This window comes from Lycorma delicatula, chromosome 5 (genome assembly GCF_047948215.1).
Source record: "Lycorma delicatula isolate Av1 chromosome 5, ASM4794821v1, whole genome shotgun sequence".
Lineage (NCBI taxonomy): Eukaryota > Metazoa > Arthropoda > Insecta > Hemiptera > Fulgoridae > Lycorma > Lycorma delicatula.
The window spans coordinates 150,578,595-150,650,683 of record NC_134459.1 but is presented as its reverse complement, the minus strand read 5'-3'; the positions used below and the strand labels follow the sequence as shown (position 1 = coordinate 150,650,683).

Here is a 72,089-nt window from a genome sequence, read left to right as displayed (position 1 = left end):
ATGACCCAGATACGAGTAGAATAAACGTACAGAAGGAAAACCATTAGAGGTTTCGCCAAGAGATGTGGATCCGCTCGCGAAATCTGTCGTAACGGGTGAGGAAACAAGTTTTAAAACTTTAAACACCATATATTCTGACTTGCCTGAAGTACTTCTGAAGGAAACCGAAGAGAACAAAATTCTTAATAAAAACGAGTGCGATTTAATTGAAATTATTAATGTATCGGTAGGAATTCAAAATTTTCAGCGTCCTGTTGATTCTGGATCTCAATTATGTTTTACCGACAAGAGTTTTTTACAGCCGTTAGAAAAAGCTAATAATGTAAAACATCATAAAATAAGTATTGAAAAATTAAGTATAACAACAGCGACGAGTACTAAAAAAGAAATTACAAATAAAGAGGTAACCCTTAAAGTAAATTTTGGTTTGTTTGAAAAAGATAATTTGGTTATACTACATAATACATACTTAAAGATTTGGTTATACTACAAAATTTAAACGTTAAAATAATTCTGCGAGTAAATTTCCGTAATAAAAATTCTGTCGTAATTAATTTTAAAGAAAAGCACGTTAATATTAATAAATTTAAAATTCCTTTCGTAATGGACAGTAATAAAGATAAATTAGTGCGAGATATAAAGGTCGATAACAACGATTACGATTATTTACGGGGTAAACAAATAAATAAGTGACGTCAAAGAAAATGTATCGGATATAGCGAGTAAAATTGAATTAGAGGAATTTATTAATATTTTTTACGAGTATAAAACTATTTTTTCTTATGTACCCGGTAAAATAAAAGATTATCGATGTAAATTTAAAATCGATAAGCAAAAAATTTAATAGGAAACGTTATTGTATTCCGTTTGCAAAAAAAATCCATAATGCATCAGTAGATCGATTAACTCATCGTAATCAGGAAAAGGAAAGGTGATATCGTTTTGATAATAACCGTAAATTAAAAGAAGTAGTCCATCTTTGAGTTAATGGAGTTTTTATTTCTGTAAACTACAGGTGCGTAAAACTGATAGGCGACGGTCGTAAACGTATCAAACAAATATCACACCTTTATAAAACAATGCAAGCAAAACCGACATCAAAATCCGTTCAGCACGCAACACCCGGTCGGTTTACCGAAAACGATTTGGATGGATTTCAATTAAACAACAGATTTTACTTTGAAATTACGAACGGTAACGTATTCCTTATAAAATTATAATCATTTCCGTCTTCATTTTCTCAATTTATCCACCATCGTGTTATATTAGTAACGTTTTCATCGGTTTCTTAACGTCTGCGAGTAAACTGTAATTCTATTTGCAATTATTTCTAAATTCGGAAAATAAAATTAGGTTAGAATTACGAACAAAATTAATAGGATAGCTGCCGTAATTACAATGAAGTTAAAGATAAAATAGAAAGCAATTGTAATGTTTACAATCCGTAAATTTTAACGATAAATATTGTTCGAGCTGGTTGTAAGTAATAGTTTAGATGAAAAATTAGATATTATTTGTAAATTACCCGTCAAGATTGCGATTATTATTTTAAGATAGGTAAATCGGATTCATATTTTAAGTTTTTTTGTTATTTTTTATTTTATTTTTGCGTAATAAAATAAATTTCATATCCGTTGAAATGTCATTTTTAAAACTATCCTTCTGTTTTTTTTTTTTTTTTTTTTTTTTTTTTTAGAACGCTGGATGGGAAACACTGAGCAGTACATCGTATCTCGTTAAATTTATTATTTTTATTTATGTTTTTTTAGTAAATTAACCGGAGGCAGGTGCATTTTTTTTTTTTACCTTTCTTCACCCCTTTTGAAAAATCTAAGTCGGTTGTTATTTATTCGCGTGAAAATTACACACATCAGAGATGAAATAGATTTACTGCTGAAAGAAAGATCTGAAAAATTATAAATACGGATTCTATTATTTATTATAAAAAAATGTTACGCGCTTTTTAAGTATGTTAATATTTTCTGTTCGAAAATACATTTTTTTAAATAATAATAAACGTCCTTCTGGTAGCGAGTGATCTTTATTTAAATATTCTACATTACATTACAAAATTAACGATTACTAAAATTACAAGCGATAACAAAATTCTAATAGATATTTCACTAGTAATAATTTTTTTTTCTTTTTAACAGGTGACAAATTAATTTTATCTAAATCTAATGTTTTTAAACTTATATAAAATTCTGTGCGTCGAGACTAATCAAAACTTAGTTCATTATATAATTTTGGATGCCCGCGACTTTTATCGCATACTGTGGGTTATTTATTTATATAATTTTACCGTTATTAGGATCGATAAGATATATTCCTTTAAGTGTTTTAGTTATTTTTTACTTATAATTTACAACTTTTATTTTTACGTAAAAGGAAGTATTGTAATCGCGAATAATTTCGGTTTTCAGATATCAACGGAAATATCCATTTTCACTTGTTTTTGCGTGACGTCTGTACATATGTATGTGCGTACGTAATTACCTCGCGTAGCTCAAAAACGATTGGCCGTAGAATGTTGGAATTTTGGATTTAAAACAGTTGTAACACATCTAGTTGTGCACCTCCCCTTTTGATTACAATCGGATGAACCAAAAGCTTCCAAAAAAAGCCAAAATTTAAAAAAATTAGATTTTGAACTTTTTCTTAACTGAAGTAATAAGCTCTGATCGAGAGGTTTTCTGCGATATATCGTAAGCGGTACTTGTTTTCATCGGTTCCAGAGTTATAGCCCCCAATAAAATTTTAATTGATGAAAGAAAGCGACCCCACGCACTCGTGGGTAAGACTACCTTTACGGGCCCAGTTAAGAGTTAAATTAAAAACTTGATTATATATTTAATAATCTTTACATCACACGAATTTATTTTATTTGTTTTTCCGATTAACATTAGCATTTAAATTACGGGTTCGTTTATTGACTTCATGTAGTTTTTAACTCTTAAGTAATTAACCGTTTAAAACAATATCTTTTTCACGTGTAAAGAAGGATATATTTTAGGTAAGAGGGCCGTATTAAAACCACATGTTTTCGCGTCCCTCAGTTTTCTGTTTTTTATTAAATATTTATTAATTAAATATTTACTCGATTAGTATTAGGGCATAGAGTATATTTTTGTGAACATTTTCAAGTGATTTGATCAATTTTACAAGTGATTTGATCACGATTCTGTGATTTATTGTAGAATTTTACGGTTTTTAATTTTAATATTAACTTTGCTGTAGACATTTATGTTTGGATGCTTCTTCGCCATTGAATGTGCGTGTGAGCGAGTGAGTGTGTGAGTGTGAGTGTGTGTGTGTGTGTGCTGCCAGGCCAGCTGCGCTTCCCTTCTCTGTTGCTATTGGTTCAGAGGGGACACGTGATGCGCCATGCTGCTCTGCGCATCTCAGCTATTGCTATGTAGTGAGTTCACAAGATAAAGATAGATTTCATAAAAATAAAAAACATAGACTTTAACGTAATATCTTTTAGAATTACTACTATTCCAGGAAAACGCTTGCATATGCTAAATACTAACTCCTCCTTCCCCCAAAAATACCCGGGAGCTGCTGATTACAATACAATACATAAATATGAGCCTTATAAAAATTTAATTCACTAACGTCTAAAAATCCGGATTCCTGCAACTCTTTCTTGCGTAAAGTAGTGGGTTATTTCTATATAAAATTTTACTATTATTGGGGTCGATGAGATACGTTCCTATTCCTTAAAGTCTTTTCGTTATCGTTTTCTAATGTTCTGAGAGGATCTGATCGGGTAGCGGTTACGAAAGATAAAAGAAAAAAATAATAAGTCGCATAAAAGCTATTTAAAGTTTGTTAAATTTATAATTATATACCAGAATCGCAAGAAGAGTTTACGCGTCAACTATAATAAAGGAAAACAATACGGTAAATAACATTTACGCTACAAGAACAGAAGACTAAACTGAAAATATTACACTCTGCATCGAACACACATTATATTTGCAAATACAAAAATAATAAAATCTAATTTTACCTTCTTTTATTACATTCCGACAACACAGAAACAGCCGCGAACAGTAAGTCAGAATTAAATAAAATATTTACATAACTTAAATCTTGTAAAGAACTTAGCGCAATGATTTATCGATAACAAAACATTTACACTGCACAACCGAAGCTTACGTACTCGCCTCACGAACAGAATGCTCGATAGATTGGTAACATCGTCTTCCCCACCCATTATTATTATTAACAATAATCTTGCGTGTGTAATTCGTTGGTAAGTTGTTTATTACAACGTTTATTACATTTGTTGACAAATTCTAGCCCGGTATTGCGAAATCGACAAAACTGCTGTCTGCGACGTGTGTCCTTGACCACAAAATCTAATAATTTTTATTTTTTCCTTTTGCGGTACACTTGACAAAAAATACTGCATCTCTGTTATATCCGTTTAATTAAATTTTCATTAACATCTAAAGAAACATATTTACAATTCTTATTTGTATCGCTAGATTAAATAATAAAATCTTCACAATTTATTTCTCGATCGATATTATTTCAAATGAGCATAAATATTTCCATTACTTTTTGTTAGCACTAGACTAGATAGGGAATCTTGGAGAGCTGCATCAAACCAGTCAAGTGACTGAAGACAAAAAAAAACTTGTTTTTCCTTATTCTAATTTTTGTTGATACTATTCCAGTCGCATAAAATATCAGTTACATATTATTCATACAGTCGATTATCCTACTCTCTTAGCCCTCCTTTTTCTAAATAAGATACATCCCATATATCGTTTATTTTTTGAATTTTTAGAACAAAATCGTATTTTGAAATTTTAAAAACTAACTGAGATTACTAATTTTCCCTACTCCATACCCTGATGTTAGAATATTCCTGATCTGTGCTTTTCCCCTTATCGACCTAGTATCTATTAACTCTCTCTCCTGATCGAGCGATTTTTCATCCGCGTGTTTGTTACCGATGTACTGAAGCTTCATTTCTTCAAAATTTTCTGTTAGTTTTCGTTGCGGTACATCATTATGGCCGATAATGATATTTTTCTGTCGATTATCGTTTCACCTTGGACGATCTTAACTTTACCGTTCTTCATTTTTCTATTAATTTTATTTCAAAATATCTATATACAGTACATCGCCCGTAAATTTTTAAGTATAATATAACGAATTATATGAAATCAAAGAGCGATTAAACGATCGCCAACAAAAAACAAATAAACGAAATGACGATCAGCTCCGACTTGGCAAGAATATTGTGCGACAATATCAGAAGAGTAATGAACTAAAAGATACAAATTTTTTGCACCTTATTAAAGATCGGGCATGCATGTCTCAGTGTATATGTTGTTGTTCTTATGAGGGTCTATTTTTCAGTCAGTCTGTAATTAACTTTAATGTAGATAAAATTAAACAGAAATTAAAGTAGAAAATCCAAAAATAATACGATTATAAATTATAATTTTCAATTAATATTAAATAATCAGACACTTCACCAAATCCATTAGATATATACGTTTTTAAAATTCCATAAAATTTTATTTCACTAATAACTTCTGATTTTTTTTCATATATATATATATATATATATATATATTATTATTGAATTGTAATTTATTGTATTTATTATTGTATTTTTTTTTTTTTTTTTAAATAATGGGTTAATATATTAAAGCAATATATTTAAACTAAAAAAATGAAAGTTAAAAAAATAAATAAAAAATAAAAATAAAAAAACGTTATGAAGTGTGATTGGAATCGATGAGCCTTCCCTTTAAGATCCAAACATTTCATAAATTAAAATATTATTTTAATTTCGATCGCAATCGAAAAGTGTGTCCACAATTAATGTTACAACAGCCCTAATCTAAAATTTCAACATCCTACGGCTAATCGTAGGATTCGTTATAAATACCGAACATTTTCGGGTAACCCATCTTTTTCTTTCTTTTTCCTGTTTAGCCTCCGGGAATTACCGTCCAGGTATTACTTCAGAGAGATATGTATCTGTAAATGAGGTATTTGTACAGTCTCAATTCGACCGTTCCTGAGATGCGTGGTTAATTGAAATTCAACCGCCAAAGAACACCGGTATCCACGATCTAGTATTCAAATCCGTATAAAAGTAACTGATTTTACTAGGACTTGAACGCTGGAACTCTTGACTTCCAAATCGGCTGATTTAGGAAGACGCGTTCACCACTAGACCGATTCGGTGGGTTAGTAAACATCACTGCGTTGTGATGTTAGTGTCCATGTCTGGTTCTTCGAACGTAAAAATTATAATTAATCTTAACGTCAAGCCTATCTAGGAAATATATTTAATGTAAATATAGTCTTATGAAAGCAAACAATACGAGGTGTATTTTCTCCTCCTTTTAGGTAATTAGTTATAAAGGAGGTAAACTTCTAACTCAAAATTTGTGTTAAGATTAACCTTCTCGGCCGTCCCTCTACCGAAGATTTATGACTTATTGTTAAGTCGTCATAGCTATTACGATAATAAAGGAATTACTTAAAACCGATTACGGTCACACATTACTGACATCAGATATTCTTTATTTCTCTGTTATAACATCCATAGAAATGTAGTCCCTACTCCAAATTATAGAACGTAGGAAACCCCCTAGTTCTTTTGCTTTTCTTAACCGCCTATTAATAATCTGCCTCAAAATGTTATCGTTAATTTTAACCCTCTTCGCAGAATTTTCTGTAAAAAAAATAATCTGACGAGTAAGAAAAATCACCTAAACGTATCGATTAAAATTTATTTCATTCCTTTTTCATCAAAATGAAAGACTTTCAAGAAACAAATGTATCCCGTGTGCTCTTTATTTTGCGCTCGTAAGTAACAAACATCTTTACCGTTGTACGATCAATTCTAATTTATCCTTGTATTTTTATTTAACATCACACTATTCGGTAGTCACTTATTCTAAAGAAAAAAAAAACAAAATTACCTGTATTTTATCGAATCGGGCTATAGAACAGTTTACTTGTTCTTTGGAGTACAAGAAAGGAGTTAATTATTTTTCTGCTGTTGTTCTTAATAAGATCTAGTTAAATCTTTTTCCCCGTTAATTTAATTAAAATATTCTCTTTTACAGAAAAAAATAATATTCCGTTTTCAATGATTTTTTAATTCGTTTTTTTCATCGCTGTGTAATATGCGCTCAATGCCTTTTAGCTGTTTATTTTTTTGAATTTTATTTAATCTACCGATCATCGATGCAGATATTTAATATTTCTAAGAACTAATATAGACTCACCGCATCCAATTTTATTTTATATGTCGCTCTAATTAAAGTTTTACCTCTATTTTCTTTGATTTATCCGGTATTATAAGAGTTATTTTTTTATCGATGTATTTCCATCCTTAACCTTTCTTGATATTAATTGTATAATGCATTATCAGAGCAAAATATTTGTAGATTTAATACAGGTCTGTTGTCCTGTCACCGTCTGAAATAATTTTACCGTCTAGACGAAAACAACTTTATACTTAATTACATCGGGATAGGAACAGAACTTCTTAGGCGCACTCTTTGATTTTTTATAATCGGTATTATGCTAAATATATGCTGTAATTTTTTACTAAAAAACAACCGCTTTAATGTAATTTAGTTAATTAACGAATTCTTCGTTAAATACTAGCTAAAATAAAACATGATAACTAATTGAAAACTTCAAGTTAATTTCTAGCGATTTCAATTTATAAATTTCTTCTGTATGAAATGAAGCGCGTCAAAACAGAGGTACTGGAATTTCTGATGAAAGATGCTATATTTCATCGGAAATTAAATACTATAGATTATCTATGTAGATTATTTGTAAATTCATTTCTACATTAAATAAATCGGGACCGACTATTTTTTCAATTATATTTCATTAAACTAAAAGACCCGTCTCCTATATCTCCCAAATTTTGAAAAATTTGTTACCTATGTCGATAAGAAGATTATTGCGCTATTTGTTTTGTACTTATTATTCTCGTGAATTTACTACGTCGATACTACTCTCGATTCTACTTTCAAGATTTTATTATTTTTTTAGTCGATAAATTAATTAGCTATATAAGCGTGAAAATAAACGATTGAAATTTTATACGAAAAAAAAATCGATCCTGACCGGAATTTGAATTCAGTACTTTCCAAACAAAAAGCTGAGATATTCATTATCTTTCTGTTACGGAAGTCAAGTTTGAGACGCATTTTGTTATCTTATTTCATCAGACAGCAGATCTAAAGATTTTAGATTCGTTGTTAATTTGTCTTTTTCTTCAATTTCACATTTGAAATCTCCTAAGCCTTTTTTTTTTCTTAGTCTCGGTGTTTCATCCGTACTTACGCATACTCCAAACATAACTTTACATAAGATGCTTCTATAACTCTAATATCTTCTTACGTAAGTACAGTTTCTGTTAAATAATATGCGTGTTTCTAAAAGATCATCCGATTTTGAAATTTCATAACTATTTAGCTTTTAGTCCGTTTTGATCGAGCAAAGTACCGTTAGAAAGCGGGAACTCTCGAATTTCACGAGGTTGCCGCCGGGTAGCTCCAGAACTTCGTTCGCTTCAACGTTAGAAAAAATGGCGACTTCACGACAGAAATCACGCTTGTTCTCACACAGCGTGAGTTCGTATTTACTGTTCGGTGTGATTTCCATAGCGAGTACGGCGCTGAACGTCCTTCCACTAAGAGAATTAGGCTCGTATAGACGATTTAAAGACACGGGTTGTCTACGTAAGGGAAATCAAGCGGACTACCCCGTGTGTCAGACCAAGATATGGAACGAATCCGTCTGACTTTCTCAAGCAGCCCCCGAAAATAAACTCGCCGTGCCGGTAGAAAAGTAAACGTTCTCAGAACGTCTATCCGGTTTGTTTTGTGTGTCGTTTGCTTATGAAACCGTACAGGATTCGGTTAGCGCAATCTCTTTATGAAGGTGACACCAAAAACACCGACGAGTGGAATTTTGTGAATTCGTCCTTAATAAGGCGGAGGAAGAAGAGATGACTATTTTGTAACGCGCTTAGTGTTTAATGACGATGCTACTTTTCATTTAAGCGGGAAGGTGAACCGCTACGATCGATATTAGAATGACGGGGTACGGAAAGATGCCGCGTGAATTTGGACAGCATGAGAGAGACTCTTCCAAAGTTATATTTTTTGTGCGGTTTCGGGGGAAAATGTGTACGGTCAATATTTTTTTCTTAGAGAACACTTTTGTGGGAACAACGTGTCTCGATACGCTTGAAAACCAACTTTTCCCTCTACTAGAGGTCGATTCGGATAAGTTATAACGGAAGGGGGAACATGTAGCGTGGTAAGTGCCACAACACGAAAAGTCTGAGTCTGAGGACTGCAGGTAAAGGCTTTGGCCTACGAACTCTAGAGGCGGTGAGATACCGGAATAGCTGATGGTAAGTGCTTCAAACAAAAAATAAAGATACCGTGCACCGTCGTCCCAAGGGATGCATTTTGAGCAGTTATGACTTGTAAAGAAACTTTACGAATAAACCTTTAATACAAAATTAATCTTAAGTTTTTATATTCAATATTTTTCAAAATACATACGATTTAAATCGGATGATTCTTTTTGGGACACACTTTAGCCGTATATTTCCTTAACTATTGCTATTCTAATTTTATTATTTTATTTCACGATTTTAATTTTTTTTACAATTTTATTAAAGTATCGTTCAATTCTTTTCTCTTTTATGGATATATTCAATAGCTTTTAATTATTTTTTTTACGAAGATTCATTTTTCGCTCGATGTTTTCTAATTTTGAAATCATCTGTTTAATATCCTGCGTTTCATTTTCAAAAAATACCTTGTCGTGTAAAAAGGTTACGCATTTTATTTCCTCTTTCTACGCTGATATGTTGATCGATCCCTTTATACTCTTACAGATAATTTTTGATATATATATTTATATATTATATTAGAGAAAAATTAATACGTACAATTTAAGAAAAAAATTGATAAAAACGCAAATATTATTTGATGGAAACAAACAATTACTTAAGATACAAGTTACATCTTTTTCAATTTAACCGATTTATAAGGTATTTTTATAGTTAAATCTCCTTATAAGATACGAGTAAAGTTAGTTGAACGTATAAACAAATGAATGAAAGTTTTATTTCCAGATGAGAGGAAACAAGAACGTTTTCCGTGGTTGTTAGGCATAAATTGTGCATATTACTGTTGTGGATTCTCGGACTAGTATAAAATATGTCAAAATATTATTTATTATTAAATAAGAGAAAACGATTTTTTATTTTATTAACATATTGTAACGTGTGAATTTCTGTATCCGTACAGGCAATTTGTCATCAAAACAGGCTGTATTTGAAAATCCTTATCTACCGATTGATCTTTTGTCCGTGCGTTAGGGGTGATGAGGGAAGCTTAACTCCAGATTTTTAACATCCCCTCCCGTAGATTTTTGAAAAACTCGAAATACGCAAAAGGTTTTTGAAATGCGTTTTTCTCTGAATCTATGCGTTTTAGAGAAAAGTTTTTCAAACAAAAAATGTAGAGAATATTCTCCTCTACAATTAATGGCTTTGAAGCTATGCCGTATAATTTGAAATTGAAATACTAGGTGGCGCTGAAGTTGTAAAAAAAAACGTTGTAAACGAGTACACCGGTTTCGAACACGTGCCCGATTCACGACATTTTCACACTTTCACAAGCTACAGCTCCAAAACGGTAAGTCGTACAAGAAAATTGTCTAAATAAAAGTCGTGTGTTTTTTTGAGATTAACAACTTTACCAAATGCAATACAGACGAAAAACAATTTTTTCCGGTGAAAAACCCGAAAAACATGTTTTTTACAACTTCAGCGCCACCTACTATTTCAATTTCAAATTATACGACATAACTTTAGAGACATTAATTGTAGAAGAGAATGTCCTCTACATTTTTTGTTTGAAAAACGTTTCTCTAAAATGCATAAATTCAGAGAAAAATGCATTTAAAAAACTTTTTGAGTTTTTCAAAAATCTATGGGAGGAGGATGTTAAAAATCTGGGTTAAGCTTCCCTTATCACCCCTAACATATGGAAAAAACATCAATCGGTAGGGTAAGGATTTTCAAATAAAAATACAAATTGACTGTATATATATATATATATATATATATAGATGAAAGGCAGAGACGCTACCACTCGCGCCACGGAAGTCGGCCCTTCCCCTATGACTTGTGTATAATTATACTGGGTGAGCAAAAGACTAAATATAATTGTGCCGTAAAATGTTATATTTTACGAATGAAATTAAAACGTAAATTAAATTTCGTTTAAAAGTTTACGCGTTTACCGTATTACAAAGAACGTTCAAAGCGAGCGCCTTGCACAACGATGCGCTACATAGCGCAAGAGTGATCGCATAAGAGTAGTGCGAAGCAAAAATATTGTTATCGTTGTTGTCTATTTCTGGTTGGATGTTCGCCTTCGGTTCATCGATAGCGTGAAAATTTCTTTCGTAAACTTCAAACAACCCTAAACGAAAAAATCGGAGCTAGTCAAATTTGAGGAACGCGAATGCTAAAGAGTTCTGCTAGGCGTTAATTACTCTATAAAAGCCGTACGAACACCTGCTAGTAACACGCTGCTCCGTCTTGTTGGTAGATGCCGTACTCTTTTTTTAGGATCTATCGACTGAGCGTAGAGTATTTTGAAAACGTACGGAATTTCTGTTAATACAATTGACGATCAAATTATTGGCCCCCGCTATGCGATTACCAAAAACAATACGCCGTACACTGACTTTTTTTTGTCGTGAAGTGGACGCTCAAACATCGGGTGAAGACTTTCATACCACCGCCTTCTGCTGACGGTTCAATTTGTCCGTCTTCTTAAGTTGTTACACCGATATGGTTTCAAATTTAGTATATTACATTATTAATTCCGATGATCTCCGTGGCGGAGCGGTAACGTCTCGGCCTCTCGACTGAAGATTCCGGGTTCGAATCCCGGTCAGGCATGTTATCTTTGATACGCTACAAATTTACATTTTCGTATTCTCACTTACAAGCTTCTGTGGTGAATTAATTCATCGATAAAAAAAAATTATTAAATAAATTGAAAAATCTTAAGTTAAGATACGTATCTTAACACCGATTTTTACTTCTTTGTACTGTACAGGGAAATATCGTAAAAGCGAAAAATTATGGTTTTCAGATTTCATCGAAAATAACCGTTTTGATCATCCCCGATTCCATTTTGACTAGTTTCGGCGTGACTTTTAAACGTACGTACGTATGCACGTATGTATCTAAAACGATTAGCCGTAGGATGTTGAAATCTTTATTTAGGACTGTTGTAACATCTAGTTGTGCACCAACCCCTTTTGATTGCATTCCACTAGACCAAAACTGTTCAAAAAAGCTCAAAATCCAAATTTTTTTGATTTTGAATTTATTTTTAACTGCAGTAATAACCCTTCATCGAGAGCTTTTCAACGATACAGCACAAGTAGTACTTATTTTCATCGGTTCGGAATTATAGCCAAATAAAATTGTAATTAATGAAATATTTGGATCTTACAGGGGAAGAGGCGCATCGGCCCAATTCCGACTTCATTTCCGTTTTTTTTAAATTTTTTTAATGATTTATTAATAATTATTGTTAACATCTGATTGTATAAAACATTTCAAAATAAATAATAATTTGATAATAGCAGTAAAAAAAAAAGTATATATGAAAAAAATCGGAACTTATTAGTGAAATAAAATTTTTTTGTACTTTAAAAATTTCGATTTCGCACATGAGACCGTTTGGTTTAGTAACTATTCTATATAATTTTAAAACAGCTTACCAAATTCCAGTTCGATTTCCTCGAGGCTTTCGGCTATCTCTACCATCTTCAATAATTACAACTAACTATAATTATGGGTATAATTATGACTAACATATATCAAATTATAATCTTAAACACACACACACACACACACAGACACACACACACATATATATATATATTGACACACACACAATTGAAAGTAATTTTGTTAAAAATTAGTTTTTCAATTGTTATTGAAATCAGTAATAATCAATCAGATAAAAACTGAGAAATTATTACAATACGGACGTAGTCACTTAAAACTTTGCTTTGACGAATTTTAACAAAATGAGGATCAATTGATATAATGTTAATTTAATTATGTAAGTTTATAGTTTTATATATGTTAGTCGTAATTATCCTCTTGAAGATGGCAGAATATTCGAAAGCGCTCGAGGAAATCAAACTGGAGTTTGGTTTCCTCCAGCATTTTTAAAAAGTAATTTAATAGACTTAGAAGGAAGTCATGCGGTGTCCACATCTGATTTTTTGTAATAAACTTCGTATAATTTTTTTTCGGATTAACAGAAATTCTCTGAATATCGGCCTCTGGAATCTTAACGGAAGATTACGTATTTCGTTTTCCGTTTGAAACCGACCGTATTGTAGTTTTATATAAATGTATGAAAAATAGTTAAAAATATTACTATTAAGAGAAACCACAGTGTTGCTGATTTCGCATTAGGACTGGGTTTATCAATCAAAGTTGTTTATTATTATTGTTCTGAGCTGTGTCCGAATGTCGTCATCAGCTGTCGCCAGTCTGCTGTCTGTGTGCGTTGGGCGTGGTATTCTCGATGTTGTGAACATTGCTTTTTGTTATCGTTGAATTATTATTTATTGTAAACATCTTTTTCCTAATAATCTTTTGTTAATAATTATTAATAAATGAATATATCTGAATTAAAAAAAAAGGAACGAAGTCAATTTCGAACCGATGTGTATTACCCTTGTAATTTCAAAATATTTCATTACCTAAAATTTTATTGGACTGTAACTGTGCAAGTGTTTTAGAAAACAGTGCCCTTTTGGCCTTCGATGGTATAGTGATAGAAATTGTGTCATTAACACGTGAAATTAAAAACGAAAACTTCAACGAAATTGAAATTTCAGACGTTCAATAACTTCTGCAAACTAAATACGAGGAACTCCCAAGAAAAGAACTAGAAGAGCTGTTAGCGAAACCGTTCACTACCCTTTTGGAAAAGGATAACGACAACGAGGTTTCAGTTACGCCTATTAACCTAAAATCGTTGAATGTAATTTTTGGTTTATGCGGACAGTTAGCGACTAAAGGTTTTGAAATTGATACTTTTCTAGAACTTTCCATGAATTTTAGAATTTAACGACTTGGCACCGGCATTGTACGATGAAGAATTTAAAGAACTCGGAAAAAATTAAAACCAAACACAAATAATGAAGTTTTTTATCAAACGAGACGGTTCAGGTTTTTAGTTTTTCCGTTTTAAAATAAAACATTGTAATGTTAATGTTACTGAACATCGAATGTTTCACAATAAAGTCGGATGCAAAAATTACTTAAAATATTTATTTAATCTGGATGTACTTACTAGAAAGTATTTATCGCGTATTACCGTTTTATTTCTGTGTAACGATCCATTTGTTTGTGATTAAAGAACTTTTTTTTTTGTTTTACCTCCGGAACCGGGACGACCGTTAAGTATCGCTTCAAAGGATGAAATTAGTGATTTGTAACGTATGTGAAAATGCCATGCCTGATCGGGATTCCAACCTCCGGATGAAAGGCTAGGCCGCTACCGTTCGCGTCACGGAGGCTTACGTGGTTAATACGGAGGCTTACGTGGAGGCTTACGCTCTTAAGGTTTAAAGTTAGGTTTACATGTATTGCGTTTTTGGCATTCGCGAAACGTAACCCCCGCAAGTAGTGACGGATCGTTTTATTACTGATATACCCTCCATATAATTTTTGTATTGATTAGTTTTATTCTTAACAACAAACAACGTATTATTTCTTTATTTAGATTTGTTTTATTAGTAATAAAATTTGTCGTATTATTACTGGTAAACATGTAAAATAAAATAAAATAAATAAAAATATTATAATTACAACTCGATGTTACTTTAGGTTTGTAATTCCTTAAATTATCGCAAGAAGTTTATATGTCAGTCAGCAAACTGGGAAATATCTTATAAAGCTAACCGATTTAAAACGTATGTTTTAAAACATAATTCAGTTTATTAACGTAAATACCTTTAAGGATTGATTGTATGAGGAATTAGATTTCAGATGAGTTATTTATGGCGCGGCGTGTCAAAAATTGTAAAAAGATGTAAAATTAGAAAATGTTATGTACGCTAAAAAAACGTTTACAGTAGAACTCAACAATTATTGTAGATTTATTGTTCGTGTTTCTGAATAAGATCGGTTGAACATTGTAATTAAAATACCCTACATTCAATATTTTCTTACTTGTTCCTTATGCAAATAAAAAAGAATCTTTTTTTTTTTATTAAAATTGTACATCATCTTAACTAGCGCTAAGCTCCAAACCCTCACATGTTTTAAATATAAAGATGTATATAGAGGGTTTGGAAACCCTCTATAAAAAAACCATTCGATAAAAAATCTTTTGTGAAACTTTTTTGTTTAAGTTCCCCGGTAAAAATTTGAAATTATATTTCGACCGAAGTACCTCTAACCCTTTTCTCCAATCTTTGAAAAAATTTAATACATCCTTTCTCTCCGAAGGTAATACCGGTCTACAAAGTTTAAATTTCAAATTTTTACCGGGGAACTTAAACAGAAAACGTTTCGCAAAAGATTTTTTATCGAGATTATAAATTAACAAAACGCAAAATATTTTCATATTTTCCACTCCCCAAAATTTTATTATTTATACGATATAAGTATGTACATTTTAGCTATATTTTGCTTAAAAAAAAAAGGGGTATAGGAGTTTGTTACATTTATATTTTGTACATCAATAGGGCTTTCAGACTGTACCGTTAAAAACCTTTTACCCGTACTGTGGTAAGAAAAAATAATACTATTTTACTTTAAAAAAAAAAAAAATTAATTTAAACTCATCTTTCGAGTTACCCGTTACATTTAAAACGTAAAAATCTTAAAATTTGGTCTTTGTATTTTTTTTATTCTGTAATTTTGACTGTTAACGTACAACATGAAACCAAGCTTCACGGCTGAAAAACACCTTGTCTAGAACAGAAGTGACATTTCGAATGAAACTTCTAAATCGCGGCAATACTGCATTCGTTTCTCCTTATCCGAAAGACACATCTTTTAATAATAAATTCATTAATACCGGTGGCCACTTTCTGTAGCTAAAACAACAAAAATAACTGTATTTCTCTAAACACAACTCATATATGTATAATAAACATTTTCCGTCGACTAATGTTACAGGCCAAGTCAGATTAACAAGTCATTAAGAATTACAAACGTGTAAAAGCGCATCAGATCTTTAAACTGTTAGAGAAAAAAAATCAACTCTGAGTACTATACAATATTACTTTTTTCAATATTTATATGGATTTAAATATCCAGTTAAAAAAATGAATATTATAATATTCATAATATATTATATATATATATATATATATATATGGTTTTAAAAGAGAAGCGACGATGATATTGCCTTACGTGAAGGTTTATGTGTACATGCAAAGACCTGTTTTCGATGTAATTATTTTTTGTAATCGCTAATTTTTGTTAACGAGTGTACTATTCATATGACAGAAAACCCTAGAGATAATGATGTGCATTATATAAGCGATTTGCGTAAAATGAAAATGTTTTATGCTTCCTGCGAAAATGAATATAAAAATCGTCATTTTTCCAGAAGCACGCATTAACTGAAGGAATTTATCTTATGATAAGTGAAAGGTTAACGCCTCAAGTTGATGAAGACATTGAGAACTTAATTCTTGTACGAGATGGAGATCGCATCACCGGGACAAAGAGGTTAGAAATATATTATGTTGAAATATATTCTAAGAGATGGGTTTGGTCGAGCGACTGACGAAAATGTGGCATTGATCCGATAAGTCCACGCATAATGCCTTGCGATTAGATTATTTTTTAAGGGGTTTTATAAAGACTGAAATTTCTCCTCTTCCGGTTAATGTAGATGACTTAAAACTGCATATCAGAAATGCTGTTTGTATTGTTGAAGGAGATAAGCTTTTAAATATTTGGGATTACTCGGACTAGCATATCGTTATCTGTTTTGAGACTCACAGCGCACACACGGGATAATTAGATAAAATCTTTACAAATTTCTTTGTTTTTTTAAGGGTTATTTACGAAAAGAGTAACAAACTTTTAGCACAAGTTCTACTGGGGAAAATAAAGAAGAAAGTTCTTATAAATATAGGTTCGTAAACTCTTCGTTAGCGAGTGTCGGTTGGCAAAAGTTTTCGCTCTGATCTCTGCCTCTTCGGTAAAATTATGCCAGACTAATTCCTCAGGCATAAATTAAGGGGTAAATTTTGCGGGTTTATATCAAATTTGACCTGAAAAAGTTTTTAAAAATAATTCTCAGAACTCTTTTTTTGTAATTTTCGATAAAAATGAGGTAAAATAGAAAAACTGTGGTCGAAAAAAACATATTTTATATTTGGCGAAAAATAACTTTGTTAAATGCCTAATAAACACGTAAAAGTTTTAAATAAAACTCCTACAGAATTTTGCCTCCTCTATGAATCATGAGACCTTGCCGTTGGTGAGGGGGCTTGAGTGCTCAGGGATACAGAGTAGCTGGACCGAAGGTGCAACCATATCGGAGAGGTATCTGTTGAGAGCCAGACTAAGGAATGATTCCTGAAAGAGGGCAGCAGCTCTTTCAGTAGTTGTTAGGGGCGTGAGTCACAATGACTTAAACGGCCGTATCAACATCACTCAGTCTTCTGAGTACTGCGCAGCTGAAAGCAATGGAAAACTACAGCTGTTTTTTTTTTTCCAATAAAATGTGGCTCTCTGCATTTTCAAATAGCAATGATGGAGGCGCCTTCCTTGGTAAAATATTCCGGAGGTAAACTAGTTCCCTGTTCGGATCTCCGGGTGAGGACTACTAAGGAAGGGGTCACCAGAAAATTAAAAAATAGCATTCTACGAGTCGGAGCGTGGAATTTTAGAAGTTTGAAAAAGGTTGGTAGGCTAGAAAATTTAAAAAGGGAAATGGATAGGATAAATGTGGATGTAGTAGGAATTAGTGAGGTTCGGTGGGAAGAGGAAGGCGACTTTTGGTAAGATGATTATAGAATAATTAACTCAGCTTCAAATAATGGCCAGGCAGGAGTAGGTTTCATAATGAACAAGAAGATAGGAAAGAGAGTAGAGTATTTCAAAACGCATAGCGATAGAATGATTGTAATAAGGATAAAATCAAAACCTAAACCGACAACGATTGTTAACGTCTATATGCCTACAAGCGCCCATGATGATGATGAGGTAGAATGTGTATACGAAGAGATTGATGAAGCAATTAAACACGTAAAAGGAGATGAAAATTTAATAATAGTTGGAGATTGGAATGCAAGCGTTGGAAAAGGCAAGGAAGGAAATATAGTGGGTGAATACGGGCTGGGCAAAAGGAATGAAAGGGGGGACCGACTTATTAATGTGACTTAATTTGTTTTACATACTCCAAACGTGGCCTGCCTACACAATTTTTCCCTTCTACCTGTCCTTCCAATATTAAAGCGACTATTCCAGGATGCCTTAGTATGTGGCCTAAAAGTCTGTCTCTTCGCTGGTTTTAAAAATAATACTTTCGAGCAAATCGGTTGAAAATTGGGCAAAATATGATGAAAAACCCGTGTCATAAATCACAGATTAGTAACAAAGTGAAAGAGATTCAGAAAACGTTTTATAAAAATTCCTACTACTTAAAAGGCTATTCAGATCGACAAAAAACAGTTTTTACTGTATAGTAATGGTAATAGTAATTACTGTATAGTAATATAGTAATTCTGTATATATTATTCATTACGAGTAGTTATGTGTTACATGTTTACCAATGCCATCAGAAAAGATATTTATAGACATCAAGTAAAAGTGACGTATTTATGATCACAAATAACTTCTTTTTTTTTGTATGCCGTATATCATAATTTATTATGTCTTTCATTACATCGATATGTTGCTAGTAAGATAAGCTATTTTTGTAAAGAATAAATAAATTCGTAACCCTCATAGCAATTATAATACACAAGTCACACACACACACACACACACACACACACACACACACACACACACGCACACACGCACACGCACACGCACACGCACACGCACATTTCTGAGAAAAAAATGGTCATAAGGCCTGCCGGTGCTAGTGCCTTTCATTTTTATTGCTAAATCTAACCTTTATTTAAAATAAAGTTAATTAACTTTTTTATTTTACATTATTTTCTACCATACTAAAACACTAATAGTGCATTACTCACGGGTTCGTTCTTACTGAACTGTGAATTTAAGAGAAAAAATAAATAAAAATTGCAGTTAAACGTTAAATTTACTCCATATATAAACATAAACGATTTTTAAAATCGTTATATTCATTTTAACTGTGTAAAATCCATTTTGACAAAAATATTTAAAAAATTTAATTGTAAAAAAAAAATATAAAAATATTCAAAGTCGATAAATTAAAAACTTTAGTTAAAAAAATTTAGCGACGTAATTCAGATTCTTTTGTTACTTTATTTTAAATACATAAACTGATTTCAACGATTATAAAAGCTTTTTCAAATAAAACAAAAACAAATATTAATTTTAAAATAAATGATATATCTTTAACGTGACCAGTTCTTTTTATTCTCTCTCTTGCCGACACGAACAGTGGTCATGTACAACAAGCCTTTCTGTTACATAGTTTTTTATATACTTGTCCTTGAATTGGTTACATACAATAGCGTTTGTGTCTTTGTTTTAACTACTGTCAGTTTTAACTGATTTTTTTTTTAGCACAAGCGGCAATAAAAAGAATTTTAGACTACATATATCTTACAGTTCTATACTTGTTCATCAATAATTTTATATATATACAAAACTCTTGACCGAACAAATACAAAAAAAATTTCAATAAAAAATCCTTTTTTCAGGTTAACTAGGGAATATAGAATAAGAAATGAATTAGTTTCCTGTCTTCACAAAAGACGAATATATATTTTAAATATTGATATACCGATTCAAAATGTTCATTACGATCGCTAAATGGATTGTCTAATTAATAAACATCATTACTTTTATAGAAAATATTATCTTTTTTATAATCTTTATAAAACAAATATTTTAGAAAAATTTCATTTGTACTGTAAGTCGTTACACCTATTAAAAAATCCCGAAACTGCTTTTTTCGATATGTATCTGGAGTATTTGGAAGCCTCAATCTCGTTTAACATTGTCGGAAATGGGGAAAATTTGCAAGGAATGTTCAAATAGTATACATTTCATTTACAAAATTGTGTGTGTAACATAACATATTATGTTTAAAGAAAATTATAATACTATTTAGTAAGCTAATATCCACTACATGTAAAGAAAATTTCTTAGTCCTTATAAGTTGGCCGAGTGATATGACCTTATAGCATCTCAGAGCCCAACGGTTATTTGTAAGTAACAGGCTTAAATTTCAGCTAATTTGTTAAAATTCTTAATATAAGTCATATCCCTGCTTAAATTAGGTCCATCTAAAGAGATATTCATCAGTAAAATTTAAAAAAAAGTTATTTCATATCACGGTCAGCTTAATGGTTAATTTACAATTTATATTGCTTAACAAACCAATTTGGTATTGTGTAAAAAAAATAAATAAATAAAAATAGTATTTTTATGTAGTATATTATAAAATGAAACACAGTTAAATGTTTTGTACTATGTTAAAATAGCTCATTACTATGTAAGAACGAAGTATAACTTAAAATCTGAACAAACAGAATAAATTTCATACATTACTTTTTGATAGTATCAATAAAAAAAAAATTCATACTGAACAAAGGCAATTTATCTTTCTAAACTAGATAGCTAATTTATTAATCACCAAATGTAGACACAGGCAAAAGGTTTTGTTATTAACGTAAATCTAAACAAAAAAACAGAACTTCAATAGACTATTGATACCCGAAATAAGTAAAGCACATTTAAATAGAAATAATACGTAAATAAAACGTTTAGTCTACAAAAGATTCAGCAAAACCCCTCTTATAGTGTATCGGTACTTACTTGAAATCAAATTATTTTAGTTACATATTTTTATAAAGTAATTTGTACTTAATTTTAATTAAAATAACAAGAATAAAAATATATCTGGCTTACCTAAAACTAATGATTTTTGCCAAATGATGAAACGTTAGTTCATTAAATTCCCATAATACCTGCCGATGTTAACCAATAATCACATTATTTAATTGTGTACTATTTTAGAAATTACAAAATATTATTATTTGAAAGAACTTACTTAGTTTACTCGTAGAATTATTTTCTAAACGGTTTTCTAGATTCACGTAAAATACATCTAATATACTGAATACGATAAATACAAATAATCAAATAAACAAAATTTGATACGATTTTTAAAACAATGCTTACAGATATAAAGAAAAAAACATTATTTATTGTATGACAACGTTATTCGTTAATAACACTTTTAATAGATTAATAAATTATCAGAAAGAAAATGTAAGCTAATATTATTGTTATGTAAGATTTGTTTATTTTTTCTACATCGTTGAATATAATGGAAACAGTTAATAATAATATTATAAACAAATAAATTTTTCATCAACGTAACACACATTTTGACATACGCAGTTGTTTGATGAATTTCGACACGAACCAGATTCTCTCTGTACTCTCACCCCTCTCTCAGTCACCAATACGTACAAACTTATACAGTTGTAATATTTTTACTACTGTTTTTAAAAAGAAGCCATCTTTTTTTTTATACTGTTAGGTTTTTTTTACTATTAAGTTCTTATTAATCTGCATTAATTAATTTTAATTTTCGAATTAATAGTTTTAAAAAAATATATTTTTATTATATTTAGAATTTTTTTTTATCGTGAAGTTACAGTTGTTGCAGGGGTGGGGGCGACAGAGAAATTACGTATGTGACGGTATGGAATCCAGCGGTCATCTCGGGTTGATTGCCAGTTCAGTTTGGATCCTCATGTCTGTGTTCACTCATGTTTAACTACTGTTATTATTATATTTATACATTGCTTATTTTAAACAAATGACCCTCGTTGTTGATCGAGGTAAGGATTTCTTATATATATTATTTTAATGTAGTTTAAAATAAATGTCATTATTTTTGTTTGCTTGTTGTATCCAAACTTATCACGTAATGAATTTTAAAATACAATTTGCACTCTCTTATGAAACAACTTTTATCAAATTCTTTGGTTTCAACATATGTCTTCTACTCATTAACAATAAACAGAAATTAAATTTACAAATACCTTTTTATAATGAAATATTATTTTTGAGTTCTAGTATATTTACAATATAACAAATATGTAAGGTTTTTATTTAATTTACAATTTTGTTTCATTCACTATCATTTTCAACCGGTTATGAAGAACGGTAGAAACATAAAAGAAAATAATTTTTCATCAATATTGATCTGCTTATTTAATTTAGATAACAATAAAGAAAAAAACATTCTTTGGAAATTCAATACGGGCAAAAGAACAGTTATAATGAATTAAGTTTATAAGGTCAACAATTAATGTTTTTATATTTAATTTTGTTACTATGCTAATGAAATACAATGAATTTTTTCCCCTTAAACTCCCATTATTCGTCCTAAGAAATATTTCTATATTCATCTGTGTTCATCAAATAATTCTGTGAAAAATTTAATCATTTTTGTTATTTTAATTATTTTTAAACGCATTAAAATACAATGGACTGCAAATATTGTTCTTTTTAATTAGTCTTACATTCCTGAAACGTGTTAGATATTTTGCGAGGTGTAAGATTTTTTATTTTACATTTTTACAAGATTTTTTAAAATCTGTTAGATTTTGAAGCATCATTGTTTTTTGCCTTGAACACTCAGATGAAGATAGAATTAACAGGTATTTAAAGATTACTGTGGGTATCATAAAGGAATATAACTATACAATAATAACTATTATTAAAGTAAACATTACTTCGAACAAATAATTTAATAGAATTTTCCAAACTGTTTTAATTACAAAACTCCACCTGTGTTTTTTTATTTATCTATACAGGTGTTGTAATTAAATATAATATTTTTCTAAAATATCAACTTATTTAATAATTTTTATATTATCCTCAATGCTAGTAATTTGTTATCCTCATGGAATGTTAATCTGTTTATCATTTTTGAAAAAAAAATTATGAACGATGTGTAACATTAGAAAATTTGATAACATTTTAATAATTATTAAATTATTCTGAAAACTGCCTTTTATCTGAAAAGAACCAGATTTCTAGTGTAATTGTCACTGTTTCAATCATTATTCTTAATTTTTAAATTTCGCATAAATTAATTTCATTATTTGTAGTCTATCACTTTGTAAAATGGTACTATTACATTTACAAGGTACAGTATTCCCTTCAAAGTGGAATCGCTGTATTCAATATAAAACATTGTTCTCACAAAAGAGGTGTGTTAATTCATGATCTATCTGTACATCTGAAGTACAAGTAGTAGTAATCAAAGTTGCTCTCTCTGAAAGTAATAATTATAAAGCCGGTCCTTGTGAAAAATGAAAGCATCATTGGTAGGGCTGAATATCAATTGCATTCCAATGGCTTTGGCGTGCTGATAAGCCGTGTTATATTTGGCTTACTAAAAAAGACAGTAAGAAACTAGTTCACTCCTCATTTTCCTTAGTAAGCCTGCAAAGGGCAACTGTTATTCTGAAAATGACTGTATCATTTTAGGGTGTTTTGTTTTACATCACCTACAATCACGTGGTTATGGCACCTAAGACACAAGCACACACACACACACACACACACACCTCATGCTTACTCACTCACTCACAAGCTATAGTTGATTTATTTTTAACCAAAACATTCTAGTATGTTTTCTACAGTGTTATTTTTATTTTGATATTTATATGCAAATATTTGTATTATAGTTTGCTCATAATTTTTCTTTTGTTTATAATTCATCTTAAAAATTATTGTTAGAATTGTCTAAATGTAAACTTTTCTAAATTAATTAGTTTAATTTTTAAGTCCAATTTTATTAACATTTGTGCAAATTAATGCTCCATGTATTCTTTCTACCCGTTGCGTCTTCTCCCTCCTTAATTATTTCCATTATTAAGGTTATATATTCATATTTTTATAGTAATTCCTTCTGTAGTAATTTCTATCGTTTCTGTGATTTATTCAGATTTTGTCTCTACATAGTTCTCTTTTTATTTGTCTATGTCCCATCTCTTTGGTCATAGTTTCTACTTGAATTTCTTTAATATTAATCTATTTATAATCATAATTAAATTATAATTAGGATCCATGTCTGTCACTAGATACAATTATCACTCCATATCCTGATTCTGCGATCTATCTAAATGTTCTTTACATCCTTTTCTCACTTATATATTATTATCATTTTTCATAATTTTTTAAAATGGTATTTTGCAGTTTTGCAGTTACCGGTTTATGTTTTATACAGAACTGAAAAAAACCTTTATAGTTTCCTTTGCAGTTTCTCGGTCGATCAACTTTCCTTACCTTCTTTCATTAATATAGTAGTTGAGTTTTTTATTATTATTATGTCAGTATTATTATTAACCTGTTATTATTAAAACAGTATAATAAGGTGGCACAGTCTCAACGCTTGCCTTTCAGTAAAAAAAAGAAGTAAACAGATAAAGGTCCAGTGAGGTTTGTAAATTTTAATATATCTCAGATAGTGTCTTCTGGCTACAATTCTGTCATCGGTTTTTAATCTCACTTCTTGGTCTCACAATCCAGATATATAAATCCAAATGATTAAAAATTGACACAGCTGAATTGATGCTACCAAACTCATGAGAGACCAAATAAGGTGTATTGAAATATTCAAGTACACCAAAATAAGGAAACCAATTTTCTGTATGTTATGGGGTAATTAAACGATTCGACTCATCAAATCTCTGGGTAGGAAAGAGTACTACAAAATACTGTCCGCATTCAATGGATTGGAAATTATTTCCAATAAGTGAAGTGAGTTCCTCTTTTAACTCAACCTTATGGCATTTCATCTGTTTAGGTATTTGTGATGCTATTTTGGCTAAACACATTTTCTGATTATTGTGAAATTTTACAGCAATGTTCCTTACTACTACGCAGACTGATTTATTTATAACAATTCTTCTTAATTTTTTTTTGTTCCAAAATAGTGGCTGTTAAAAATTATAAAAAATAAAAATAACACGCATGTTACATTTTTTATTTTCTACACAAGATATATAATAACATATTATTATACGTTATATGTTATCATTTATATGTTAATTTAATTATTAAAATATAAAGTTAACTTATTATTAGAATGAATTAAATTAGTTAACTTACTATTAGAAAGAAAGAATAAAACATTGGTGTCCTGACTTGACCGACATAGTAGAAAAATACTGGAAACTGCATGAGATAGAATGTGTATGAAAGTCTTGTGCAAACTAAAAATCCTTTCCAAAAGAAACTTTTACACAAGAAACCTGAAAACAATCATCACATTAATGCTACACAAACTATTTAAGCTGAACGAAGCTTTCAAAATTAAAATCAAAAACCTACCTTTCAGATTTAAATCAAGTAGGAGCAGGAGGTTCCCTTGGGTACTATAGCCAAAAGGACTGAATGACCATTCCTCCTTCACTCAACCCAGTACTAAGTCTCAGCTACTGATCCACTAACTAAACTGGAGTTAGTAGGGTGGAGACCAATCAACTTGTAGAGGACACTCCCAAAGATTTTCATCTCTCATCTCCAATAATAATAATAAAGCAGTTGATCTTATTGTTCTTAGTTTTTAGGTTACAACAGTTCTCTAACTTTTTCTATCCTCTCTGCTATATTTTACATTTATTCAGATCAATACAACCTGACCATTCTTTATTGATTTTCTTACAGTATTTTACTTTTTAGAGTTTTTGGAGAATCGGCTAAGGTACCCTGTTCAGTTGTAGGTTGTTATCTGCAACAGATACACATGTCTAGAAACATGTGGTTTGAAGATGGGATGTACATATGAAGTTTTGGATCTTGTTTATTGTTTGAATTAATATTAAGGATTCTGTAATATTTCTGTAAATAATCTAAGTTTGTTGTGTGGATATAATGTCCAGCATATTCATAATTAAAAGAAAGCCTGCCACTGGCTTGAGACTCTGTATTTATCATTATTATCTATTGTACCTAAAAATGTTCCTATCTGGAATATAACAATTCTTAGTTATCTCACGAAAAGATAGAATGAATTTCAAGAGTCAGATTGCTGTTTGGTACCCGTAAAGCATAAGTCATTTTGCCAGATGTTTAATAAGTTAAAAATTCTAATTTTTCATTATATTTATAATTATTTAAGTGTTACCTTTACTAAAACAAAAACAAAGAATAAATCACAATTAATTTTGAAAAAAAAAGAATAACTGCAACTGTTAAAGTGAACAAAAAAATATTGTCACATGTTCGCAGTTGGACAAGGATACTGAGAGACTAACAAATATAAAAATTTCTTATAAATACAATTTAATTTTTGCAAGTATTATTTCTTTTACTGTTTATAAAAGAAATAATACACTTTATGAATAAATATAATACTGTCACTTCAACTACTGTTTACTAACTCACCGAACAACTTTGTGTATTCACCCACTGTCCACACAGGCACACTTGTGATGTACTCCTCACTCGTTGTTACCATACACTTACTGATATCACTGTCATCACAACCAAGTCGAACTCAGGCTTGTAAAACTACTCACTGTTATCACAATTGCACTGAACATGGCCTCGCAAAACCTTTGACTATTGCAACCGGTCCCTGTTAGTATTTATATCCCTGGCCTGCAGAACCAGTATCTGACTTGTTTCTTTAATTACTGAAGTGTAATAATTTTCATTGTCTGCACTCTTATGTTTTTCTATAATTCTTAGTGCCATTGTTTGTATTATAAAGAACAAATTGTTAAACGAACCCATTATTCTATGAAAAGAATCCTCTTTGGTTTTTTCTATATTCTTCTTTATTTTTTCTTTCTTCTTAATCGGAAGAAACCTTGATCCATTACACTGGTGCTATTAGAATATTTTCATGTAACACAGCTCAAAATCTTGGCTTCTAAGAATTGTAATGCCTTCAGTTACCATTTTTAACAAATTACACAACCGTTTAAAAGAAATTCCCACCAATACAAAAACTGAATTTAAATAATTATTCTTTCCAAAAACCAATACACCCAATCAACTCTATTGCAGAGCTAATAAGTGTAAAATTAATACTAATATTTAAAAATAATGCATTGTTTAACATATACTAGTACAATTGTTTCAATTAATGACTTGAAAATTGTAATTATATTTTTTAGTGATAATCACACAGGGAAAGTGCATAGTGATTCAAGCACCTACAGAGTAATTCAGTGTTAAAAGATGTACATGGTATGTTCAATCATAATATGATGAATGAGCAGATCATACATTAGTATTAAAATAAAGGTTTAAAACAATACTAACTAGCCAGTTGATTTCAATCTTGAAAAGGTGTATTTCTTATGTCAATGTCCGTCTACTGCCCTAACCAAACACTTTACAACACCATAACTCCATAGAAATAAACAAATTAGTTGATCCATCTTGCTGGATTCATTGGTAATTGAACAAGTATCATTTTCAAATACTATATACTTGATAGAATGCTGGCCGTTCGGCCAGCATTCTATCGTATGCGATATCCCTATCGCAACCTTCATAAATCGCTGTTCTCATCTCTGCCAGCAGTGATGCGGGAGACATTATAACAATGACTTGTAATGCATCGTTCGAGACTGATCTATAGCACATCGATATCCTCAGCGCCATCTTGCGCTGTACATGTTCAAGCAATCGTCTACTTCTGGCTGACTGCAATGCTCTTCCCCACGCCGGTACAGCGTACAATAAACAGCAGTTTGTCACATAACCGTATAACGAGAGAGACCCTCCGACATTGCGAATAAGTCGAGTCAGTTTGTTCGTCAGTATTTCAGTTTTATGGGAAATCTCCTTAACGTGACGGGTAAAGACCCGTCTCCTATCCAACCGGACCCCTAGATATAAGGCCTGGTCCTTTGTCTGTACCTCTGTATCCCCTACCCTACAAAAACTATTTACGGTCTTGTAATTAAACGCGTCCTTAAAGCTTATATGCTAGTATTTGTTTTTAAAGTTCACAAATGATACGTGACGATATAAAAATAGTTGAGCCGATAAACAACCGTAAAATTTATAGCAAATCGAATGGAATTTTCTTTTTATCTTGATTGTTTTTTAGTAAAATTCCTCTCGGGTGTGTTTCTAAAAATTATTTTCGGTAAGACTAATTTTTAAATTCAGACAGAGCTCAGACTTCAGATAGAGTTAAGAAAATTCAACCGATTATATTAAAGTCTGTTTAAATATACTTTCGTTGTAAATTAAAAAAAATATAATTTTTAAAAATTAGTAGATAAATCGAATAAATTAGCTAAATTAATTTTTTTTTCAAACGCAAAAAATCGTGACAAAATCATAAATAAATTTTTTTTTCTTAACGGTACATTATAATATTATAATATAAATCTCTTCAATATAAGGCAAATTGTAAGTATAAAAACATAGATTATAAGATAGAAATAAATAAGAGATTAAAGTCCAGATTAATTATTTAAATTATTTATTATTTTGAGCCCATATTTACGTACACGCTCAACAGATGCGGATAAATCGAGTTTTTTTCTTTTTGATTAAAATTACTTAAAAATTCATCGACAGAAAATATTGTTTCAGTAAAAGTTTTTTTTTTAATTGTATTTTAAATAAATGGTGTATAATTGTATCTTAAATAAATGGTGTGTAATATTTATGAAAAAGGGGAATTTCCGTCAGACTTCAAAAAAAGTGTTATAGTAATGATACCAAAGAAAGCAGGGGCAGATAAATGTGAAGAATACAGAACAATTAGTTTAACTAGTCACGCATCGAAAATCTTAACTAGAATTCTATACAGAAGAATTAAGAGGAGAATGGAGGAAGTGTTAGGAGAAGACAAATTTGGTTTCAGGAAAAGTATAGGGCCAAGGGAAGCAATTTTAGCCTTCAGATTAATAGTAGAAGGAAGATTAAAGAAAAACTAACCGACATACTTGACATTTACAGACCTAGAAAAGGCATTCGATAACGTAGACTGGAATAAAATGTTCAGCATTTTAAAAAAAATTAGGGTTCAAATGCAGAGATAGAAGAACAGTTGCTAACATTTACAGGAACCGAACAGCAACAGTAATAATTGAAGAACATAAGAAAGAAGCCGTAATAAGAAAGGGAGTCCGACAAGGATGTTCCCTATCTCCGTTACTTTTTAATCTTTACATGGAACTAGCAGCCAATGATGTTAAAGAACAATTTAGATTCGGAGTAATAGTACAAGGTGAAAAGATAAAGATGCTACGATTTGCAGATGATATAGTAATTCTAGCTGAGAGTAAAAAGGATTTAGAAGAAACAATGAACGGCATAGATGAAGTCCTACGCAAGAACTATCGCGTGAAAATAAACAAGAACAAAACAAAAGTAATGAAATGTAGTAGAAATAACAAAGATGGACCGCTGAATGTGAAAATAGGAGGAGAAAAGATTATGGAGGTAGAAGAATTTTGTTATTTGGGAAGTAGAATTACTAAAGATGGACGAAGCAGGAGCGATATAAAATGCCGAATAGCACAAGCGAAACGAGCCTTCAGTAAGAAATATAATTTGTTTACATCAAAAATTAATTTAAATGTCAGGAAAAGATTTTTTGAAAGTATATGTTTGGAGTGGCGCTTTAGATGGAAGTGAAACTTGGACAATCGGAGTATCTGAGAAGAAAAGATTTAGAAGCTTTTGAAATGCGGTGCTATAGGAGAATGTTAAAAATCAGATGGGTGGATAAAGTGACAAATGAAGAAGTATTGCGGCAAATAGATGAAGAAAGAAGCGTTTGGAAAAATATAGTTAAAAGAAGAGACAGACTTATAGGCCACATACTAAGGCATCCTGGAATAGTCGCTTTAATATTGGAAGGACAGGTAGAAGGGAAAAATTGTGTAGGCGGGCCACGTTTGGAATATGTAAAACAAATTGTTAGGGATGTACGATGTAGAGGGTATACTGAAATGAAACGACTAGCACTAGATAGGGAATCTTGGAGAGCTGCATCAAACCAGTCAAATGACTGAAGACAAAAAAAAAAGTTAAATAAAGTAATGGGTCGGGTAATTTATTAAAAATGGCAACGAAAGCATAATAATGCCCTTTATTGTAACCCGAAATGTTGTGTTGAGTTATACAAAAATAGTTCCGTTGTCTAGTTTGGAAAAGATGGATGTTTTTTTTTTTAAGAATAACTGACCATTCTTTTAGCAAAGATTGCAGATTAATAGAAATAAATACACGGATAAACCTACATATTTGTTTTTATAAATGTATTTATACACAACTCATACCAGATAATGAGCTGACAGCCCATTTTTTGATATTTAAAACACGTTCTCACTTTTTGTAAAAGCGCTTAAAAGTGACATTATAATATATACATATATATATATATATATATATATATATATATATATATATATATATATATATATATATATATATATATATATATATATACGGATGATCATTTGAAAAATTACCACATTTACTATTCAACAGCTATCCGTCCCATCTTATTTTTGTTTGCAGACATGTATACCATTCGCAGGGGAATCCTTTTAAAATTATTTTCAAAGGGGAGGAATCCACCCTCTCCGCTACATCTACCCCAACTCAAAAATCTTAAACGGCAATGGTACATTTAATTACGCTAATTGACAACCTGAAAAAATAATGATTTTTGGTGAAAAGTATATTAAAAACAGCCACCCCTTCGCTCGGCAAGAGTGAAAATCCATTTGAGGTTATACTTTTTTTAAACTTCAGTCCAACAAAAATAACTATAAAATTACGTGTTATAATTTCTAAAACCATTGGAAATAATCATAATCTCTGGATTAAAACTGTGAGAACTAATTTTTAAATTTCCAACACAAAATTTCGCCCTTAAAAGTTTTCTAAATTTTCAAGGTTGAAAACTTACTTTTTGAAATAAAAATTAAAAAAAAGTACAACTCCAAATAGTTTTTTATGTTTTATAAATGGTTTTATATATATATATATATATATATATATATAGAAGTCATATAAAGAAATTATTTAATAATGAATGAAATAAAATTTAATAATGAATGAAAACCTTAGGGTTTATTAAGACGCATCAGAGCAAAATAGTAAATTACAAATTAAATGGATTTGAACATCCCAAGAGAACTTGTCATATAATAAAACAACCAAAATTTCGCTTTGCGGGCTACAGAAATAGTATCGTTATTATTAGTGCAATCAAGAACAATCCGTACAATCAAGAATGTTACGTCTACCTGAGAAGTAAAATGCAACTATTTTTCCATATTTAAAGTTATACGTAGTTCGGAACGAAGTAAAAATAAATTTGGGAAAATGACTTGTATACAGAGACTCCCACGACGAAACGGAGAAACTATCAGGGCATGTTTAACCGGTGAAAATAATGAAAAAAGTTCTGTAAACAAAACGCTTTGTTTTCGTGTTACGGCTAGCGAAAGATTTCGCCCGGATTTCAACACTCTAATAAAAAGAATCCCTACTGTAATTATTGGGACCCAAAATAAGGAGTAAAGTTTGTGGGTTTTTTGTAATTTGAGCTGGGATAAAATAGGTCCCAGAACTGTAACTCCTGTAGATTTTAAGATATCCGACGTAAAACATAAAATTCGGTATCGAAAAACAATTTTTTTTTAGATTTGTAATGTAATAGCTTTGTGAAATCCCTAATAAATGCGGGAGATTTAGTAACAAAACTTGTAGGAAATTTAATTCTGAGAAATTTAGTGTAAATACAGCCGATAAAAAATAAATAAAAACTTTTAAAAATCTGTTTTTTTTTTAAGAAAACGAGACGAAAAATAATCAGAAAAGTACTTAATAAAGATTATTCTTAATATAGCAAAACAAAAAAAAAAAAAAATACATGAAAGGATAAACGGTTACATAATAACAAACCTCAGTTACAGTAATTGTTGGAAAGTCCCTCATCAAAATGTACATAGCACAGAACTCTGCCCGACGGAAATTATTTCCGGTGCTTTCCGTATCATCTCATGATCGTTTCGTATAAATTTTCCCAAAAGCCGGCAAATTATTTTTCAAGAAATGAATGTACGCGTTTCCTGTAAGGTTTTCATTCAAAAAAAGGGTCCCAGAATTTTGTCAAAAATAATGCCACACCAAATATTAATGTGAAATTTATGCTGGAAAGTAGTTTCCATAGTACCACGTGGATTGTCTTCGCTCCGTAAATGACTATTTTTAGAAATGAAGACTCCGTTTCTCATAAAAGTGGTTTCATCACCAAATAAAATTGAATTTACCTTATTAGCGCTGTCTAAAAGCCAATGACACAAGTTTAACCGCTGGGGTAATCTGTTGGCCCCAAATTTTGAACTTTCTGCAGTCGGAAAGAATAAAGATTTTCTTTCCGTAATGTGCTCCTTACGTTGTTTTTTGATAAACCAGTGCGATATGAAATTCGCCTGGGCTAAGTTGAATAATCTGAATCACACATAAACTAAACCTTTCTCTTTCGCATTTATTAATCATTTAACAAAGCTATTGCACAACAAGCCTAAAAAAACCTGTATTTCGACACCGAATTTTGTGTTTTACGTCGGATATCTTAAAAACTACTGTGGTTATACAGTTCTGGGACCTGTTTTATCCTATTCTCCAGTTCAAGTTACCTAAAAAACCACACCTTTACTCCTTAATTTGGGTCCCGAAAAATTACAGTACGGCTTGTTTTTTTTTTAGGTGAGCGGGCGAAATCTTTCGCTAACCGCAACTCGAAAACAAAGCGTTTCCAAACCATTCATTTATATGAACTTTTTTCGTTATTTACACAGGTAGAACGTGTGACCTAAAAGTTGCTCCGTTTCTTCGTGGGACTCCTGTACATCAAGAAAAAAAAACGTTTCTATCTGAAAAGAATCCTACGAACAACAAAGGGGAAAACTGATTTTTACGCCGTTGAAAACTTATTATTCTCTACTTTATTGATGTAAGGTTCAATTAATTTGATTAAAACTCTATGTAGTTCGTTTTTCTGTTTCAATTTTACATCCTATAATTTCATTAGAAGGTTATATAAAAATCAAGTATAACAAATAACAGAATGATATATGTTTAAGTATTTAAAAATAATTGTTCTACAGTCGATTTTAGTACACTATCATTTTAATTACTATTTAGACTCGTAGTAATGGTAACATTTTTTAAAGCCTTCCTGAACCGCCAACATCTCGTTGCTATCTTTTTCGATGTAACAAAGGCGTACGACACGGCCTGGCGACCTGGCATTCTAAAACTCTTCGGAGGTGGGGGATCAGTGGCAACATGCTTGCTTTTATCCGGGGATTCTTGAATTACCGGACGTTTCGTGTTCGTGTAGATGATTCGCTTTCAGACAGTGTCGTCTCAGAAAATGGGGTACCGCAAGGTAGTGTATTAAGTGCCACCTTGTTTTCTGTGGACATAAACAGCATTACCACTTGTGTACAAGCTCCTGTCTTGTTGTCTTTTCGTTGATGATTTTGTTATTTACGTTGGGAGCCGATCTACACCCACTGCGGAGCGACTGATGCAGAACACTATATTTCGCCTTGAGGCTTGGTCAGGGACTACTGGTTTCACATTTTCACCCGACAAGACGAAATGTGTAGTCTTTTCTCGGCTACGGAACCCTTCTAATCCGCGGGTTTTTCTGAACAGGGAGCTTATTGCTGTCTCTACTTACGTCAGGTTTCTGGGTTTGCTTTTTGATAGCCGTCTTACTTGGGTCACACATATGAGGGATTTGAGGACAATGTGTTCCAAACTTTTGGATATGATGCGGGTCCTAAGTAACACCAACTGGGGGGGGCCGATCGGTCGTGTATGTTACGTTATTACTACTTCCTTGTTCGTTCCCGTTTGGATTATGGTTGTGTCGTCTATTCCTCAGCTCATCAAACCGTACTTAAGATGCTGGACGGTGTGCATTATTCTTTTCTTCGGCTTGCCACGGGTGCGTTTAGATCAAGTCCTATCGCAAGCTTACTTGTAGACAGTGGTGAGCCATCACTTTGGGATAGACGAGACCAGCTCTTGTTATCTTATTTTGCCCTGCCCGTCTCAGCGGACAGCCGAATCACCCAGCTTTTGACCCGGTTCTTAAGAATCCTAATTTGAGGAAGTATGAGGTCCGTCCACGTTGTACTGCGCCTGTGGGTGTCCGTACACGACATCTGCTGCAGCGTATGAATGTTGGCACTCCGTCGTTCTTTCCATCATGTCCGTGCTCGTGGAGAATAAACCATATAAATTTTACGTTTGATCTTATAACGTATGATAAACAATCAACGCCACCTATTGTTTACCAGCAGGTGTTCCAGTTTCTCCTCACCAAGTCGAACCCAGACGTGGTGGTATACACAGATGGGTCGAAGCATGACGGTAACGTTGGTTGTGCTTTTGTTTTCAATGAACAGACTTATATGTTTGGCCTACCCGGTGTTACGAGTGTGTTCACCGTAGAACTACTCGCTGTGGATAGGGCTCTAAGTATCGTCGGCCCTAAATATAGGAACATTTTTATTTGCAGTGACTCGTACAGTGCTCTCCAGGCGTTGGAAAACCTTTATTCCGGACATCCTGTCGTCGTTAGCATTTACGATAAAATCGCTGAGTTAGAAAAACGAAACAAGGGGGTAGGTTTTTGCTGGATCCCTAGCCACGTTGGGATTCTTGGTAATGAGAGGGCGGATTCTGCTGCGAAAGATGCGTGTATTCAGCCGCCTTTTACCACCCGAGCTACTACCTTTGATTTTATTAATCAGATTAAACAATCACTGCGAGCAAAGGTGGCAAAGTGGCTGGACGGCTACGGATTAAAGACTCAGTGTTGCCGTGGGGCACCTCTTGCAGGAACTCTCGTCGTGAGGAAGTGGTCCTCTGCCGGTTACGGTTGGGGCATACGAGAATCACACACGAATATCTAATGTCGGGAGGAGACCCACCCCTGTGCACACGATGCAACTGCCGCACGACTGTGCACCACATTCTCGTGGACTGCGTATGTTATGCGGCATTGCGTCGTCAGTTTAATATACCCAGCAGCATTCGTGATGTCTTGGGCAATGATGGCAGGGTTTTGGAGCGAATGTTTCTCTTTTTGCATAGTACTGGGTTACCGCAAAGGATTTAATATACTTATATATGTTTTTCTGTAAGGGGAGTTTTTTTAATAATTTTAACCTTTATTTCAATTTGATTTTTTAGTTTAATTTTATTATCCGGAGTGGGGATTTTCGCACAACCCATCAGAGTCAGGTAAGTTTTTATACTTTCTTTATTCTATTATTTTATCTTTAATGTTTTGTCAACTTTGTCTGTGATGTTAGTTTTGGGTTTTATTTTGCCTTCTTGGCTTGTTTTAGTAAATTTTCATTATATGATTAATATTAAATTTGCACCTTGTATAGCTTATTATTTCGGAGTTATATTACCCTTTTAATAATACCTACCGGGCGATGATAACGCCCCAGCGTTTTTCGCCCACAAACAACAAAAAAAAAAAAAACATTTTTCACCGAACCGGTTGTTTCAATAGTACTGTACAGTGCATAAGCAGGGTCAAGATTTTTAGTTAATAACCGAATAGAAGGGAGGTTTGAAGGAAACAAAAATCACCATAACTGCCAGTCCTACAAGAAAGAATACAGTCGCATCAGTGACAACAACGTAACAGGTGTAGAAACATGGACGAGTTCCTTAATTCTACTCTTACGTGCAGCAGATTTACTCTTTTCTAATAGACGGATAAATCCCTCCAGTTTGAATAGAAATTTTTGTTTCCTACGCAAACCTCCCTATTATTGACTGAAATTATGATACTAACTACGTACCGTTACTGTTTTATATATTTTTTAATGGACGCTGTTTTAAAGCGGCTGTAGGAATTTAAATAAAATTTAATTAACTTCTATTCTTAAACGGTATCATTTTAATATATTTTTTAAATAATTTTATGTAAAATTGAAATTGCGCTGTCGAGCTAAGTGAAATAAGAAATAAATATTAAAAAATAAAATACACGACTGCCAAAAAAAAAAAACAACATTTATATTTGATAAAGAATAATTAAAGAGCGTGAAAATTTTGTATGTAGTATATTTTTTTTTCTATTTTTTAAATTTATTTACACGTGTATACCTACATATTTATGTAGCCTATAACACTCCCGGTAACGTAAGGATTCCAACGCGGGGTCATACATCTAAATCGGTCCAGCCGTTGAGCTGCTACGGTGAAACAAACATACATACACACACACATCCTAAATATATTACACTCCGTTTTGGACAGTCCGGTATAAAGAAACAGTTTTTTTTAAATTCCTACGTGTTTTATAAAAATAAAATAAATATTTCGCAATACAATAGTAACGTAGAAAAAAAAAATTAATACCATATAAATCTTTTTTTGTCCAGTTCTTCAAACTTGTAACTCTTTCAAGACTAGTTTTATCTTTCGTGACGTGCATTAAAGTGATATTTCTACATGATGTAGCTCGCATTAATATAAAGATTGAGAATTATTCTTGAGTTGATCGTAGACCGCTTACTTTCTTCGGATCGGTTTTCTTTTCAGCTCCAGAGTGTACGAGCAAATCATACTGCTATGAAATTTACCGAGTTAAAAATTTAATAATAATACTGAATTTATATATTCCATCTCCTAAATATTAATTATTAGGTAAATTTTTTCCTCGTCGCCTGAAAAAAAGGATAGCAAAGACCGTTTAAAAATAAAATATTCATGGGCATAAATTTTTCTATTATATTAAAGAAAGCGTATTTTTGAATCCCTGAAAATATAAATTTTAGTAACGGTAATAAAAACCAAATTTGTTAGAAAGTGTTACCTATAGTGTTACCTAAGTGTTACCTTCTTTATTTTCAAGGAAAATAGTTTTGTTACGTGTCCGCATAATATATTTATCGGTTGTCCTTAGTACGTAGTTTATTTAGAAAACATATTTGCAGCTCGCGTTAGTGTTTAATGATATTTACAGAATTATTAGAAGTGTCTTCTAATAAGCTTACTCTTATTAATTAAAAACAAATTAATACTTTTTAAGAACTTTGTTTTTATTACAATTTTTTTGTATTTCCCCGGTACAAGCTGCTTATATCAACCGGTTGGCTAGATCACGTGTTCTACGTTTTATGTCATCTGACGACATACTTATACTTGCAACAACAGATATAATAGTTCAGGCAATTTTAATTCTGAAGTAATGCAGCTTGAATGTATAAATTTAATACTTTTAGGTCGCTTGGATATTTTTTTTAGTTTCATGATTATTTTAAGGCAAACTCGATTACCTCTATTTTCGTGGGACGCACACAAATCCGAAATGATTTTAATGTTAAACGTGGTAAAGTCATTTTTAAAATTATGATACCAAAAAAAATAGAAAAATCGAATTAAAAGCCTGTAGAATTTGTAATATGAGGAATTTCCATACTAGCAATAGAAAGCAACCTGTCACCAACGAAACTTCGGGTAATTTAAGTAGTTACAATAAAGGAAATTCTTATCACAAAGAACGATTAAATACCTCTTCCATAAATCCTGTTTTTTATAAATTAAAAACAAACTTTTATAAATATAGAATTATTTTTTTGACATTTTCAAAACGGCTTACTAAATTACACGACACAGTTTTATAGGGATTACCATCCAATCGTTATTACAACGAAAGTATGCAAAAAATAACGTTTCTATCTTAAATTAAAGAGATTGAAAATAAAAAAACAACACAATTATCTGTAAATAAACGACACAAAAATATCTAATTAAGGTTAACTCTTTTTTCCGCTTTTAAACTTAATAATACGTCTACGAAGACCGTAACCGTAAATCTACAAAATTTAAAACAGGCTTCAAACTGTCCGTTGAAATAAATTTCTTGTAATATGAAGATATATTACCAAAGTCCGAGTTCAACACGGTAACAAAAATATATTAACGTATTTATTTTACTGTGAAGGTAAAATTTCATGAACAGATAAAAAAATAAAAATTTCGGTGAGATTCACAAATCAAAAAGGTAAAATTAAATAACTAAATGAAAATAAATTGCGATACGTTTTGTTCATCGCATCTCTTTCGTCGATATCTAATATATAAACGGTTTGCAAAAAAACATTAGCTCGATATAAATACGTTTAGATATAGAGTTGTATGTAGAAAATAACGTCTTATATTGAAATATAAAAGAAACTTCATGCAGTAGGAAAAATGAACGAACGAAAATTTAAGCTTGACAGAATCTATTTTGATTTCATTTTTTGCACAGACTTGAAGATAGAATTGTCCATACCGTAGAGTTCCACGTAGGTAAAGTCATACTTGCTCCTAAATAATCTTTTCTGTAAAAATAATGATCGCTAATCTACTTATATAAAAAACGAGTTGATTTCTTTGAAATGCAAGATTAAGGACCCCGTAGGTATACAAAAAAAATCTAATTCAGCAAAATGTTTTTATTTATTGCAAGGGTGGTTTTTATGTTTTTCTTTTATATTCTCGATTATCCAATCGTCCGTTTATCCGGACATTATCTTATTCCGAAATTCAGCTATATTTACGAGATGGTATGACCGATTTTAAAAATTCAAACGGCTTATTTTTTACTATGTTGAGTGCTAAAGTTTGCATAAAAAATATGTACGCTGGATTATTCGGTTATCCGGTTATTCTGTTATCCGTTATTTTTCAAGAATTTACTTATATCTCCGGAAAAGTACGACCGATTTAAAAAATTCAAACAGCGTATTTGATAGCAATACAGGGGCTAACGTTAAGATAAGAAATTGAAATTAATATTTACAGTACCGGAAAAACAAATAGTAAAAATATTCTAATTACAGTAATGTTTCGTAATACGCAGTTAATGTGCGGTACGCAAAAATGAACCGTGTCTTGAAAGAATTTTCAAGACTATAAAAAAACGGTACCTCATCGGTCGTGTGGAAAACAGTTACAATTATTTTGTAAAATTTTACTGAATTTTGTAACTATAGTTAAAGTTATGTATTTTTACACGATTACGATAAAAAACCGATTATCCTTTTACGCCCCAAAGAGCAGAGCGAAGCGATGCCGGCTGTGAAGCCCGGCGAAGCCAGGCTTAGCAGCTAGTAAACTATTAAAAATGTATTTCATTCTTGATTAATATAAGCGATCCGTTTAAAACAATATAATACACCACCGCGTCTCGAAATAGGATCGTTAAATAGTATTCTCGTTCGAGTAGTAATATGTGTATCAGTTCCTCTTTTTCTAAAAGTTCTACTTTTAGGTAGATTTCATAAGAAAGCCCTCTATTGTAACGGGTACAATGATTCGACCTCTGGAAAATATCGACATATCTTCGCGATTCACAACCCCCAGACCCCAAAACCATCGTCAGTTCAAAATTTTATGCATACATTTATATGTATATATATTTCACTTCCTTGTGGACACGATAACTGCTGTAATTTTGCGCCAATCACTTTCAAATTGATACATAAAGTATAACGACCCAAAATCTTGGTCAAGTTTTTTAATGGGTAAAATCGGACCATGGGGGGATTTTTCGAAAAAAACAAAATATCGTTGTAACTTTCTTATTAAGTAAAATATCGAATTCGTCTGAAGTTCCTACTATTTCTTGGATAAGGGCCTAAAACTTATTTTAGTAAAGGTTCTTGATATAACCAACCGTTGGCCCAGGGGGTGAAAAAATGAGGTTTCGAAGACAAAATATCATATATCTCCCGTAATAGGCGCAGTGTGGAATCGGTTAAAGTAATCGTTAGTCCTCTAAACATTACCTAAAACTTTTGTACGAAACAATTTTTGATATGACCAACCCTTACGGCAAGAGATGAACAAAATGTTGCTAGAATTGTAAGAAGATGGGGTTTGTAGTATGCTAAACATATAAAACTTTTTTTCACATGTAACCGTCGAGTAAATTTGAAGTTTTTCTTAAATTTAAGGTGGAAATCTTTTTTTATCCCCTACCCTACTTAACACCGTCGAAATCTACTCCGCTTTCCGGCGTGCCGAAAAGGATTTTTTGGTTATAGTTCATTATTTTATGAAGAAAAACAATGACAAAAATATATAAAAAATATGAAAAAAAATTTTAAAACACCACTCTTTTTTTTAGAAAGTAAAAAATAATTTGATTGTAAGATTATGTGAAAGTCGTAGCTTCAAATTAAAAATTTGATGTTTTTGCCAATTTTTTCTTATGCGTGTTGACCCCACTCTTTAGGCCATTCATCACATATAAGAAAAAAATTGGATGTGATTTTCACATAATCTGCTAAAAAAGTTACAGGTCTTGAATTCAATATTTGACTTAAATATAAATATTGAAAAAATGCTTGTAAGTTAATTATGTTATTTCGATTGAAATAATATAAATAAATATAAAAAAATAAATAGAAAATAAATAAATAAAAAAATAAATACATCGGTGATGAAAACGTTTGTAGTGTTAAAGGGTTTAATTTTATATTTTTGCTAAGTTATAATTTTATAAAATACAGTAATGTATAATAAGGGATGCTCAAAACTGTGTAACCTTGAACGGTTGTATGTTGTCGAAGTGTGGAAGGGGGTTCCCTTTCCTCACTTCACCATCATACTAGTTGGGTGCAGAGTTGCCAGACCTACAAACACACGTTGCTAAATAGACAGCGGTCAGAAAACATTGTTATTATGTCTTCGCGTTACTAAAACAAATATTCAATTGACGCCTCAAATGCATCTATTAACAAATTTGAATCGACAGCATATCAACGTCAAATTATTTTTAACTTTTTCTTTAAGTATTTTACATTTTATCTGTTAAATAACTAAATAAAAATATGTTTTATATCGATTGTAAGTTTATTTATAAAAAAAATCTCATTTGAAAAATTTATTTAGAAATCATAACATTTACGTACACTTTGATTGTTCTCTGAAGCTGAAAATGCTCTTTACTGTAAACCCTAAAGCGACATTTGTGTGATATGCAAATAGATGTAGTCGACATCAAGAATTAATCGGCCGCTGTACCGCCTGTTAACAAACCTATCATCATTCACTTATGATGTATATTACAGTCGTATAATACATACAAAATGTACCGTGGACCTTTCTAATGTACTTTGAAGTACTACTTTAAATCCTACCTGCATAACGTATGCGGTAATTTACCTACGAGAACACCAGGTAGCGTATATTTATAATTTTTTCTTTACTGTTATTTATTAATTTTTTTTTAATAATCTGTATTCCTGAGCTGTACAATGGCTCTACATAGTAATTACTTTCAGTAAAAGTATAGATGTTCATTATAAAGCAACCGGTTCGTCTTCTCAGAAAGAATGAAAACTTCAAATTGAAGCAACAAGAAGAACCGATACGAAAGTCGAGTTATTTGCTTAACGGCTTCCATTTAGCGGGAGAATTCGAAAATAATCAGACGTTATTAGTGAAATAAAATTTTCTGTACTTTTAAAAACGTGTATATGTAATTTAATAGGCGTACAAGGAAGACATGTGGTGTCGACATCAATTTGTTTTAATTTGGTTTAATATTCAGTAACAATAATAGATACCGAAGATAAAGAAACGTCAACGTTCTAACTTGCAGTATCATAGCGAATCACGTTTCTAACTTTGCTCAAATTTTTACGATCTTTATATAAGCATAACCCAAGAACGATTCAACCAATCTTCATTAAATTTTTACACGCGCAACTTCAGATATATTTCTAAAGCATAACTAAATTTTAATAAAACTAATCTTGCATTTTTGAAGATTTTTCGAGCCACATATATATTTTTTTTTTCATAAGCTTATAAATATATAAGGAAACCCAAATTAAATGAACGTACAAAATGTAAAAAAATTCATTTTCACCCCTCAATCCCACCATGCGAACGAAGTAATACCGTACTTTTTTTCAAAAAGTCTATTTAAACAATTATTTATCTTTTTTTTTTATTTCCTTTTTAAAAAAAAATGTCAAATTTCTTTAGACATCTTACAGGTATAAAAAAAATAAATAAATTTTAATAACATAAACGACCATAGTTTTCTTATTTGATAAAGAATAATGCATATTGTATTATAACACTGGAGTCACGTAGTCGTAAAAATCTTAGTAGAATCCAAAGGGATTTAAAAAGATTTTACTGAAAGATAACTTCCCCGTGTTTTATTACTTATACTGTCTTTTGTAAATTCCTTGCGACAGTTACGGTAGAATTAAAATTTAAAAAAATAAAACACAAATCTTATTTTTTCTTTAAACGATAATTTTTTTTATATATATAATTTTGTAGAAAAAAATTAAACAAGTTATCAGCGAAAAGTCTAATAGACTTTCCCGAAGAAACATTATTATTATTGTTGTTATTATTACGGTTTATATACATTTTATAAGCGATTAAAAATATTTTAACGTTTATGATTAACCGATATGTTTTAACATTCCTTTAAATCACGTGCAGTGACAGCTCGCGTATAAGCACTGTGGAACTGCAGTACCCGCTATTTCCACTCGATATTATCGATAACATTTAATATATATAACGAGTCCTTTTTTCTTTAGTTCTTTCTTTATACTTGGACAATATATAATCCTTAAGCTTAATGTCAGTAGCCATTCCCCGGTTTATAAAAAAGATACGAAAATCGTTGTATAGAACTATGTGCTTCACAGTTCTAGCGGCGTGGTGTTTGGCTGGTTTTGCGCATGTTCACATAAGAAGCTGAACCCAAGGCTGTAAGGAAAAGAGAGCGCTATCACTCCTGCAGTGCCGACCCTGGCGTACTGGTGAAGGTAGTTTTTTTTTTACTCCGTGTGAACGGAAGGTTCCTTGTTCGTTCCCTTTTCTAGTTTAGTCGGTGGAAGGAATATGAAACCGGTTTAGTTGTTTTTTCAGTAGTGATCAGAAAATGGCGGAAAGCTCTTTGATTTCCAAATGTGTGCAAAAACACGCTGGAAGGCCGAAAAAGAAGGTATCTAGTAAAAACGAATTGCGTATTAGTTTCTGGATACATAGTAATTAAAATTAAACACCCTTGGACTATAGACATTTTAGCGGAAATTTTATTAAGTTATTATATAATAATAGACTAATAACCGTATAAATAATAAAATGTCAATACAGATAAAATATTTTAGTAATATTAGATATTTTTTTTGTCTTCAGTCATTTGACTGGTTTGATGCAGCTCTCCAAGATTCCCTATCTAGTGCTAGTCGTTTATTTCAGTATACCCTCTACATCCTACATCCCTAACAACTTGTTTTACATATTCCAAACGTGGCCTGCCTACACAATTTTTTCCTTCTACCTGTCCTTCCAATATTAAAGTGACTATTCCAGGATGCCTTGGTATGTGGCCTATAAGTCTGTCTCTTCTTTTAACTATATTTTTCCAAATGCTTCTTTCTTCATCTATTTGCCGCAATACCTCTTCATTTATCACTTTATCCGCCCGTCTGATTTTTAACATTCTCCTATAGCACCGCATTTCAAAAGCTTCTAACCTTTTCTTCTCAGATACTCCGATCGTCAAAGTTTCACTTCCATATAAAGCGACACTCCAAACATACACTTTCAAAAATTTTTTCCTGACATTTAAATTAATTTTTGATGTAAACAAATTATATTTCTGACTGAAGGCTCGTTTAGCTTGTGCTATTCGGCATTTTATATCGCTCCTGATTCGTCCATCTTTAGTAATTCTACTTCCCAAATAACCAAATTCTTCTACCTCCGTAATCTTTTCTCCTCCTATATAGGGAACATCCTTGTCGGACTTCCTTTCTTATTACGGCTTCTTTCTTATGTTCTTCAATTGTTACTGTTGCTGTTTGGTTCCTGTACATGTTAGCAATTGTTCTTCTATCTCTGTATTTGAACCCTAATTTTTTTAAAATGCTGAACATTTTATTCCAGTCTACGTTATCGAATGCCTTTTCTAGATCTATAAACGCCAAGTATGTTGGTTTGTTTTTCTTTAATCTTCCTTCTACTATTAATCTGAGGCCTAAAATTGCTTCCCTTGTCCCTACACTTTTCCTGAAACCAAATCGGTCTTCTCCTAACACTTCTTCCACTCTCCTCTCAATTCTTCTGTATAGAATTCTAGTTAAGATTTTTGATGATTAGTTTTGGTGACTAGTTAAACTAATTGTTCTGTATTCTTCACATTTATCTGCCCTGCTTTCTTTGGTATCATGACTGTAAGTCTGACGGAACTTCCCTTTTCCATAAATATTACACACCAGCTTGTATAATCTATCAATCGCTTCCTCACCTGCACTGCGCAGTAATTCTACAGGTATTCCGTCTATTCCAGGAGCCTTTCTGCCATTTAAATCTTTTAATGCCCTCTTAAATTCAGATTTCAGTATTGTTTCTCCCATTTCATCCTCCTCAACTTCCTCTTCTTCCTCTATAACACCATTTTCTAATTCATTTCCTCCGTATAACTCTTCAATATATTCCACCCATCTATCGACTTTACCTTTCGTATTATATATTGGTGTACCATCTTTGTTTAACACATTATTAGATTTTAATTTATGTGCCCCAAAAATTTTCATTAACTTTCCTGTATGCTCCGTCTATTTTACCAATGTTCATTTCTCTTTCCGCTTCTGAACATTTTCTTTAATCCACTCTTGTTTCGCTAGTTTGCACTTCCTGTTTATAGCATTTCTTAATCGTAGGTAGTTTCTTTTACTTTCTTCATCACTAGCATTCTTATATTTTCTACGTTCATCCATGAGCTGCAATATATCGTCTGAAACCCAAGTTTTTCTACCGGTTCTCTTTGTTCCGCCTAAGTTCGCTTTTGCTGATTTAATAATTTCCTTTTTAACATTCTCCCATTCTTCTTTTACATTTTCTACCTTATCTTTTTTACTCAGACCTCTGAGTATGTCCTCCTGAAAAATATTCTTTATCTCCTCTTTTTTTCTTCAGGTTTTTAAATCCCAATTTACATTTCATTATCACCAAATTACAGTCGCTATCAATGTCTGCTCCAGGGTAAGTTTTGCAGTCAACGAGTCGATTCCTAAATCTGTGCTTAACCATGATATAATCTATCTGATACCTTACAGTATCGCCTGGCTTTTTCCAAGTGTATATTTTTCTATTATGATTTTCGATCGATCTAACAATCAGATTATCCCGGTGAGGTGGTTGTAAAACTCTTTACCCGAAACGAAAAGCTTGCATTTTGTTTTTATCCGGTATAGGTTTAAGGGCTTTAGCGATTTCCGTACCGGTTTTACCGCTACACCGAACGTCAATTTACCATCGTCAATAACTTATATTGTACCTAGTGCACGGTACATCTCGAACAGTACGTCTTCAAAGGCCGACCGAGGCAACGTCTTCTAAGCGGTTAAAAATGTTACGTAAACAAATATCGTCTTCCTAGAGATGGTTTCTCTTCAAACCTAAGTAATTTTCACTAACGATGAAGCTATTATCTCTTTGACACTCGTTCCGTGAGGAAGGAAAAGTAATACGAGGAGAATTATTTACAATGCTACGATCGATTTAAGCTCCTGTTAATTTCCATGCCGATTGTGTTTTTTTTTTTCGCGAGGATGGGAATGTAAGACGAAAAGGATTTTTTTGGGGAGGGAGTTGACTAAAAAAGACCGATGGAAGTTAATCTAATCTAATTGATAATCGATTCTGGGAAAAAAAGAATCGTTTGAAAATTAAGAAAATTTAGTAAAATCCACAAGGCGTGAAAAATAAAATACTATTTTATATTACTAAGCGTTTATTACAGGAAGCGCACGTAGAAGTCTATTACATTATGTTTTATTATCGCGAATTGAAGTAGGTATTCATAGCATTATATGGAAAACATATAAAGTATAAATGTAATATACATAAAGTTTTATTATTAAGCGAGTTGTAGTATAGTATTATGTTAACGAAAACAAGATATAAGTCCTACTCACACAATTCTTAGTTCTTTGTTACTTAATAAGTTTTAGTAAAGGTGAAGGTCATCTTCGAGTTGTAAGAAGATACCTAGCACACGAAAATCTATCTTCAAAAACCGAAACGAAAAGTCAACGCTGTCGTGCACATAGTGAGTAAAAGAAATAATAATTAGTCGATTCTGTATAATTTTGTTTAAAGAATGAATAATTTTACCTGCGGTCCTTCAATTTGATATTCTGTTATTAGATATATTTCACGTAAATTTGTATCTTGTCAATTCAGAGAGTATCTTCTTTTAATACTTGCTGTAATCGTTATTATTCTGTCTTATATGTTTGTAACCGGTGATATTAAAACCGTCGTGTTAGATAAATAAACTTATTTTATGTTCGTTTTAATAATTTTTAGTTCGTGACAACACAATCTATGTAAGTTCATTAGTTCTTTATAAATTTGAGTATTGTTCGTAACGTAAAAACTAATATTTGCCGGTGTCACTATAGGTTGTAAATACTAGGATTCGTTAAATTTAGTTCCCGACAAAATCTTTTTCTTTGATTATTGATCGAAGTAATTTTGTTTATTAAATCTATTTTTTATGCGTGTCTACTTCTAGTAATGAATTAGAATTAGTATGACCGTAAAATATTTCAAATGGTGTTAATTTAGTGAAGAATGAATATTATTGCTGTGTATTTTTACTTTCTATTTTTTTTTTGTTTTTAAATTCTTGCCTGTTATTAAATATCCTTTTTTATACGGTTTCCTTTCTTAAGTACAGATTGATGCCGTGGAAATACAAACGATGCGATATATCGGAACGAACAAAAACTTCTATCGGTTAAATTAAATTCGATTATATATTTAATAGTCTGTACATCAGACGAAATTATTTTTTTTGTTTTTGGACCGTTTTAACTTAAACATTTCAATCTCGGGTTCATTTATTTAGTTCTGTAGTTAATTTACATAGTTTTAAGTAAAATAGTATCTTGTTCGTGTGTATAGAAAGAATTTTACATTTCAGGTAAGACGGTCGTATTAAAACCCCGTGTTTTCGCTTCCTAGGGTTTCTGTTTTTTATTAATTATTTATTAATTAAAAATTCACTCGATTAATATTACGTCAGAGTGTATATTTTTTTGAACATTTTGAAGCGATTAGATCAGTTTTAGGACGATTCTAAGATTTATTATAGAATTTTATAGTTTTTAAATGTAATATTAATTTTGCGAATAGACATCTTTCTTCACCGTTGAGAGCGCGTGTGTTGTGAGGTTGTGTACGTCGCCGGGCCAGCTGTACTTCCTTATTCTGTTGCTATTGGCGCAGACGGGATCACGGGATCACGTGATGCGCGCTGCTGCTCTGCGCACCTGGCTGAATACGGCTAAGCAACCCTTGCCGCTAACAAGCGCCTCTGCTTTTATTCACCACCTGATCTATCGTAACGGGTTTTCTATTACAGTAATTATCCTTTCAGTTAATGTACTAATTTTATTAATTAATATTTAAATTAAATTATCGTATTCCCTATAAGTAAACTACAGTATCTTATTATAATAAATAAATAAAAATATACATTTCATCCTCTTCAGTATTACTTGAACTATATTTACCGAAGGCTAAAACAGGAAAAGAAAGTATACATAATAATTAAAACTACGGTTGGCTGAGCCACGGCTTAGTCACAGATTGGCAACATATATTTTATTGAGAAAGATAAAATGTTTAAAATGATTGGTGAAAAATATGGAACACTTGTCACGGATTAAATCTAAGTCCAGATGACTTAGTAGCCTATATATATATATATATATATATATATATAAACACACCGAGTTGTTGGCGATGAAAAATCGGCAAAAAAGCTCCCTTAGCCTTGAAATCCGCCCTTACCGCGTCGAAGCGATTTTTCCAAAATCGTTGTTGTCACAGTTAAAAAGTCGAAAAAAAACCCCAAAAATACTAGATTTTCTGCTGAATTTTTTGACAAGCACGTTTTTGTTGCGCGACGCGGGTCCGGGCAGTTAAGTTTTGAAATTCGGCCTTAAGGGTTGATTTATAAAAAAATCGTAAACGAACGAACCGAGCATCAGAGTAAGAAAAGGAAGCTACCCAATACGTAAAATCGGCTCGGAAAACCGATTTTTCAACTATAAATGGATTATCTCAAACCGTTATCGGTATAGAACAGTGCCGTTAATTGAACCGAAACGAAAGTAGGATCGAGTTGAAAATCCGGTAGACTGTTAATTTGACGACCTCCAACAAGGCGGTGAAATTTGAAAGCGATTGGTCGGCCGGTTTTTCGCAAATTCAAGTATGAAATCCGGTTTCACGTTTTCTCAGGCGAAATGCAAACTTACAGCATTTCCGTATACCCGATATATGCATTATGACGGAGAGAAACCGTTCACGATTAAAAATGAGATTCGCCCAAGATAGGGTCAGGAAAGATGAACTAAAAATGAATTCTCAGCCAGTAAGACGGACAGCAAGCCAGACGGACAGCCAGCCAGCCAGCCAGGAGGACGGACAGACAGACAGACAGACAGACGGACGGAGAGCTAGCCAGCCAGCCAGCCAGGTTTTTAATTTTAATTGACCTCGATCTTTAACAATTAAATGTCTTCATTGCTAAAACTTTTATTAATTTAAGAACTTTAATTTTTAAATTTTCTTCTAAGAAATACAATTTTATTTTTATTCTATAGTCGGGTTTTTAATTTTAAATGATGTCAGCCAGTTAGACGGACAGCCAGCCAGAAGGACAACCAACCACACGTTACTGGAAAATCCTACAACTACGTTGTCAGCGTTGATTTGTGGTAGGCGTTCAATTTTCATTAAAATTGACAGGAGGGAGAGAGCGAAAGAGTAACAGAGAAAGATATAGGGTGAGTAAGAGAGAGAATAAGAGAGAGAGAGAGCGAGAGAGTAGACAAACAAACAGAGAGAGAGTGAGAGGCAGACAGACAGATAGAGAGAGAGAGAGTAAGAGAGAGAAACTGAGAGAGTTTATTTATTAAATTGTCATCAAAAGCATCTCTTGTAAATTCTGATGCATATCCAAGAAACGCGACGATAATATTCAGTAGCAACACGCGACTCTTGTATAGGCAATGTCCATAGCTCACATTACACTTGTACGGTCGGCAGACTGGTGTAGCCGCGAGACTTAACTTACAATGTACCTAGTCAGAGGAGTAGCAGAGGTAGCATCGGCAGTCGGGCCAAACTAAAGTACTGTAATTTCGCAACTAACTTAGAAAAAATTTCACTTGTATTGTAGGTAGACTGGTGTAGCCGCGAGAATTCACGCACCAGGTTCCTAGTCAGAGGTTCCGTACTAGCGTCGAAAGTCCGGCCTAATCAAACCCTTCTAATTTCACTATTTACAAAGAACAAATTTCACTTGTTTGGTCAGAAGACTGAGGTAACCGCGAGACTTAACGCACCAGGTACCTAGTCAAATGTGTAGAAGTGACAGAGTCGACAGTCAGGCTTAACTAATGTATTGTAATTTCACAACTTACATATAACAAATTACACTTGAATTGTCGGCAGATTGGTGTAGTCGCGGGACTTAACGCACTAAGTACCTAGTCAAAGGTGTTGCAGTACAGGCGGCGACAGTGGCCCTAAATACAGTATTGTAATTTCACAACTTACAAAATCATATATCACATGTACAACCGGGATACTGGTGTAGCCGCAAGGCTTAACGCACCAGGTTCCTAGTCGAAGTTTTTGCAGTGCTTCCGTGGACAGTCGAACCTATTTAATATATTGTAATTTCACGACTTACATAGAACTAATTTCACTTGCATGTTCGGCAGTCTGGTGTAACCGCGAGATATAACGCACCAGGCTCTACTCAGAGGTATATCGGTGCTAGATTTGATAGTCGTGCCTAATTAAAGTATTGTAGTTTCACAACCCTAATAGAACAAACTTCACTTCTATGCTCGGCAGCTGGTGTAGCTTCGTGGTTTAACTCTCCAGGTACCTAGTGAAAGGAGTGGAAATCACTAGTGTAGCCGCGAGGCTTAACGCAGTAGGAACCGAGTCAGAAGTCTAACAGTGGTAAAGTATCGTAAATTCCCTACTTACATAGAATAAATTTTACTTTTATTGTCGGCAGACTGGTGTAGCCGCAAGACTTAACTCACCAGGAACCGAGTCAGAGGTTTTGCCGTGTAGCTTTGAATTTCGGGCTAATTAAACTATTGCAATTTCACAGCTTAAAAAGAATAATTTCACTTGTATGTTCGGCGGACCGGTGTAGCCGCGAGGGTTAACGCTCAAGGAACCTAGTCAGACGTGTAGCAGTGGTAGCATCTCCATTCTGGCTTAACTAAACTATTACAGTTTTATTATTGTTTCATGACTTACATAGAACAAATTTCACTTGTATAATCGGCAGAACGGTAAAGCCGCAAGACTTAACGCACAAGGCACACAGTCAAATGATGTGTAGTAGTACAACCGTCGACAGTAGGTCCTAACTAAAATATTGTAAGTTCAGAACATCCATAGGTAATATTTCACTTGTACGGTCGGCAGCTAGTGTAGCCGCGAGACTTAACGCATCATGTACCTAGTCAGAGGAGTAGCAGTAGTGGCGTTGGAAGTCGGGTCTAGCTAAAGTATTGTAATTTCAGAAGTTGCTTAGATCAAGTTTCACTTGTATTGTCGGCAGACTGGTGTAGCCGCGAGATTTAACGCACCAGGTATCTAGTCAGTTGAATAGTGGTGCTAGTGTCGACAGTCGTGCCTAACTAAACTTACGTAATATCACAACTTACATAGAAAAAAATTCCATTGTATGGTTGGCAGACCAGTGTGGCCGAGAAATAACGCACCAGATACCTAGTCAAACATTGCTTTGGTCGCCATTCTTCATCAAAAAGCACATTGTGCTTAAAACCGTCAATCGATAATTGAGCGATAATAACCATAGATTGATTTGAGAAAATATATTAGTAGTAAATTTGTTGAACTCATTTTCATCCATTTACACCACCGGGATAGACTAGTGGTTATATCGACATCGAAAATCAACTGATTTCGAAATCAAGGGAGTATAAAGTTTCAATAATAGTAAAGGTAGATAATGGAGGTATAATAATCGCAGATGGGTGTGAGAAAATGCTTCAGCAGTAAATTTGTTTAAATAATTTTTTTGGCTAGAAAAATTTTTTTTGGAGCAGCACCACCGCTAGTTTTGTCTACAAGCCTTGATTGCTTTTTTCTATTCTTCTGAAGGAAATGAGATCTTTTGTGTGATTCAACAGAAATATAAGAACACGAAAGATTTTTTATAATATTGTTTTAAACTAATCGTAAATGATATAGCGGAACCAGAATAGGAGATCCTAATCTTATTGGGAGTAAATAATATCGTGTGTTCGAGATTCGACAAGGATATTAAGAGAAGACAGAGAAAGACATACACACACACACAGATAGAGTGAGAGAGAGAGGCATACACACACACACAGCGAGAGAGAGAGAGAGAGGACTTACACACACACAAACAGAGGAAGAGAGAGAGAATTGGTCAAAATGGTGTCTCTGAACATAATGTGTGGTGTTGGAAGATAAAACTTTTCTGGTTTTACTAATGCCTGCCTAACAACATTCTTCTCTCCTACAGTTAGTGCCTCTCTCTTTGACACTGCTCTTTTATATAATGGTTTTTCCTATCCCTGCTATCCCACTCACACAAAAAGCAACAGAACTTAGTGTATCCAAGTTGCAGTACAAGTAAAAGCACAATTTCTTCCAGATCTCTACAAATATGCCATAAATATTTGTTTGAATCTTGCTCATACAAGTTTCATATTTTCATAAGACTCCATGTTAACAGCATGCTAATGGTATTGATGGGTATTTATTTCTAATATGAAGTAGAACAGTTTTCAAACTAAGCTTTGATGAGTCAATAAAAAGTCGCCATTTGTCACGATGGTGCATATGTTCCAAAGCTTCCAGTAAAGAATCCATATCATTACAGTATACTAAGTTTTCATACTAAGAAAGGAAATGTTCAAATTCTGATTCTCATAGAAATCACTTATTTTAGTGTTTGGTTGTAAAAAATGTCATCCTTTCAGTCTTGGTGCCAGTATTTTTGCTTGATTATTTGTTAAATTTAAATCACGAACCAGATCATTTAATTCTGACTGATTAATTAAATGGGATTCAGTAAATCTGTTTTCTAAAAATTTTGGATCTCTTTCTTCATCGCCTGATAAGTCAACACAAGATTCAACATTTTCATCTTCATCTAAGTTCCATGTTTCTGAAATTGAAAGCTCTTGGCTATGGCCGCATGGCAGAGGGAATATCAGGATATTAAACAGTACATCTAATTTTAGCTGTTATTCCAGATATCTTTATTTCATAAACATAACAGTCTATGGTGTGATCCTTTGGTTCTCTCCAAACCACTGGAATTGTAAACGGTACATGATGAAATCCATTTGGCCAATCAGTCAACAATATTACACAAGAAGCGCAGCAAATCTGAGGAGCCCAAGATTGGTCCTGATCACTTAATTTACATCCAAAATACAGTTCATATGACATTTTTATTAGTGAAGTTATATTTCTTTTCTGAGAGGGGAGTTATATTTCTGTTTAATTTTATCAACATTAACGTTAACTACAGAGTGACTGAAAAATAGACCCTCACAAGAACAACATATACACTAATCCATACATGCACGATCCTTAATAAACTGCAAAAAATTCTTACCTTTTAGTTCATTACTCCTCTGATATTGTTGGACAATGTAATAATTTAATTGTGGCTGTCCTATATGTGTATGCTAAGCAAATTACAGGAACAATTTATTTTTATTTAATAAATTATACAAAAAAATCATAAACATCTTTACTTTGTTGCATTCATTTTTTTTTGTTTTTTATTACAGCAAGTAGATTTACTACAGCTGAAAGAACTACTTGTTATCGAAAAAGATCGTTTAGCAATTGAAGACACAAACTTGAATAAATCAGTAAATTTAGAAGTTAAAAATGAAGTGGTAAGTAAGGATATTAGATTCTGCATACAGTGAAAACACCAATTGTCCAGATGAACCTTTGCAAGGCCAGATCTGGATAATTGTGTAAAAATTTACTTTAATAAGTTTTACAAAGTCTAAAATACATATATGTTTTTGCTAAATGAATTGAAAAAAGTTAAATTAAAAAACCAGTAAAATTAAGGTCGAAAAAAAAATCCCTATTGAAGTGAAGATTTATTTGAAAAAATTAAAATTATAAGTTAAAATTTTTTCAAACAATGTATTAGCTTTTTTAAGTTGCCTAATCTGGATTTAAGCTTTAAAATTTTTGAAATATGTTTTTTTTTTTAGAAATATTTTTGTTTTCCTTAGTGTGGAAATTTCTAAAACAAGAGGCAGCACAAAAACCAATATCATATTCATAGCGATAATGTTGCAATTCATTTCTTATGTTTGTTATACAAAAAACATCTTATTCTGTGTAGGTTTTTTGTGTATCTTGAATATGTGACTGGAAATGTCATTACACAGAGAGAGAATTAGAGGATCTTCTCAGAGGGTCTACTTTTTTTGGAAATGACTATGATGAATTTCAACAATTTTCTCTCTGAATTGAAGAGGATTGTACTTCTCCCCACTTTTCTTATGTAAACTGTGAGCATTGAATACAGTGATATTTAAAAGTTGTCAGAACTGCTTTTTTTTGTCTTTTTCTTTTGAATGGATATGCTCTCAGCATTTGATCCACCTTATCAACTCAATCTATAAAAATATAATTGTTGACAACATTTGGAACTATTGTCTTCTTTCTTTCCATACTACTTCTACGCCATTTATGTTAGTCGTCAAACACAAGACATGTTGTTTATCTTCCCACTTGAACATCATTTTACCCTCCTTATCACACATTGAATGAATTTCATTTTTATTTAATTTTAAAATAGATTTATATTGTGTTTGAAGCTTATGGGTTTTTCATCTTTTTTCTTTTCAAAACCTCTTCATCCATTCAGTATGTTTCTTCTTTCCCTCTATTCATCTTCTTCCTATTGTTTCTCTTTTTTGTTCTTGATCAGTTTTGTAATTTCATCTCTAAATTTCCTTCTGTCCTTTGAAATCTCCTTCTGAGATGTTGAGTCGTTCCAGGTCATCTTGTGTTTCTTTCATTCAAATCGACTTTAATTTACTTACGTTGACGATGTTGGAAATTTTTTTAGCAAGTCTATCTTCACTCATCCTGTATAAGTATCATATATATTTTTGCTAAATGAATTGCAAAAAGGTCATTTGAAAAACCAAGTAAAATAAACATAAATAAAAAATTTCCGGTTGAAGTGAAGATTTATTTTTTCAAATAATGTATTATTTTTTCTTTAATTTCTTAATTTGGATTTAAGCAGTCCAGTTTGTCAGATATCTCAAATCAGCATCCTACTGTATTGTTTTTCATTATTATGGACTTGCACGTAAATTTTGGATTCCATGCAGTTCATTTGTGAACTCGTATATATTAATTATTTAGCAGGTTAAACTTTGTAAGTCCATTTTTTTTTTCTGTGTACATAAATGTCTATATATACAATATAATATTCTTTCAGCCTCTGCAAAGCACGGAATTAATGAAACACTCTTACCTCTTAATTTCTTACTTCAAAATGCTTTCAGGCCTAAGCTCATCCTCAGTGATAACTTTTATAAATTATGTAACTGTTCACAATTTATATAATAAATATTAGCTTTTTACATTGTGTAAAAATTGTTTGTTTAAAATAAAAATTAATTAAACAACTTAAATTAATTAAACTTCTAAAAATATTTTAAATGTTTTTAAAGATTTTTTTATTTATAACAAATAAATGTTCAGTCAATAATGAAAAAGTATTACAATAATTATTAATTTATCATATCTTATCTTTGGATAGAAACTTAATTTTAATAAAAGTATCTCCATCAAATTCTGTTTGCAGATTTATAAGGCTGAATTCACGTTTAAATATTTTATTTTGTATATTATAAGGCTAAATATTCATCTTCAATATTTATTTTTTCAACTATTTCCAAATTACCTTCTAAACTAAATAATCAAAATTATTAAAAAATTGTCAGCAACATTTGAGAACCCTATTATTCTGTTTTTAAATGATTTAAAATGTTCTATAAATCTATCTTTAAATTATGTATTTGTTTTATATATCTTTTCATAATTGTTCCATTTAATTTTATAAATACCAGAAGACCCACATTTATTTTTTACTTTTTCATTATTATAAAATTTTTAATGTTTTATTATATGATTATCAGGTTTGTATTTTTTATTTGTATACGCATCAAATTTAGTTTTCTATAATTTTATTTGTATAAGAGTATTTTACATAAACATTTCACTATTTTTATGGATAATATTTGTATTACTGAAATATTCTGGATTATATTTTTAATATCAGTCAATGATGTATGATATCCGTTTTTTTATAGCTATGTTCTTTATACTAAAATTACAAAATTTCCATTTGTCGTTTATGTATTTTACTGCTCTGTATATCATGTACTTAAAAATATTAACCTTCTGGGACCAAATATGATTAGAATTCCTATTTATAATAATTTCATTTCAGGTAGGTTTTTTATATAATTCAGTTATTATTTGATTGTTTTTATTTTATTATTTACATCTAAATAATTTATTTTTCTGTTATGTTCCATTTCATATGTAAAATATATGTCTTCACCTGCTTTTATTAATATATTTTCTATTTAGAAAATATATTAATAGGATTTAGAAGAAACAATGAATGGCATAGATGAGTCCTACGCAAGAACTATTGCATGAAAATAAACAAGAACAAAACAAAATTAATGAAATGTAGTAGAAATAACAAAGATGGACCGCTGAATGTGAAAATAGGAGGAGAAAAGAGTATAGAGGTAGAAGAATTTTGTTATTTGGAAAGTAGAATTACTAAAGATGGACGAAGCAGGAGCGATATAAAATGCCGAATAGCACAAGCGAAAAGAGCCTTCAGTCAGAAATATAATTTGTGTACATCAAAAATTAATTTAAATGTCAGGAAAAGATTTTTGAAAGTATATGTTTGGAGTGTCGCTTTATATGGAAGTGAAACTTGGACGATCGGAGTATCTGAGAAGAAAAGATTAGCTTTTGAAATGTGGTGCTATAGGAGAATGTTAAAAATCAGATGGTTGGATAAAGTGACAAATGAAGAGGTATTGCGGCAAATAGATGAAGAAAGAAGCATTTGGAAAAATATAGATAAAAGAAGAGACAGAATTATGGGCCACATACTATGGCATCCTGGAATAGTCGCTTTAATATTGGAAGGACAGGTAGAAGGAAAAAATTATGTAGGCAGGCCACGTTTGGAATATGTAAAACAAATTGTTAGGGATGTAGGATGTAGGGGGTATACTGAAATGAAACGACTAGCACTAGATAGGGAATCTTGGAGAGCTGCATCAAACCAGTCAAATGACTGAAGACAAAAAAAAAAAACTTTTCTATTGAGATTGAGTAATCAATGGGTTTATCTGGGTACATATTAGTTATATCTAAGCTAGTAATTATAGTTTTAATAATTTTTAACTTATTTAATTTATTAATTCATTCCTGTTTTTTATATTATATTTATATTCTAAATTTATCTTTGATTTAATTGCTTTATCAATAATTTTAGTAAAATGTAACTTGGGACTGTTTTGAGATTAATTAATGGTCTTGTTGGTATACCTTCCTTATGTAATTTTGGGAAACCTGTGTAAGTTTTGGGGTGTAAGGTATATGTGGATAATCTGATATGATATTTTAATTTATTGTTATTATTAAATATTTCCTTGTATATTTAACTATGGAATCTTTTTTTTAATTTTTAAAATTTATTGTTGGGTCATTATTTTTTTTAAAACCATTTCATTTATATATTCATTGTATTTCTCAATTGAAATAACAGGAGTTTTTGTTTCATCGTATTCTTCCGGTATTTATAAGATTAAATCCAACAATTGCAAAAAGATTACAAAATGTAAAAAGCTAATAGTTATTGTGTAATTGTAAACAGTTTAAGAATTTATAAAAGATATCACTGAGGATGGGCTTAGGCCCAATAGCGTTTGATGAAGTAAAAGATTAAAGGTGAGTTTCTCTAATTCTGTGATTTGCGGAGGCTGAAAGAATATTATATTGTATATATATATATATATATGGGTGTAACATTTAGGATCAGACTTTGTAACTTTTCTCCAAAGTAACATCTTTTAACAAAAGTCAGATTGAGCCTTCATAGGTTGTGCTTGGAGGTATCCTGAACAAATAGGAGAAATTTTTCTGGTGAACTGAATCTAAAAAAACTTCATAGCTTCATTTATCATCAAATCACACCTCACTAGATCGCATTTAGAGTTGTAACTCGGAACCTAGTTTGACCCCTTGAGAGGCATCACTGAAAGGTCTTTTTTAAGAAATATTCCATCTGCTGAACCAAGCAACACCAGAGTTTAGAAAAGGCAGCATTTGGATATGTTGGGCTGCCACTTAGAAGATAACATGCAACTGGAAGCATTGCAATGCCCTAACACTACACACACGAATAAGAAAAATACAAAGTCCAAAATCAAATCAAAGCAAATCAAATCATCCACATTTCCACACACAAAGTAAACTTGCTGCAGCAGACTGGTAAACTAAAAATAATAACTGGCTGAATGGACCAATACAAAATTCTCATCATGGGTCTGCAGGAAATAAGAAACACTGACCAGGATGTCATGGAATCTCCAGGATATAGACTCTACAAAGGTATACCTGGAAAGAGAGTGATGAAAAAGTCCCACAGTTTGGAAACAGTGTCAAAGGTAAAATTCAGAGGTGAGCTCTCAGAACTTTTTGAGATCAAAACAGGACTGTGCCAAGGCAATGAGTTCTCACCATTCTTGTTCAACTGTGCTCTAGAAATGGTAATTAGGGAATGGCTCAAGGTCAAAAAGGTGTCTCCCAAAAGTTAAAATGGGTGGAAAACTAGTTTTGCTGACGACTTGGCACTTGTAGCAAATTGCATTGATGAAACTAAATCATGGATATTAGTACTTCAAAACATTACAAATAAAATTTGACCCAAAATTAACCCAATTTAAATACCTTGGAGAAATAGTAACAAACAATCTAAACAAAAAATCCTTTATCTCAATAAGAAGAAAAAATTAGCTGAAGCTCAAAAATTAACCTGGTACACTTAAAATAAAAATACCTATCAATAAATATAAAAAATAAGACACTAAAACACAGTTATAAAACCATAAACCACTTATTCAGCAAATACTATTCCACCTGAACGAACAATCAAAGACAGACAGACTCCAGAAGATCGAAAGAAAAATTGTAAGGATTGCATGGATAAAAAGTATTAGAAAGTGGTGGAGTGTGCCAAACAAAATCATGTACAAAGAGTTAGAACCCATCACTGATATCATGCATAAGAGGAGATTAGGATTCTTTTGACATAATCATGAGGATGCAGTATTCAAGACTTCGGAAACTGCTAATACAGTACAATCTCGACTCGGAAAATACAAAGGCAGGATGCAGATGATTCAGAGAAATAAGATAGGATCTGAAGGAAATTGGCATTACATCAGTAGACGCCACAGGTAAGATAAAATTAAATGAGAAAATCATGAACAAAAACACTCATAAGATAAAACCTCACAACACAAACACTAGAAAGGGCACAAAGATTGAAGATCGAAATGTATGAAAAAGTAATGGGAGGACCACAAGGCCCAAACAGTCCCATCAAAGAGACATGTATAACAGACTGACTAAAATGATCCTATGCGGTCATAAAAGATAATAATAATATATATGTTTAGCCCACCAGGATGATCTAGTGTTTAACTCATCACAAAAAAGTTGTTTTAACAGCTGATTTTCAAAGTCAAAAGTTCTCAGGTTCAAATCTTAGTAAAAGTCAGTTGCTTTTATACAGATTTAAAAACTTAACAGTGAATACCTGTGTACTCTGGTGGTTGGGGTTTAATTAACCATGTCTCAGGATTGGATGATCTGAGTCTCTACCAAACTCAACAAAGTGTAGTCTGATACATATCATTATCTCATTGAGCCATGGTGAAATAAGTTTACATGATGATGACTAAAAGTTTACTTGATGTGAATCTTCTTTGTATATTTTTCTCATCTTACCGTGAAAACTATTAAATTATTTTCTATGGAAATAGTTTATAAATATTTATGAATTTAGGCAATCAGAGTTCAAGATCACAGAATAACAACATACATTCATGTTTGCCAGTTCACAGAGTTATTACTATATTTCAGTTTAAAACTAGTTATAAAAAAATTTTTTTTAAATGTATTTTAATGTTTTTGAAATATGAAAATGTTTTCCTTCTTAGTGTGGAAATTCCTAAAACAAGGGGCAGGACAAATACCAACATCACATTCACAACAGTAATATGATGATTCCTTTCTTATGTTGTTTGCATAACAAACAACACATCTTGTAGGTGCAATTTTTATTCTGTATCAGGATTATACGACAGGAAATGCCATTCTCAGAGTATGAGAGAATCATCTCTATCTGTAGAGAGCCTACATTTTTTGGGAATGACTTTGATGAATTTCAACATTTTGTTCAATAAGGGGGCTTCTCTGAATTGAAGAGGAGTGTACTGGACTGTAAGGTTTAAAAAAAAAATTATCAAAATTGTAGCTCCAGCCTTTTTAGTGAATAGAGTCATTTATAATTTTCTGTTTAAAAAAACATTAGTCGGTTGCTAAGTTTGACTTTGTTTCATATGAAGCAACTAAAGTACATCTGGGCACAGTCATGGTAATGTTCTCTGATAGTTTTGATGTCCACTGTACATAAATTTCTGTGGTAAAAATAACTGAGCTGCTTGTGTGTGGCTGATTATCACTTTTATTTCAGCAGTAATATCATGTTTATGTAACACTTGTGTATATTTGTTGCGTGAAGAAAATATTGCAAAACTTCTTCTTTTTCATTCTTGACTACTGCCATTTTTATTAGTGATGTGTCTAATGTCAGGTCTCGCATTAATCATTCACTTGACAATATTTTATATATATATATATATATATATACACACACACACACACACACACTATAATTCAGTTCTTAAATATTCAGGTAAAAAAAAAGTTACACACAAATAAATATAAATAAAAATTTCAATATATGAAATGTTTTACAGTTTTCAGTGACTTTGTTGTTTTCATTATAAATACTTAAATTTTAACTTAGAGTGTTTTTATTTTTGAAGATAATGGATGTACCTGTAAAGAATATCTACGTGTATGAAGCTTTGCCCTCTAACAGTATCAAACTAGAATCTGAAGATGATACCACAAAGGAAACTTTATTGTTGATTTTACCACATCGCCTTATTGAAGATGATATTACACCTGTTTGTGTAAGTATAATTTGATTTATTTTTTGCTTTTTTACAAGTACGAGGATCATTACAGTTCTGATGTTTTACTAGACTGATTGATATGTACTGCCACATTGGCCAAAAAGATACTGTTCTTTTACCACATTAATGTGCCGGTATACATGTCTCTGATAGTAGTTGCAAAACTCAATGATAATTTACACTTTGACAATGTCATCTGGTAGCATGTGCTGTATTCACCTGACTTGGCTTCAATTAATTACTTCCTCCTCCCAAATCTGAAGAAATGGCTCATTGGACAAAGATTTATTTCTAATGATGCAAAGGTGAGAGAACTGATTATTTCGCAGAGTTGGACAAATCACATCATACTGATAATATAAAGAAAGTTGGAAAATCTGGGTAAATGAATCAAATTGCAAGAGAATTAAGTTGAAAGTTAAAAAAAAATTCTTCAAAACCTTCCTGAACAACCGCCATATATGTTTTAAATTGACTTATAAAATCAATTTTCTCAGAATTAAATTTGTGGTAAATGTGTTTGCTATTTTGTTATTTTTTGCAACATACACTTTGAGAAAATATAGTGTATAATATATATATAAAAATAACAATTGTAATATTATATTAATAGTAAATTCATATAAAAATAAAATTAAAACAATTTTCTTCTTTTTTGGCCAATTTTGTCATAATACTTGGATTTTTCTACAATTTTTAGCAACACAAATTTTAATGGTATTTAATATCAAAAATATTTATTTTTATATTTGATCTGTATATAAGTGCTATTATTACTAAGTTCCAGTAAGAATAAAAAAAAAAACAAAAAAAAATTTATTAGAAATTAATTAGTTTGTAATGTGATTTCTTTATCTGTTTTTTTAAAGGAATCTGAGATCTTATTGAATGATGATGTTTCACCACAGGTTAATCTTAATATGAAAAGCAATGAACTTCGAATAAAAGATTTTCGCACAGTGAAGACAAAAGATGGGATGGTATTTTATCCATGTCGTGTAAGTATTAGCTATTGGCTATTGTAACAAACATGATTTGTCTCTTGTTAATTTCATATTAACAAGAGACAAATATAAAAGTACAGCTTTAAATTAAGAGAACCAGTTAACATAACTTGGCAACTTTTTTTTAAATAAACATCAACTCTCACAATGTTTTAATGTAAGTTTGTCTACTTCAGTTTATGCACCTTTTGACAAAAGATATCTGAAGTGATCACCCTCCACAGCTGATGCAGCAATGCTAAAGTAATCATATTGAGAGTCACCTGATGCAAACTGTTGTCAATGACTTCAGTTATTTATTGTGAACATTTGCCTTCAGTTATTGATAGTGTAGGACTTGCAACTAGACAAATCGTCTAGTCAGAATTGCACTAGACAAATCGTGGTGACAAGGAAACCACTGTTCTCGAAAATTATTGCACTGAAGCATGAATAGTTTACAACAGACAATAATAGATTAGAGTAGTAATATACACCTCCAATAATATTGCTAATAGGAGCAGTGTAAAAGATAACACTCAAATACCTGTAGTTCAAGCTCTCTCAGTTTGGTTTTTAAGTTTCTTGCCCTGTGTGGAAATATATATATATATATATATATATGTATATATATTAGTGTTTCTTGCATGCGCACCACTTCATCAGATTTATTTACAAGTTTTTTTAAAATGTTTTTAAGATATTGTTAAAAGAGGATGCGAATTTAGAAAAATTTTAAAAATATATATTTTTATTTTATTTATTATAAAATGATACATTATAAATAATATTTTCCATATATATATGGAAAAATATGATCATATATATGTTGTATTTTTATAATAAAAAAATAAACTTGAACAACCCAAGTACAGTATTATAAAGTAAATGAAATGACACTTACCTTATTTTTTATTCCAAAAGCACCTTTACAGGATCCTGCATCATCAGCTGTATATAATATATTTATATAAAATTACATATCAAACATAATAAAAAATTAAAATATTGTAAATAGTTAATTTTAATATTGAAATTTCAATTTAAAGTCTGGGATGTGTTTTTTATTTTTTTATCTGACTGTTTATGTAGCTATCATTCAGCTAAAAAATGAGGATTTGTTACTCAGATAGTAATTCTCATACTTTTAATGTGGAAGAGATTGAGAAAAAACCCAATAATAAATAAATGGAAACGCTTTTAAAAAGTGAAAATATGCCTATGTTCAGTGTCCTTAAGAATCAATCTTGAAATACAAGTTAGCTTTTTACCACCAATTATTTGACTGATTTGATTCATATAAGTTACAGTTTCTACCCGTATTATTTGGTTACAGTTTCTGTATTATTTGGTTGTAAATACTCTTGATAACTTTTTATTATTAGAGTTTAGTTAACACGTTCATGACGGTTGCCAAAATACATAGGTTTTTTATTTTCCATAGTTATTTACATGTATACTTACAAAAATCCAGAAATTTTCTTTTTACTTTTTTAGTTTATATTTGATGAAATATACATGAAACAAGCATTATTTCAAAGAAATAAAACTCCAATCATATGTTTTATTAATTTTTTTGCGTGCATCCAACAGGGTACACAATGTGTCTTTGTTATGATATATAACTCCTGGGCATCGTCCACCCACATGAGTTCACGAGCTGTCTTATTTCTCTGAGTCTGCCCTAGGTGAGCCACTAGTTGCACAGACACTTGGCAGTTCCCATCTACGCTTTTACATCGTACAGTGATTTGTGTTTGAGGTTATAAGCCAGTATTGTTTTAGATTATTGTGTTGTATTTTACGTGAACCAAAACACGGATCACAGTGAAATATCTAGTCTATGGATGAACTAGAACTAAGTGATTTTGAAGAATCCGGCAGTGAATACGTCCCCTTGTCAGGTCATGACAGTGACAAACAATCTGAAGACAAACAAGGAAATGTTGACAGTTTCAGTATTTCTCAAAATTTTGAAGATAATGGTAATGTATATATTGTAGCTATTCTTAATTTAAGTAATGTAGATTTTGTAATTGAAAGTGTAGTAGGTGGCCAAGGAGACCTAGTTTTGGCTGTAAATGCTACTGATCAACCTGACCAAACAGTACAAGAAAGTGTATGGGAAGATTGTTTGTACACTGTAAGACAATTTCCTTTCACTGGTAGAAGTGGTGTACAATATGATTTTAACTGAACAGACCCTTTGACAATATACAAGCAATTTCTAACTGAATATATCATAGATCATGTTGTACAGGAAACAAATAGATTTGTACACAAAACTTGTACCAAGTTATAAAATGGGTTGACAAGAGACGTGTTCTAATGGTTTCCTCAAGAGCAGAAGATACCGATAATTTGACTTATTCAGGTAAACGTAGCATGAAGGGGGAGGAAGTTCCCAAACCAGCTGCTGTATTGGGATACAACAAAATTAAAAAAGATGTTTGCATTTCTGACAGTGTTAGTTATTTTCTATAAAGGCCTAGATCGATGAAGAAAATTGGAAATGTTAGGCTTCCAAGAGGAGTTAATTAGTAAGCTAATATCAGCTACAGATGATGAAAACAATGCCAATATTCCGCCAGTTTCTACAGCAGTACCAGAGGTACAGAGGCAACAAAAGCCAAAAAAATCACAGCCTCATAAAAAGGGAGAGTCCAGTTCACAACACAAGAAAACGATGCCTGGCTTGCTATGAAAATCTGACCAGAGAAACTAGTACAAAAGAAACCAGAAAAAAGCCAAAGAGGTATATTGCAAATACTGTCCAAGAATGATGTTCCTGCAATATCGTAGTATAAAACATAATGTGTAGTTTCCATGGATACAAAATTGAATGTTTTTTTGTAAATTATCTCGCTTATTTAATTTTGTTTGTTTTCATATTTTATTTCCACTTCACTTTGTCAACAAAAACCATTTACTGTATTTCATTTTAATTTCATTTTATAACTTCAAAAAAAAGTTTTAATTTAGAATTTGTATTAATGCAAAGTTTGAAATATTTACCTGAATAAAATATTTATTTTGTAAACTTGTATTATATAGTTCTTTTCATGACACTTCTAATATGCTGTTGTATGATTTTAAATGTCTACAATACAGCCAGACTGAAAATAAATGCTATATGAAACCTGTGAAAATGTGTACCTTGTTGGGCACACAGCCACTTTACTAATGAGCAGAATGTGCCCCTACAGGTACATAACATCTTTTAAAAAAAAACTTGTGTACTCGTATGGGCGCACAATGTCATGAATGTGTTAATGCCATTATCAAGATAATCCAAAATTAGTTGTTAATTACAAACAACTAACCAATCCGTTTAAATGGTCAAATAAGAGGCAGTACAAAAAAAAAATTGTTCAGCAGCTGTTGCTTAACAATTTGACTGTTATAGATAGGGATTTCACTGCTATAGGTATGTTACTCAGGTTGTTGTGGCTGCTCTTCTAGCTGTGTTAGAGGAACTTGGTCAAAAAAAATGTTATGGGATGCATTACACTCATGATGCACATTTTCTTATTTCTATTACATCCTCTTTATAGGACGATAGTCAACAGCCATCTAATTTTGATCATTTTTGTAAATTGTTAATAATATTTGAAGTAAATATTTGTTTTCATTTATCGTTAATTATTTCTACTTTATATTAACATAATTTAGTAAACCTTCAAAATCTTTGAAAATTTTGTTAACATCCATCCAGTTTATATGTTGTGTGTGTAATAGTTAATATATATTATTATTATTGTACATCGTAAAAATTTGAAATTGAAAGCAAAAATTTATCAATTTATTGGTGTTAGAAATAAGATCATTCAAAGCAAGGGACTTTTCCTAACATTTTCTTTTTTATATTATTTCTTGAAAACAAAAAAAACATTCTGTATCACCATTGAGGTTGATTCGAAAACTCTAAAACCTGAGATATGTAATAATATCTAACAATACATCATGTAATGAAAAATTTTAAATAAAAAAGAAGTGCATTTTATTGTTTACTGTAGTACATTATCAGATCAAGTAAATTTATTTATTTAATGCTAACAATTTGAAAGTATACAGGTCTGTGCCACAGTTGTTTTCATGATAAATCTACAATACATAAAAAATTGTTTATACATGTCATGTCTTGTCTCTTGCTAAAATTTCATCTTTTTCAAAACCATTAAAATTTCCTATTTACCTATTAGTAGCTGTTTTATTTGTGTTAAAGTTGATTGTTCTTTTAAACATATCGCATAAGTTTAATTTATAATGAGCAATAACTTCTATTAATCCATTCTGAACTTTATTTTGAATATTATATGTGTTTTTAAAACCCTTTCTTTGTTGTAGCTCACTAATGGTAACAGTGAATTGTGGTACTTGAGTAAAAGTAAAAACAGACTTCTTCTTGCCAGAAGGACTGAAGATATTTTTCATCATTTTAAAACAGCCATTACTGCATGGAAAGATATAAGTAAGTTGTAGGAACTGTCTATAATACCAAAAAATTGTTAGCTTTCTCTTTGGAAAAATCATTGTTATCATACCTTTTTTTTATTACTGCATTCCTCAAGACTTATTGCCAAATTTTAATCATATTCTAGCAAGTTTATCAACCTCCTTTTCAAGTTGAATTCAAATGAAGTAATTCATATTGATGGTTCTAGTTAAGTGGAATTACATTTGTCAGCAAGCATGCATGTTTGGGATGCCTCATCAGAACAGCATATTTACTTAATGTCCCCGTAACACATGGATGAGATATGTCATCTCTTTGTGTTTTTTGATTCAGTTTGAACATCTGATGTATGCATAAAATCATGTTAATTTACATATCTATATCAGACGATTCCAAATTCCACGGCAGTTTCTCAGGGGGATGATTGTATAGCCAAAAATAAGAAAAAAAGTTCATATTAACATAGGTCAGAAAAAAGTTCATTAGAAAGTTTAGGCTCTCAAAACATTTCACTCTGCTTTATGTTTTCTCTGTGAAATTAAACTGTATTAAAATTCTTGGGGTACTCATCAAGGGGTAAATTTGGTGCTACCTTATGATTTTTGTTCTAAGAAATTGAATAAAAGTGGTCCCAGACCTCTATCTCCTATTGGTTTTAAGAAAAACGAGGTAAAACACAAGGAAACAAATACAGGATACAAATTTTACCTGTAAGACTGTAAACTGTACCTATTATAAGTCGATAGTTTTACAGTATCTGAAACATTTCGTGAATTAATATTTAATTTAAAATAATAAATTTGTGTAATAAAATATTAGCTTATGCAACATTTACTAAACCTATTTGTGTTAGTTTACAGAATTTTTTATTACTGTATAAAACATTTATTTTCTGTATTATATCATTGTTTTTAATTGTAACTCTTTCCACCCAATTAAAACATATTTATATAGTCACTTATTCTCGTAATAATAAGTTAGCTAATCGTAATATGTGTGGCTAATCCTCACACACACACATATATATATATATTTTTTTTTCTAAAGTCAGTACTTACATATTCCCGTGTACCAATATATTGTATTTTTTATAATCAAACACCAACTTGAACAACCCAAGTACAGAATTACAAAGTAAATGAAACGACGTTTACCTTATTTTTTTTTCTTTATTCCAGTTGCATTTTCGTGGGATCCCACATCATCAGTTGTATATAAACTATATAAAATTACATATGAAAACATAAAAATATATGTATATTTTTTAAAAATTAAAATTAAAATTACTATCATATATAGAAAACATGAAGTCAATTAAGAATTAAAAATTAAAATTAACTTTAAAAATAAAATAATTAGAAGATGTATACCACGTAACCTGGCCAGTCAATGTTATATTACTCAGTAATGTACTATACTGATGATCTGGGATCGTAATGTACTGTTCATTACTGATGATGCAGGATCCTGTGAAAGTGCCATTGGAATAAAGAAAAGAAAAATAAGGTAAGTGTCATTTCATTTACTTTGTAATTCTGTACATGGGATGTTCAAGTTGGATTTAGTTTATAAAAAATACAATATATATATATGGCTTTCCATGTGGTACATTGTAATCATAGTTTGAATGAATTGCTGAAATGTGTTGAATTGCTTAGATTGTTTTAAGATATCTGCAGACATTTTTTTTATCATTTTAAGTGATATTGATTAAGTTGATTGTTGTCTTTGTTAGCCTCTAAATAATACCAACAGAATGCAGAAATGAGGAAACAGAGTTCTGCAGGTATGTAGAACTATCAGGTTGTAAAGGTTTCATCTATTTTCTTATCCAGGACCCTGCTGTTTAATTGGTTTTTAGCTACTATATAATTGTTTTCTTGAATTGATATTGTCCATTTTAACAGGCACAATGAATTGTCCATTTTAACAGGCACTGCTACGATGTGGCCATCAATACGCTTAAGTTTAATTTATGGTAAGTAACACAGTCGAGCGTCTTAATTCTATACAACTATGTTCTTGACAGTTAATATTCAGTAGAACTATTTAGCAGCTTTTGAGTAAAATCTTCTCAGATACCCAATGTACTTGGCATTTAGTAAAGTAACTAGTTTCCTTCTAAATTTGAAAACTATATTTTTCATTTGAGATTAATAAATTAGTTTTTCCTGCTGTACTGTAGTGTACATTGCAACAGTAAATTTTTCCCGGTTAATGGATATTCAATGTGTAAGTTTATTTACAGTGTTGAACCAGTAAAATAAAAATATGCTTTATAAAAGGGTTCCAAAAAGTTGGATTCCCTTTAATACCAGTTAATTTTTTTGTATAGTATAAATAATTCTTATAAATCCTGTTTTAAGAATAGAAAATCATTCTATAAATGTTAATCCAAAGAAGATTTATTAATGGACATAGCCATTTACAAAAATTAACAACTTTGTTAAAGAAAAAAGATAGTACTTGATGATAGTATCAACATACGGAGAATTTGTCCTTTTTCAGATTTTATGTTTTTACTTTCACAATATTCTTTTAAATGAAAAAAGGCTTATTCAGAAATTATGTATTAAATAACATAAATTTACATATATATTAATTTTCATTGGATTATAGCAGTCTGTTTAATATTATCTGTATGTGGTGTAATATTTTTCTTTCATAAAAACGAATTTGGTTTATTAAACTTCACTGTGAGGGATTAAATTTGTAATAGAGAATTTTCCTTCTAATATTTTATAATTTTTATTTCAGATAGAATAGAGAATAGCAAAGATCTCTCACTGAAACTATCTTGGCATTGTCACATCACTGAAATATGTAAAGATATTTTCTCTTGGATTAAACAGAATCCTCCTATACAGTGGTCTGAATTAGAAAATTATCATCATGAAGAAAAAGTTTGGTTGTTGGAAAAGACTTTGTTACAAAATTGTGATAGGTAATAGCATTTACTTTATGAATAGTCTCTTACTTAAGAAAACTAATTATAAACTTATTTTATTTATAAAATCTTTCTAATAAGCAAGATAATATAAAGGAAATGAGTTTGTGGAACTTATTCAGTATGGATTTAAAAATGTTATATGGTTGCCTGGTTGGTTGAATGCAACTTTATTAGTCTCTTGTTCTAATATTATATGAAATTGATTCCTGGAAATAGTTAGTTTTTTATCACTTTATGCATAACTGTGGGGTTTTTAATTTATTACGCATGTACTTGATGTGTATAACAAATTAATAAAATTAATTTAAAGAGTTTGGTAAAAGTAATTTGCGAAATTGCTTAATTTCAATAAGCATATTGTTGCTACTGAATTTTACTTTCTTAAATCATTTATTTTCTTTTACAAAAACAGCTGATAAATGCTCTGTAACTGCTGCTGATGCATGCTAATGCTATGCCTAACCGAGATTCAAACCTAGAGACCATTTTACCATTCTGCCACAGAGATCGGCTTAATTATTAAATTAATTTAAAAATTAAACAATCAAAATATTTAATAAAATATCCATACTTGTGAATGAATTCTATATATTATCAAGACAAGCTAGCTTTTGAGAAAAAGCAGAGGAAAGTATTCTTATTTAAAAAAAAAAAAATTTCTCATGTAAACTTTAATATTTTGTTAGGTTTTGAATTCAATAATGCAGAAAACTAAATTGTTTATATGTAAGGATGTAAAGCAATAAAGGAATTTAATATTATAATTTAAAAAAAGAAAACAGATGTACATAAAAAAACAGACCAAATATACATTAAATTTTGAAACACTTCTTCCTTAATTACAAACATCAATGAAATAGTTGTTGATGTAATAAAACAAAACCCTTGTTAGTTTAAATGTAGTCCATTTAGTCATCAAAATGACTCATTCAGTGATATTTTTTAGTGATTAAATATATAAAAAAAAAATCTTTTTTCCCCCTAAATAAGTCATTAACAGGTAAGAATAGTTTTCATTTCTCATATGAGTATTTTTTTCCAAGTAATTGTATGTTCAGAAGTCTCGAATATCATTGGGAAATTTTTAATTTAATTTTATCATACATTGACAGAGTTGAATTAATATAAATTTTTTGGTGTGAATACAATTCATTCCAAAAAAAAAATTGTTTCATGCCATTTATCTTTTATATGTCTACACAACTTTAATTTATTTATACTTTTTGTAATTTATATCAAATTTTTTTGTTGGCAGTATCAATATTTACTTTTACTATCCGGTTAGTGAACTTGTTAAAATAGCAATTTTTTAAAACGTGATTTTAGATTATTACATTAATTAAGAATTGAATATTATTTTATTTAAATTTTCTGATCAAAATTAATAAATGCTTTTTTTTGTTATAATGTGTGTTGATACCAGATATTTTAAGATTTTGAGCCTATTCTCATTTGCCGACAGGTACATCAAAACTTCACTATGGGACATGCTCATAGGAATCATATTTATATTTTGTAGAAATTATGTAAAAGAATTGATTCTTTTCTATCTGTAGTGTGAGCCACCATATAATTACTTGCCAGTGAACTCTGTATTATTCAACTAAAGTAACCATGTATCATTGATCTGTAACATAATATACAATTAATTGTTTAACAAAATAAAGGAAAATTAAGTAAAATAATTTTTGTTGTGCAATGGGAATTTATATAATAAACTCTAAAAAGCGATAAACTATTAATCAGTCATTACGTGATAATTAGGCATAGAATATATTTTTTTTAAGTTTAAAAAAGGACCTTAAGTTCTTTTGGAGAAAATGTAATTGGTAAGATAAATTATCGTAGATGTAATTTGTGCATCTACATCCTTTCTTTCTTTTTCTTGTTTAGCCTCTGGTAATTACCTTTCAGATAATACTTCAGAGGATGAATGAGTATGATATGTGTGAGTGTAGTCTTATACAGTCTCAGTTCGACCATTCCTGAGATGCGGTTAATTGAAAACCAACCACCAAAGAATACCTGTCCCCAAGATCTAGTATTCAAATCCGTGTAAAAATAACTGACTTTACTAGGACTTGAACGCTGGAACTCTTGACTTCCAAATCAGCTGATTTGGGAAAAATTAAAGAATTATTTGAACAAATTTGTGGACTTTTTTTCAGATTGCCTCACATAAATGGTGTAAAACTGCTAAGCAATAGTTTTGTTCACCGTATAACCTTGTGTTACGAATTCATAATGGACAACACCATTCCAGTCAAAAAAGAACAGTAAGGAGAATTTTAACACTCAATTGAATTTGGCATGCTTCAGGAAGCTTCCATTGGGGTAATGGTACCTTTGTTCAAACATCATACCATGCACCCATGTTTTATCACCTATTATGACAATTCTGAAATTGTTCGTACCACTTTATAAACCCATAGTGCTGATGCTGACACAACATCCTTGCCAGAAGCCTTCTCTAACATTTTCACCACTTCACTTAGCTTTAATAGATTTTTAATGCAAATCCTTTGTTCCATAATTTTTAAACAAAGAAATCTGCAGTTACAATAAATGTATCATAATTACTCGGCTGGCAAATTTGAACTACACATCTAATATTGATATACATTATAGATACTACTGCCATCACATAGAAAAAAGATGAACTTGGTTGAAAAGATGTAGCGTACAGAATTAAGATATTCTGTTTTAGTTTTTTATCACAATATGTATATTCCAGGATTACAATACAAATAACTGTCCAAATCCTTTTATTATTAGGATCAAACTCCATGTCTAACTCATGTTTTAATGAAACATAAAAAAAATATTCTTTATTCCTAAAGCTTCATTACCATAAAATTAGTTAAAAATTGCATTAATATTTTTTAAATCCAATGCTGTAATTTTTTACATTTTCTAAAGTATGTAA

At 31.2% G+C, this 72,089-nt stretch overlaps 1 protein-coding gene across 2 annotated transcripts; it reads left to right on the top strand.

Annotated features, from left to right (window-relative positions):
- Positions 1-21,840: 21,840 nt before the first annotated feature.
- Positions 21,841-70,820, top strand: LOC142324566 (uncharacterized). Of its 2 annotated transcripts, XM_075365408.1 has the most exons (8): positions 21,841-22,119; positions 35,504-35,554; positions 53,215-53,325; positions 60,622-60,771; positions 61,644-61,772; positions 66,105-66,228; positions 68,971-69,157; positions 70,626-70,820. In XM_075365408.1, the coding sequence occupies exons 4-8, from the start codon at positions 60,625-60,627 to the stop codon at positions 70,717-70,719; spliced, it is 681 nt and encodes a 226-aa protein (XP_075221523.1). In that variant the 5' UTR covers positions 21,841-22,119; positions 35,504-35,554; positions 53,215-53,325; positions 60,622-60,624; the 3' UTR covers positions 70,720-70,820. The 2 variants fall into 2 exon arrangements, with proteins under 2 accessions (XP_075221523.1, XP_075221524.1); XM_075365409.1 differs by lacking the exon at positions 35,504-35,554.
- The last annotated feature ends 1,269 nt before the right edge of the window (positions 70,821-72,089 follow it).

Coding starts and splice junctions, on each gene's coding strand:
- LOC142324566 (XM_075365409.1), top strand. CDS start 60,625: ATGGATGTACCTGTAAAGAATATCTACGTGTATGAAGCTTTGCCCTCT. Junction 60,772..61,643: donor ATGATATTACACCTGTTTGT/GTAAGTATAATT, acceptor GTTTTTTTAAAG/GAATCTGAGATCTTATTGAA. Junction 61,773..66,104: donor TGGTATTTTATCCATGTCGT/GTAAGTATTAGC, acceptor TCTTTGTTGTAG/CTCACTAATGGTAACAGTGA.